Source organism: Pleurodeles waltl, chromosome 4_1 (genome assembly GCF_031143425.1).
Source record: "Pleurodeles waltl isolate 20211129_DDA chromosome 4_1, aPleWal1.hap1.20221129, whole genome shotgun sequence".
Lineage (NCBI taxonomy): Eukaryota > Metazoa > Chordata > Amphibia > Caudata > Salamandridae > Pleurodeles > Pleurodeles waltl.
In genome coordinates, this window is record NC_090442.1 from 902,204,243 (window position 1) to 902,276,331 (window position 72,089).

A 72,089-nucleotide genomic window follows, 5' to 3' on the forward strand; every position below is an offset into this window, starting at 1 on the left:
TGCATCTGCGATGCCAGTCCCTGGATAGCATTTACGATGGTTGACTGTCCCACGGAAGGAGACCTCAGAAGGTCAATAGCCTCCTCACTGAGGGCAGCAGGGCTGACTAGAGTGGGGGCAGAGGTGCCTGTGGTGAAAGAGATGTCCACCCTCCTGGGTGAGTGTGCACGGACAACTGGATGGGGAGCTACAGGGAGGGCGGAGCTAGAAAGGGGGTATCGGATTAGGATGTCACTGGAGTGTTCCCAGATGGGTCCGCAACTGCCAGGGAGCTGACATCAAAGGAGGAATCTGAAGATGGTATGCTTGATCCTGTCTCCCACGTGGCACTCCCCTACCCTCCGTCCCACTGGTCCCCTCGGCTCCACTGGAATCAGCCTCCTGGGTCCCGTGGGCTGCAGCTTCCCCACTCACCGGTACCCCTTCTCCTGCACCAGATGATGCTGATGCACACAAAGACAGAGGAAGAGATGAAGGGAGGGTGGGAGAGAAAGACAGGGTGCAATGGGTCAGTGCAAGCACAACAGTCAAACAGAGTGACAAGATCATTATCTGCTGCCATGCCATGACACGCCATGCCCTCACCTTTATATGCTACAACAGTGGACACCATGGGGGAAACTACAGCTATACTGATGTGAACTGCTGATGGTAGTACAATTGTACCCATGTACTTGATGTGAGTCACATTAGTTAAAATTGCCCAGTACTTGGCAACTCCCCATGGCCATTTAGGGAAACAATTCCTGTACTCCTGTATCAACTGAATCCTGCATGGGTAGATTGCATGTCTACTATGCCATTGACAATTAGCACAGTGACATCTTGCCCCATTGTGCCTCACTGCACATACAGTACATGGCAGCAGATTGAGGACTCACTTATCTCTTCTGACACAGTGGTAGGCAAATTCAGATGACAATGCCCTGATACCTCAAGTGTACAGATGACATTGGGAGGAGCTGGGTTCCAAAACTTGGTTGAGGATGACCACACAAATTACACATTGGAAGTAATTGCCCTCATAAGTCACTGTCTGCATGGTATGGGCACACATCTGTGATACCAATCCTGCCAGGGTGACTCATACCCATAGTGGACAGGCATCTACCTAGTACCTTCGCTACTTGCTTTCCACTAGTAGTCAACCCAAATCCACCTAAGCAACACATTAACGAGGTGAGAGAGTGTGTACTTACCCCCTTGCGGCTGCTGTGCTGCCCTCAGCGCCCATCTACCTCAGGGTAGGCCTCTGCCAAAATGCAGGTCATTAGGGGGTCAGGTTCCGACGGGCACCCCTCCCTCATAGGAAGGACACCCCCAGCTGGGCCTCCATGGTCTTCCGGGCACAGGATCTCAGGTCCTCCCACCTCTTTCTGCAATGTGTGCTCCAACTGGCCGAGGTTCCGCACTTGCTTGTCGATGGCCCCCCACATCCCCTTCTTCTGATGGGTGCTGACCTCCATAGGTTGCACAGACAGAAGGACAAAGTCATGTAGAGTGGCATCACAGGGACAGCGGTGGATAGCACACATCTCATGCCCATACTCACATGTCTTCACATCACTAACGCTCAGACTCCTCACCAATCTCCATGCATCCACTCTATCTGTCTCTATGTGCCTCGTCCCAAAGCCTTTCATCCACATACATATTACTATCAGACAGGACCGTGACATTAGACTCACCTGCTGCTCTGATGTCCCATACAACTGTCCATACAGGGGTAGGACCTCATCCACAAGATTCTCAAGTTCTTCCTAAAAGACGACTAGGACCCTATCACCTGCAGGACGTGGCATTTTGGCTACCAGAGTCAGAACACAGCAGCAGACGCAGTGGAGCTTATTTGCGCAGAAGTGTCAGGCGTCAAGTGAGTATTGCCACATGAAATGGTGGCCACGTCCGCCGAGGACATCACCACCACCACTGACGCGATCACCATTGGCTCCAGTTTCTCATAGACAACCATGTTATCCAATGAGGCGTTGCATTGCGGTTGCGACCGCCTATCACCATGATGGCTAACTCTGGCAGTATTAGGTCACTTTCATTTGTCCTTTGCATGCAGGACAGGCGGCTGCCATTTTACGCGTATTTAGTGAATAGTGGCTGAATGTTAGGTGCGTCATGGGTAACATTTTGTGACTATTGCACAAATTTAGTGTGTCCAAACAGTCAATGCAGTTTATTCTGACTTCTCTCTCTCCTATTCCTAGATACAGTGTAATGTTGAGGATGAGGTATGCTCCTGTGTACTGGCCCCTATACAACTTTGCCCACCTTGGAAGAGTGACACATCATTCAGCTGTATCATCTGAACCATCAGACCATCATGGAGCTGGTGACCCAGTTGGACCCTGATCTGTCGCCTGCCATCCATCATCCAATGCCATCCCTTCCACAGTACAGGTGTTGTCAGTCTTACACTTTCTTGCCACAGGGTCGTTCCAGATGACAGTGGGCTTGCCAGCAGGGATGTCAAAGCCGATGTTCAGTAATGTTTTGAGGGATGTACTGAGTGCCCTGCTAAGACATCTGTCCTGCAAAATCAGGTTCCCCCAATGTGCTGATTTAGCCACTGTTAAAGCTGCCGTCTATGATTTGGCACATGTCCCTCATGTAATAGGGGCCGTAGATGGCACACACATTGCCTTGGAGAAACCAAGGAGAAATTAACAAGTGTTCAGGAACCGAAAAAACATCTATTCTATCAATGTGCAGGTGGTGTGTCTCGCTGACCAAAGTATCTCCCAAGTAATGGCCAAGTTCCCTGGTTCTGTGCATGACTCCTTCATTCTGCGGAACAGCAACGTTCCACATATGATGGCACCACTACAGAGGTCCCTGGCCTGGCTCATCAGTATGTAGTCATTCATCTGTGTGCCCCTGTATACTCAACTCTCTTTACACCCTGCCCTATTTCCCTCCCGGTCTTGGCATGGTTATGCCCTCTGTGCACACAGGTGACTCTGGCCATCTTAACCTTACCTGGCTCCTGACACCTGCAAGACATCTGACTACACATGATGAAAATTATTTCAATGAGGCCCACTGTAGGACAAGGTGTGTGATCGAGAGAACTTTTGGGCTACTGAAGGCCAGATTCCGGTGTGTACACATCTCCGGAGGGGTCCTACTCTGCGAACCACTGAAAGTGTGCCAGATCTTTGTTGCCTGCTGCATGCTACACAATCTGGCCCTGCTATGTCACACCATTCCCGGATGCAGAAGAGGTGGCAGTTGGACCAGTGGCTGATGAAGTGGACATGGGGAGTGATGAGGAGGACGATGATGAGGATGCAGCTGATTCCAGAGCAGAGTTGATGCAACAATACTTCCACTGAGCTACATGTATGTGTCAGATATATGTTATGTGACCTGTGCTCCTGGCTGCCTTGTGGCACAGATCCTCCTGGTGTCTATTAGCACTGGTGGTATTGGGTGCAGCTCTGCCTCTAGATGCGTTTGGGAGGGTCATATTTCCACATCAGTGGAGTTGTTACTGTGCACATTTCAGAGCAATTATCACTCTGCTGTTGTGTTGCTTTACATGTGACATGTTTGTGCTTTTCCATTGTTCCCCGTACTGCCACATCAACTGCAATAATATGCATTGTGTTGTCAACAGTATTGCTACCTATCCTAAGAGTCCACAGTGGGAGGCAGTGCAACATTACCCTTTCTGACTGTGGAACATGCCTTAGGTTTTGCTTTGTCAGCTGTGATAGAAGGAATACTGGGGATGGCTGTCTTGGGAAAGTGGGTCTGACATGGGCATCTGGTTAGAGCTAATACTTGCCATTTCACCCTTTGGACTTTGTAATTGTACTGCATGTGTTTTGTATAGGCATATTTGACTTCTAGGATGTTTGTTGTCCCTGTCTTTTTCTACTTGCAGGGAATTTGTGTGGTGCACTCTGGTTCCTGCATCACATGTTGCCTTCCTTGACACACGTCTCCAGCCTCTGCCTGCTCCACTATCATCTATGCTGCATATTTCTCCCCCTTCTGTCACTCTCACAACCTTTGGCAGGGAAATGGTTTCACAGTTAAACATGTTATGCCACAGTAAATGGTACTTCTTACAATAAAGTATTGTATTCAATAGTGGTTATTTGTGACTGAGTCATGCAAGGGGTGATGGGTAGGGTCATGGTGTGTGAACTTCTCAGTGTGGTTAGCCCAGCTGTGTGTACTCGGGGTCCAGTATAGAGGGCCAGGGGAGAACGGAGAGATGACAGTGTACAGTCAACAGGGTATCTTTGTGGCACACAAGGGAGAATGTTCAGGAGAGGGTCACTTCCAGGCGGTTTTGTTGGTCTTGGCATCAGTTCCTGCAGGATGTCTGGATGGATGTACTCGCTCGCATGAGGGTCCCTCAGCTAAAGGGGAGGGGTGCTGGTGTCTGTGGGTCCCCAGGCAGGGCTTCCATTCCACTAGCTGCCACTATAGTGGCTCTGATGGGATGTGGCTAGTGGAAGGGGTTTGCTGGTTGGTGGAGGTCACACGCAGGATGCTGGTCAGTTCCTTCAGCACCCCTGCAATGGTGGCCACGGTGACATTGAGGGCCTGCCACTGTTGCTCGGCCTCCTGATGGTATTGTCTCTGCAGTCTCTGGTTCTCCTGCACGGTTGTGAGGATGTGACTCATTGTGTCCTGGGTTTGGTGGTATGCACCCAGGACTTGGGAGAGAGTCACCTGGGCAGTATGTTTTTGTGACTGCCCCATCCCTTGGACCCCAGGTCCCCTCCCACTGCCCTTGCCCCCGGTGCCTGTGCCCCTGGCACAGTGTGTCCTCTCCCAGGTGCAACAGAACCTTCACTGTCTTGGGCGTGTGCCCTTGACTCTGCCCTCCGTACTGTGGGGCACACTTCTGACTGACCCGTCCCTGGGGCACTGGTTTGGGGACAAAAGGCTGGCTGTGGTGTAGTTGCCACATGAGAGGGGGAGTCCGGAGTGTCCAAGGTGGGGCTGCTGGGTATGGACTGACCAGTCGTCCCTGATGGGCCAGGCAAGCTGTCACTGCCCAAACATCCACTGTGGCCTTCATTCTGGGCAGGGCTGTCTGATCCTGGCCCTGTGGATAGAAAGGGAGTGAGTTTATTTTTGGAGATGTACTTGGCCACATCGTCTGATGCATGGTGTAGCCTGACTGTATCACTGAGGCTCTGCTAACCAGAACCTCAGTGTTTATGCTCTCTCTGCTTTTAAAGCACTGGAACACCCTTATAATTCCCTAGTATATGGTACCTAGGTACCCAGGGTTTTGGGGTTCCAGGAGATCCCTATGGGATGCAGCATTTCTTTTGCCACCCATAGGGAGCTCTGACAATTCTTACACAGGACTGCCACTGCAGCCAGAGTGAAATAACGTCCACGTTATTTCACAGCCATTTTACACTGCACTTCAGTAACTTATAAGTCACCGATATGTCTAACCCTCACTTAGTGAAGGTTAGGTGCAAAGTTACTTAGTTTGAGGGCACCCTGGCACTAGCACTAGCCAAGGTGCCCCCACATTGTTCAGGGCAAATTCCCCGAACTTTGTGAGTGTGGGAACACGATTACATGTGTGAACTACATATAGATCAATACCTATGTGTAGCTTCACAATGGTAACTCCGAACATGGCCATGTAACATGTCTAGGATCATGGAATTGTCACCCCAATATCATTCTGGTATTGGGGTGACAATTCCATGCATCCCCGGGGCTCCAGCATAGACCCCGGGTACTGCCAAACTAGCTCTCTGGGGTTTTCTCTGCAGCTACCACTGCTGTCAACCCCGAGACAGGTTTCTGCCCCCCTGGGGCCTAGGCAGCCCAGTCCCAGGAAGGCAGAACAAAGGATTTCCTCTGAGAGAGGGTGTTACACCCTCTCCCTTTGGAAATAGGTGTTAAGGGCCTGAGAGAAGTAGCCTCTCCTGACCTCTGGAAATGCTTTGAAGGGCAGAGATGGTGCCCTCCTTGCATAAACCAGTCTACACCGGTTCAGGGATCCCCCAACCCCTGCTCTGGCACGAAACTGGACAAAGGAAAGGGGAGTGACCACTCCCCTGTCCATCACCACCCCAGGGGTGGTGCCCAGAGCTCCTCCAGTGTGTCCCAGACCTCTGCCATCTTGCAGAGGTGAGAGGGCACAATGGAGACATCTGAGTGGCCAGTGCCAGCAGGTGACGCCAGAGACCCCTCCTGATAGGCTCTTACCTGGTTAGGTAGGCAATCCTCCGCTGAGGGCTATTTAGGGTCTCTCCTGTGGGTTTCTCACCAGATAACGAATGCAAGAGCTCACCAGAGTTCCTCTTCATCTCCCTCTTTGACTTCTGCCAAGAATCGACCGCTGACTGCTCCAGGACGCCTGCAAAACCGCAACAAAGTAGCAAGAACACTACCAGCAATATTGTAGTGCCTCATCCTGCCGGCTTTCTCGACTGTTTCCTGGTGGTGCACGCTCTGAGGGCTGCCTGCCTTCACCCTGCACTGGAAGCCAAGAAAAAATCTCCTGTGGTTCGACGGAATCTTCCCCCTGCCGAAGGAGGCATCAAACTTCTGCATCACCGGTCTGCTGGGTCCCCTCTCATCTCGACGAGCGTGGTCCCTGGAACACAGGAGCTGGGTCCAAGTGTCCCCACAGTCCAGTGGCCCTTTTGTCCAAATTTGGTGGAGGTAAGTCCTTGCCTCCCCACGCCAGACAAAAATCCTGTGTACTGCGTGAACTGCAGCTGCTAAGGCTTCTGTGCACTTTTGCAAGACTTCCTTCATGCACAGCACAACGCAGGTCCCCAGCACTCTGTACTGCATTGCCCAACTCGCTGACTTGGACTCTGACTTTGTGGGACCCCCTTTTGTTATGCTGAGACGACTGCTGTGCTCAGATCTTCTGAATGCCAGTTCAGGTGCTTCTGCGGGTGCTGTCTGCTTCTGCATGGGCTCTTTGTGTTGCTGAGCGCCCCCACTGTCTCCTCCTTCAAGGGGCGACCTCCTGGTCCTTCCTGGGCCCTGGCAGTACCCAAAATCCTTAACCGCGACTCTTGCAGCTAGCAAGGCTTGTTTGCAGTCTTTCTGTGTGGAAAGAACTTTGCGTCCTCCAGCACGCCGTGGGATATCTTCTGACCAAAGGAGAAGTTCCTGGCACCTTCCTTTGTTGCAGAATCTTTGGCTTCTTCCACCCAGAGGCAGCCCTTTTGCACCTTCATCCGGGGTTTAGTGGGCTCCTGCCCCCCCCCGGACACTTGCATGACTCTTGGACTTGGTCCCCTTCCTTTGCAGGTCCTCAGGTCCAGGAATCTGTCTTCAGTGCTTTGCAGTCAGTTGTTGTCTTTGCAGAATGCCCTGTCTCGACTTTACTGTCTTTCTGGGGTAGTAGGGTAAATTTACTCCTACTTTTCAGGGTCTTGGGGTGGGGTATCTTGGACACCCTTAGTGTTTTCAGACACTCCCAGCGACCCTCTACACACTACACTAGGCCTGGGGTCCATTCGTGGTTCGCATTCCACTTTTGGAGTCTATGGTTTGTGTTGCCCCTAGGCCTATTTTCTCCTATTGCATACTATTGTGTCCTACAGTGTTTGCACTACTTTTCTAACTGTTTACTTACCTGATTTTGGTTTGTGTGTATATTTTGTGTATATTAGTTACCTCATCGGGGAGTATACCCTCTGAGATACTTTTAGCATTTTGTCACTAAAATAAAATACCTTTATTTTTAGTAACTCTGAGTATTGTGTTTCTTATGATTTAGTTCTATATGATATAAGTGGTATTGTAGGAGCTTTGCATGTCTCCTAGTTCAGCCTAGGCTGCTCTGCTATAGCTACCCTATCAGCCTAAGCTGTTAGAACACTTCTAATCTACTAATAAGGGATAACTGGACCTGGCACAAGGTGTAAGTACCACAAGGTACCCACTATAAGCCAGGCCAGCCTCCTACAGCGGTGATAACTCCCATAGACAGCTATTGCACCACACCAACGCCAGGGCAGTAAAACCATGCATGACAGTTGTAGCCATCAACAGTCAAGTGGAAGACAAGGTGCTGCCCACCTTATCATGACACAGCAAACTGCCACGATTTCCTGGGCGGTACCACCGCCATCAAAAGCCTGGCAGAAACAAAACACAGAAGGCCAAAGACTCACCAACAGAGACACACAAAAGATTAACCCCACCATGGAACCCGGAACTTCAAGTCCTCCTGTTGCTCTTCTAAGCCGTGCTCCACCTGGAACACCAACACTGACAAAGACGACGAAGGTGAGTTCAGCCACCTAGCACACAAGGGATGAAGGGAGGAAAAGGAGAGTGACACATACACACACATGGCACACACCATTCACACACACACCATACAAACAACCAGCTGCAGGCGTAAACCAGTGGCAAAGGACACATGGCATAATAATACAAGGACTACAGATCGACAGTACTAAGATTGCAATAGCATGGCAACAGCCACCATATGAACCAATTGGAGAACAAGGATATATGAACAGTTTTCCAGAAAGGGCCAATGCCCAGTCCAAAGGGCCAATGCCCAGTCCAAAGTACAAAATGCCCACATGGCCACAGGACAAAGTCCAAGCACCAACATGACCCTGACTAACTCCGCACAATACTGTGCAAGGGCAACATCTCGGAAGTGGACAGGCACCTCATGAGGAAGGGAGGTGGGGGGCACCGCAGCTGAAGTCGGGAACTTGCCCACTGGTTCTGGAGGGGGCTCCATGCCCATTTCCATTTGCAGGGGAGTGCAAGGCCACAGTCTCTGAAGTGGAGAACTTGCCAACTGGTTCTGGAGGGGGCTCCATGCCCATTTCCCTTTGCTGGGGAGTACAAGGTCATAGTCTTTGAGGTGGGGATCATGCCCACTGGTTCTGGAGAGGGCTCATGCCCATTTCCCTTTGTTGGGAAGTGCAAGGTCACAGTCTCTGAGGTGGGGAACATGCCTACTGGTTCTGGAGGGGGATCCATGCCAATTTCCCTTTGTGGGGAGTGCAAGGTCACAGTCTCTGAGGTGGGGAACTTGCCCACTGGTTCTAGAGGGGGCTCCTTCTATATTGGTTACTGGAGGGTGGCCTATATGCCCTCTGCTGGAGGTGAGGGCTGCTGTGTCTCAGCTGCAGAAGGTGCTTCCTGGGCAGCCTCTGCAGGAGGTGAGGGCTGCTGTGTCTCAGCTGGGGAAGGTGCCGCCTGGGCAGCCGCAGCTGGAGGCGAGGGCTGTAATGTCTCAGTAGGGGATGAGGGCCCAGGCCCACTGGTGGTGTTGGTACCCTGCCAGCTTCTGTTAAAGGTGAGGGCTGCTCTGTCTCAGCAGTGGATGTGGGACCATGCCCACTGGTGGTGGTGGTGTTGGTACCCTGCCAGCCTCTGCAGGAGGTAAGGGCTTCTTCCCTTTCCTAATTGGTAGAGTGGGATGCCTCCCTGGCTGGTGGAGCGGAATCCTTCCCTTTCCTGGCTGGTGGAGTGGGATCCCTCACTGTCTTGCCTCCATGACTAGGAGCTGCCTCCACTGTCCTCGTGGAATGATTGGCTGAGGTGCTGGGCTGGGTCATTGGGACCCTGCTCTTACAGGCAGGACGGGGAGGAGGAGGAAGGAAGAGTCAAGTTGGGCAAGGAAACGCTTCTTAGGGACAGTGGGACAGAATGGGGAGGAGGGATGGGAGTGGAGTTTGAAGGGGTGGTTGTTGGAGGAGTATGTCTACTGGTCTTGAGTGCAGGTGCATGGGCAGTGTGCTGATGTGAGGTGGATAGGTGTTGGGTTTCCGAGTGCCTCTGCTTTTGTCCTTTCTGGGGGGACAGACAGGGTGGGAGAGGACACAAGGGTTGTGTGGATGGATGTTGTGGAGGTGTCTGCTAGTGAGGTGTGTGTGCTGCTTGGTATGGTGATGCTCGTGGTAGCTGTTGAAACAGTGCATGCAGGTGTGAGTGTGGAAGTGACTGTGAGGGAGATGGAGGAGGAAGAGGGGAAGACAGTGCAGGCAGTGGATGTTGATGTGTGTGCAACTGTCTGTTGTTAGTGTGACTGCCTGTGGACTGAAGTGTGGTGCCTGTGTTTGACTCTTTTGTGATGTCTTGTGTGCATACTCGTCTGTATGTGTGCATGGAATAGGTTGGGGTTGAGGAGACTGGGACTGGGAAGAGGTAGTTGGTGGGAGGATGGTAGGAACAGGGACAATGGCTGTCATCAGAGAGGAGTCCAGAGCCCGAATCGATCTTTGTTGGACCGCCAATCCATCGTGGATGCCCTCCAGGAATGCATTGCATTGCTGCATCTGGGTTGCCAGCCCCTTGATGCATTCACAATGGTTGACTGCCCTACAAAGATGGTTCTCAGTAGTTCAATAGCCTCCTCACTCAGGGCAGCAGGACTCACTGGGGAAGGGCCTGTGGTGCCTGGGTCGAAGGAGATGCCGACCCTCCCGGGTGAGCAGGCCCGGTCAACTTACTGAGGGGCTACTTGGAGGGAGGTGCTGGTACAGGGGGTAGTGGCTGTACCTACAGCTGGGGTGGTCACAGAGGTGCCCACCACCACCAGGGAGCTTCCATCGGAGAAGGAATCAGAGTCTGTGTTGTCACCTCCTGTCTTCGCTGTGGTGCTGCCCTCGCCCTCTGTCCCACTGGTTCCCTCAGTGTCGGTGGACTCTGCCTCCTGGGTCCTATGGGATGCAGCTCCCTCTGTCACCGGTGCACCTGCTCCGCCAGATGATGCTAATGCACACATGAACAGGATGACAGAAGGAGAAAGGGGGAGGGAGAGAAAGGGAGCACTGTGTCAAATACAGCACCAAGACCATAGTTGGCACACAGTACTGTCACACACAGGGATCAGGATTGAGCACTATGCATTGCACTGACATTCAATTGCCTACATGCCACAGCAAGATGAGGGCCAGACACCACCAACTGCACCTCTCCTGGGACCCACAAAGCCCTGACTGACATGGAATGCAACCGAGCTAGGTTACCTGCATTTGCTATGCACCCTTTACCCTTGAGCTGCAATGTCTGTCCTGGCATTAATGGGCACCCACTAACTCACACCCACCATCCGGATCCCATGCCACCTTCTAATTATTGTAGTAATGCCCACTGTACTCACCCCCTTGTAGCTGCTGTGATGCCTTCAAGCGCCCATCCAGCTCTGGGTAGCCCACCGGCAGTATGCGGGCCATCAGAGGGGTCAGGTTCCGACGGGCACCCCTTCCTCATTGGGAGGCCACCCCAGCTGGGCCTCTACGATATTCCGTGCCCAGCGTATCAGGTCCTCCTACTGTTCCTTACAGTGGGTGCTCTGTCTGCTGTAGACCCCCAGGGTACGCACATCCTTGGCAACAGCACGCCACAGTCCCTTCTTTTGATGGGCCCTGACCTGCAGAGGTAATACAGAAAGGAGGACAGTATTACACATACAATCCAGCCTGTCATAAATATGGCCCACAAATCCCGTTTCCACCTCCATTGGCACACACATCGTCCGGCGCCCACCATGTACACTACCACCAGACATCCCCCCTAAATGAAATGATGCCTGCACACATCTACATGCAACCTTCCCCATGTATCGTGCCCAAGGTGTACTCACCTGTTGGTCTGGAGGCCCATGGAGGTGTCCATGCTGGGGTAGGACCCCATCCACCAAGCGCTCCATCTCCAGCGAAGTGAAGGCAGGGGCCTTTTGCCTGGTCACACGGGCCGTGGTAGGTTCCAGACACAGGTCACAGAAACACATGCAGTGTAGGTGTTGTCCTGTGGAGAGTCAGGAATCAAGTGAGGATTCAGATGGAAAATGGCGGTCACGTCCCCAGCGGTGTACACCGTCACCGCCGCCGCTGATCCCCATTGGCCATTGTACTCCATAGAGCCCCATATTAGCTAATGAGGGATTGCATGGCGGTGCAAGACCACCTTACGCCACGATGCCCGTCTGCAGAGTTATCTCACTTCCACCTGTCTCAAGATACAGGACAGGCGGTTGCCATTTCATGGAGGTGGACAACATTCAGATCTTCCATAACTGCATCATTGCTGAAAATTGCACACACATTGCCATTTCCTTGTCCCATCACATTAATGCTGTATGCTCACTGAGGTGGTGGTTCCATTGCTCAAATTGCGACAGCCTACTCACTCTTGTGTCCCTTAGATACCTAACTCTGCAGATGAATAGGAGGAGGAGACAAACCTGCATGTACAGACCCCTTGTAGACTTGGCTACACTGGAGGGCAGGCACATAATGTTCACCTATAGACTGGACAGGGTCACAATCTCAGAGCTGTGTGCCAATTGGAGCCTGACCTGATGTCAGCTATGCGTCATCCCACTGGGATCCCCCCTCTTGTGCAGGTTCTATCAGTGCTCTATTTCCAGCCAGGACAGGGGCTGAGAGCTGTTATAATGATGTACATGGGCAAACCAGGAGAATAATCGAAAGGACCTTCGGCCTCCTAAAGACTGGGTTTAGAAGCCTGCATCTGATAGATGGATCCTTGTGCTACTCACCAGAAAAGGTCTGCCAGATAGTAGTGGCATGCTGCATGTTGCACAACCTGTCCCTCAGACGACATGTTCCTTTACTGCAGGAGGAGGAGACTGGAGATGACCCTGTGGCAGCAGTGGACCCTGAGGACAGTGAGGATGAGGAGGCAGAGGATGAGGATGTGGACAACAGAACATCAGTTATACGTCAATACTTCCAATGACTCACGGGTGAGACAGTGGAACTGACCATTACTCTTACTATTGATTTTATCTGTGTGGCTGTGGCATGAAGGCATTCACTTCCTTTGCATCTCAACTTACTGTCACCTATGGCTTGTTATTTTACAGATGTTGGTGATAGGACAACAGTGTCCTGATGTGATTACTAAAGACAGCAACAGGTCATTATTTGTATGCTATCACAGTGTTCAGATCATTTGCACTAGATGTGACTGCTCCCATAAATGTTCAACACATAAAACAGTGTCACTAAAGTTGTGTTCAAGGGTGTTTATTGTAGTGCAAATAATTGAGGGAAAGGTGCAATGGAATGGGGTGATGGTAGATGAAAATCCAGGGTATTGTTACAGTCTGTTTTTAGCATAGGTCCAGTATCCAAGAGGCCATTGGAAGGGAAGCAAAGGTAGTTCAAAGTGGACAAGGTGACAGGGTGGGACACAACGGGGACAATCAGGAGAGTCTCATTTACTGCGGTGGTCTTTGTCTTCTGTCTGGATCGCAGGGAACATTTGGAGCATGGTTCACCTTCTGCAGGGGGAGCGGTGCCAGTGGCCTGTTGGTCCTGTGGTGGGCCTCCTGCCCACTAGCTGCAGCAGAAGTGGAGGGCTGGTCAATAAACTGGCTAGAGGGAGGGGCCCGCTGGTGTGCTGTTGATTCCCTCATGATGTTGGCCATGTCTGCCAGCACCCCTGCTATGGAGATCATAGTGGTGTTGAGGGCATGCAAGTCCTCCCTGATCTCCTGATGGTATTCCTCCTGCAGCCGCTTGTTCTCCTGCATGTTGGTAAGAATCTGGCCCATTATGTCCTGGGATTGTCGGTAGGCCCCCAGGATCTTGGTGAGTGCCTCCTGGAGAGTCGTTTCCCTGGGCCTGACCTCCCCCTGGCACACAGAGATCCTCCCAGTGTCCCTGTTGCCCTGTGCCCATGCCCCCTGAGCGGTGTGCCCACTGCTACTGACCCCAGGTCCCTGATTGTCTTGGGGGTGAGATGTGGACTGGGGTCCCTGTACAGGGCGGCACACTGCTGATTGACATGTCCTGGGGCCAGAGGTGTGTGGATGCTGGGTAGGTGCTGTTGTGTTGGATACTGATTGGGGAGGCTCTGTGGTTGACTGAGAGTCGGCTGGGGTGACCGACTGACCAGTGGTCCCTGATGAGACAGGTAGTTCATACAGATTCAGAAGTCCAGAGTTACTGTCATCACCGGGGGCATCTTCTGTTGGGGGACTGGTTTGTCATGGCACTTCCTCTCTGCTGACATTGGCTGAGGCACCGGTGGGAATATAAGTGATATATTATGCTTCATGCCACCTTTGTACGTGTATGGTGATGTATTGTGCGATTGTTAGTTCCCCTATGCTGTGCATGCTTTTGTGATGGGGGTCCATGCAGGGCTGGGAGGGCTGTCCATGCATCAGTATAGCATAAAGGGCTTGGCAATGGGGTTAGTCAGATGTGTAGTTACAGTGTGTGGGATGGAGTGGAGTGATTGGTGAGGGGGTGAGATTGCATTCAGGTATGGGGGGTGACAAGTAGTAAATCTTGACTCACCAATGTCCAGTCCTCCAGCTACTCCAGTGAGTCCCTCAGGATGCAGAATTGCCAACACTTTCTCCTCCAGGCTGTGAGCTTTGGGGTAGAGGTGGGGGTTGACAGCCAGTCCTCTGTATGGTGAGCTGGTGCCTTGCTGCTACGGATCGTATCTTCCCCTGTAGGTCGTTCCACCTCTTCTTGATGTCATCCCTTGTTCTTAGATGCTGTCCCATGGCGTTTACCCTGTCCACGATTCTTTACCATAGTTCCATCTATTTGCTGTACCTGTGCTCCAAACAGCTGTGGTTTTCTGTTCTATTTCCTCCACCTTGACCCGCAACTTCTCATCAGCGAAATGGGGTGCCTTTGTGGGAACATGGGTGTTGTGTGGTGTGTGTAGGTGTGTGGATGTTGGTAATGTGGTTGGGAGAGTGAAGTGGGGTGCGTGAGGGATGTATGGGTGTATGTGGTGTGTGTGTTTAGTTGTCGCAGTGGTCTTGGTGTCAGTCTTGTGGCAATAATTTGTATTTGTATATTTGTAAAGGGCTGTGTGTTTTATAGTGTTATGGGTGGGTGTGTGTGATGTGTGTATAAGTGTCAGGTCTGTGTTTTTGGTATTGGCCAATATTGTGTAGTTTAGTGTTTGGGTGTCCATTCTGAGTGCGCTGGTGTGCACTGCCAATGGTTCACCGCCATTGAATGTCTGCCGTGGTGATTCGCGGGTCATGATGTGGTGGGCCCTTGTTTTGTTGGCGTAACGGTATGGGTGTTGGTACCAACATTTTACCACTGACCTTTGGGCTGGCGGATTTGTGTATGTGGCAGTATTCTGTCAGATTGGTGTGTGTGTGTCATAATTTCGAGAACAGATGTTCGCCTCCGTGGCACGAGGTAAGTAATACACAAGATATATACACTAGTTACCAGAAATAGGCATAAGAATATTTAGAAAACAGTGCAAACAGTGTAAAACACAATTGAGAATAGTGGCCCGGGGGGGGAACAAACCATATACAAAAAAAATGGAATGCACGAGTGTCACCCCCACCCAGGTAATTGGAGTGTGTAGAGGATCCCCGGGGGTTACCAGGAAAGCACAAAGGTACCACAACACCCCCCAGCAACCAGGAAAGCAGGAGTAAATTATTAGAATTTCCCCAGAACACCCACTTAGAAGAAAATAAGATAATTGCAAAACCCAGAGATGACTGCAGAAACCAACGGTGGATTCCTGACGAGCAAGACCTGTGGAAAGAGGGCAGAAGACACAGCAGGAGTTGGAGTCAAGTTCCTGGAGGATGCAGGTGATGTCCTACGATGGAAGGAAGATTGCAGTTGAGTTTGCATGCCCGGATTCCATCAACAATCCTTGGCACAGACAAAAATTGCAGTTGGTGGAAAGTGGTGCTGCCGTGGACCAGCAAGGCCCAGGAGGACTCAACCCATGAGGGGGAGCCAGGGGAGGGCCCACAGCGTTGCAGAGAGCCCACAGGATCACAGGTAGCATGCACAGGAGTGCAACAGGATGGGGGCACAGAAGGTGCAAATGAAGCCTATGCAGCACTACAACAAGGAGTCCCACGCTGCAGGAGAGTCACTCAGAGAGCTGTGCAGCGCAGGAAGGAATGCTGGGGCTGGACCTACACAAAGACTGAAGACCCCTTGGAAGAAATGCCAACAAGACTTGGCAGCCAAAAAAGACGCAGTGCACAGTGGTACTGTTCTGCGTGAGAAGGAAAGGGCTTACTGCCACCCAAGTTTAACAGCTGGTAGAGAGGACCATCTGGACCACTTCTGAATACCAGCTGTGATGCAGGATCCATGCAGTTCAGCAGGAGAGGGGATCCATGCAGCCAGTCGTCATTGCTGTTCGTACCTGCAGATGCAGGGTACTAACTCCTTCATTTCAAGGATGATTAAATCTTCTTTCCTGTGCAGACTGAAGACAGGCTGGCCTCAGAAGATGAACAACCAGGGAAATGTTGCAGAAGCTGGATGAAGTCATGGAAACAATGTTGCAGGTGAAGTCTTTGTTGCAGACTGCTGGGTTCTGGAGAGGCCAGATGCAGTTTCTTTGGTCAGAAGTTGAAGTAAGGGATGCAGAGGAATCCTACTGGAATCTTGCAAGCCGAATCTGAGGAACCACCCAAAAGAGAGACCCTAAATAGCCCTGAAAGGGGGATTCGTCCTCTAGCTGGGTGCCCACCTATCAGGAGGGGGCTCTGACATCACCTGCCTGACCTGGCAACTCAGATGCTCCCAGAGTTCCCTGCCAACCTTGGATTCAAGATGGCAGATCCCAGGGACCTACGGAGGAACTCTGGGCAACACCCCTGGGGTGGTGATGGACATGCAAGTGGTCACTCCTCTTGACCATTGTCCAGTTCCATGCCAGGGCAGGGACTGGAGGTCCCTGAACCAGTGTAGACTTTTTTATGCACAGAGGGCACCAAATGTGCCCTTCAAAGCATACCAGTGGCTTAAGGAGGCTAGCCCCCAAGCTCTGTAACACCTATTTCCAAAGAGAGAGAGAGTGTAACACCCCTCTTCCAAAGGAAATCCTTGGTGTGCCATCATGGGCTTGAGCTGCTCAAGCAACAAGAGAGCAGAAACCTGTCTGTGAGGTGGCAGCAGCTGGGGCTGACTGGAAAACCTCAGAAGGCTGTGGAAGCAATGCTGAGGGTCCTCTAAGGAGCCCCCAGAGTGCATGGAATCATACAACCAATACTTGATTCCAAACATGCCTAGGTTCGGATTTACCATTATGTAGCTGGATCTAGGTAGTGACCTATGTCCAGCACACACATAAAATGGTGTCCCCACACTCACAAGGTCCAGTAAAGTGTGTCTGGAGTTTGTAGGGACATTTCTGCTAGTGCAGGTCTGCCCTCACACATGGGTACCTGCACCCTGCCCTCTGGGCTGAGAGGACCTACCATGGTGAAAATGGGTGCATGCACCCGGTTTACGCAGGCTGCAATGGCAGGCCTGCAGGACCCTTTGCATGGGTTCCCTATGGGTGGCAGAATAACTGTTGCAGCCCGTAGGGATCCCCTGGAATCCCAATGTCCTGGGTATCTGGGTACCATATACTAGGGGCTTACATGGGGGCACCAGTATGCTAATTGTGGGATGAATGCAGAGTTTTTAGAGACAGAGCATAATCACTGGGGTCCTGGTTAGCAGGATTTCAGTGAAAAAGTCAAACACACTGAATCTGGCAGAAAAAAGGGGGGGTAACCATGCCAAGGGAGAGGGTACTTTCCTACACGCCAGCACTGACGGTATGGTAGCTGTCTTCTGCATGGCTGTCTTGCCCGGAAACTGCCAAAGTCGTAATGAGGGCCTAAGTCTCAAAGTGTCCAGCGTTAACAATGAACTACAAACGTTTAGAGGCACTTTAAACTGATAAAGCATGAAGGGCCTAATTTACAGAGGTAAACATATTCTTTTGTGTAAGTTTACAATTGTTTCATATTCACAAAGGGGTTTATGAGTAGTATCTTTACAAGTGCAGAGCCTCCATACATAAAAAAGATAGGTCATTTTATGTGCAGAAACTCCTCACTTGTAAAGATACTACTCGTAACTCTCTTTATGAATAGCAAACAATTGTAAAATTTCACAAAAGTGTAAGTTTACCTTTGTTGATCAGGCCTGAGGTATTAATGGTGTTAAATTTTCAGTCTTTTCAAGTTAGTAGGCAGTCAACATGTTTTGAAGCTAAATGCTGCTTCTGCAGGGTAATATGATTATAGCAAACTATTCACTGTAGTAGGATCACAGTCAAGTACATGATTCTACAAATGTGTGTCAAATTTCCTTCATGACTGCCTGTTTAAAGAGCGACTCTCCCCAAGAGCCACAGTGCCCTCTTCACTTGATACCATGTGACTCGTGTTAAGAGAGTCCTTTAGAGGGTGGCAGTTAGGAGGAAAGGTCACAGTGACAAACGCAATCTTGTAACTCTTAATTAAAGATGAAAACTAAAATGGAAGTAGCCAAGCTAGGCACCAAACTCCCCCCAATGTGAAGGCAAAAGAAAGAGCCAATAAATGGCATCCAATACAAGATTCAAATGGAAATGTACTTGGAGGGATCAATAATTAGGGACAAAATGGTAGCAAATGTACAAGACGAAAAATTAAAGGACACGTGTTGTGACACATTCATCAATCTGACATCAAAGGAAAAGACTCAGCTTCATCTTTGATTGGGAAGCTCATAGAGTAATCACTATATAGACCACCATCTTGAAAAACGGCATTTCATAAGGTAAGGATTAGTCACCTCACTTTCTTCCACATATGGCATCAGAGAGGCACACAAAGTAAACCAAGTTCGAAATCATCTGATCGGAGCCCAACTCCGTAATCATGCCACTGCTCTTTCCACCTGAAGCTTCTCCCAAGTGGCAGAGCACCCCTCTGGAGATCACTATAATTCTAATGCTGGTGTGCTGCAAGCCACAAGAATGTATAGCCAAACACTGAGCACAGAGTCTTGCAACGTATTGTATGTTTGCTTTATAAATGCACAATTTTCACCTGCATGCTTGCCCATATGTACCAAAATGAAACACTTCTCCAGTGAGTCTCCTATTGTATATAAAATTATATCTGGAATTTATCTTGGTATTCTTCCTGGCTATTAAAAAACTGACAGCGAGGATAGCTTTTGCTTGTAAGAGTGTCCACAATGAAAAAAGAGCTCAAGGTTTATGGTTCACATGGGGATACTTTATAGCAAAATAAATGGATCTGATTTTTCGGGCTCTTCAGCAACAAATGTGATCAAGTAGACAATCACATGTTGTTCCTGCAGGTTGAACAAACAGGTAACAAATTTAAAGTTATTAGGCCTATTCAGAAAGGAATATGAATGAGCAGAATTCTCTGCACATTGAGATTTCTGACTAAGTTTAAATAGAAACCGCTTCACAGGTGTTATTTATACATTCGGGGTGGGAATCGCTAACTATCAATAGTGTTATAAGTCTGCTTTACACGAGGGGGTGGAGCTTCCTACAGCTGAATTTACAACATTATAGTTACTAGTAATACCTTTAAGGCTAGATTTCGACATTGCAACGCTCTGGGAATTTCTATGCAATAGTGGCCTAGATATCAAGTAATAGGAATATGGACATATCATACTCCTGAACACACAAATACAACACTACCTAGGCTCTACCCTTTTCCTTTGGGCAGTCTTACTAACAGGATGAAAATCTCCAGGTCCAAATTCGGAGATATAACCAACCTCACTCACGAGGAACAGGAACTTCTTTTAGGAGGAGACAGCCCTTGGAGTTACATTTGTATTTGTTAGAGCCTGATAAAATTCAACAGCCTGCTTATATGTGATTTGTGCAACCAAATATCTCTCTTTTTAATTGTCTGGATATGTAATCTAATATGACTAATGCCTTATTTGGACAACATGTTCTTGATTTCCCATTAGTTCAGCAGCTGGTCTAATGGTTGAACTCATAAGACGGATGTCAGTGTTACCAAATTAATCCAAACATTGTGATACTTTATTTTCAATAATATGAATGTCTCCTCTCATGCACTGTATCCACTCATATTACCATTGCAGTCAAATATTGAGTGATATTTCATTTGATTCTGTACATAATGCTCTCTCACAGGTTAATGCATTATCAGCCCAATAATGGCACTTTATTCCAGTTGATGCAACCAAGGAGAGACACTTGTGCTGGTTATGTACTGTGTAAAAACACATTATTCTATATCTTTATGCCATTTGTGTTTTGGTGTCAATACCCTGTATATGGCTCTCTTGTTAGCTTCTGTCATGCAACAGCCTCTGGTGTTTCCAACTCAGATGACATTAGGGGAAATCTTTGAAGAATAACGTCTGTGCAAGGGGATATACATGACATACGGGCACCCCTCTTTTATAATGAAGCAAACCAAGCAGGATTCCTTAGCTGATTGACTGACAAACCTGTATCATGAAAAACAGTGAAGAGTGCCTCTAAGACATGGCAAAGTTACAATGCGGGCTTGTTCATTTGTCAAGAGAGCAGAACACAAGACAACATTCTTTGGTCACACAGTTGAGAAAGACCACATCACAAAAGTGTCACTGTTAATATGTAGGGCCTAGGCATATCTAGGAGTAAACTGAGGCTCAGCACAAATCTCTAAGGCCCGCCCCTCCCCCAAAGCTACCACCTTTCACTTCACAACCACAACTTCGAACTCCGCTAGGCCCAGAATTGTATAGCAGAGACCTGGACAATGTCCTCTGGGTAAGGACATCATCCCACAATTCTCTAAACATATCACAAACACTTCACTGATTGATATCACCAAGATTCACAAAATTTCTATCAAGCATTCAAAAAATCTATGATGTGAAAAACTTTGTTAACCTTTGTAAAAAAACAATTTCACCTACCATCCACCAGTGTATATTTCCATGTGTGCCTAGCCATGTAAATTGACTCTATTAGCTAAATATAAACAATGCACTGTGCTACAGACTCATAGGCTGACAATTCTGAGTAAATACACTTGCATAATTAACATGCATAGCATGCATAATTAGTAAAGTGCATCAACAAATAGGACAATCATTTGAAATAGAGAAAAACAACAGTGCCTCAGTCCAGGGAGTAAAAGTATACTTGGAAGTCGATAAATGAAAGAAACATGTTGGAAACACTAGGGGACTAATCTGTTTACACAGGAAAATAGGGTGTATACAAAAACCATTAAGGTCTTTATTACAAGTTTGGGTATTTTACGCAGAGTGATACTTCCTATTGAAATTTCACAACTCGGAATTGTGTATGCAAACTTTGGACCTGATAATTATGGACCTGCACACACTGGACCTGACTTTAGTGCAAATGGGGCTACAGGCAACCAAAATGCCTGACGCCTGCTGCAGCACAGAGGGAGTAGACATTTCTACCCCCGGGCAAAGAGAAGTCAGCCGAGCCCCCCTGCCCCATATAATGTCTCTGCCGTACGTTGTTCCTCCAGTGGCAATTTCTGCCCCAGAATCTGGAAATGATTTTAGGAATATCTCTATATGAAAGCTGAAATGGTGAGTGTTTGATCCGTCATCCCAAACCAAAATGACGTTCACATAGTAAGAGTCACATTCCAAATAAGAACAAATAAGAAAATGTGAACTACGTGTCAGCCATCTTTGAACTTTAGAATGTCACTTTTTTTACACTCCAGAAACGTGCTCATCAATGGCCTTTTTTGCTTCTTGCTCAATTTTAAGAGTGAATTGCTCAATGATCATCTACATAATATCCTCTTCATGGTATTAACTGAATTTCTTCAGTGAAAATGCTGCCACCTGTATCTGTGAAGACAGGGACATTTTCTTTAAAGGGGGTTTTGAATAGTGACTGATTCTTTTGCTAAGGTTTTATCTGCAGATTGATAATCTCCCTTATCTTCTAAAGACTTTGAATCACATAATTTATTAGGATTTCTGAATGTATTATAAACTTTATTCAATATTATTCAGGATAAGTAAGGGATCGAGTTCTGCATGCATTTGCCATCACAGAGCAGATGAGTGAGACTTTAGACTAACATTTCATATTATATGTTGCAAGTTAACCAATTAAATTTGCATGTACACATAGTTGCAGTGTTACCCAACTCTAAAGGCTTATCATGCACAGTACTGTAGAATGTATCAGAGTGAAAGCTATGTAGTAAATATTGTTTGTTTATTCTCTTTAGGACTCAAATACATGAGACAAATTCATACCAAGTCTGAGAGAATGTAATTCACAGTCACATGAGTCTATTCCAATTCTCACTTTTCACCTATGTGCTCAGGAGGGAAAGATGCGAATTGGAAAAGGCCTCCACAAAATACATGGTGGGTGAGACAGAGCAGCAATGAAGTCCAGACATCCTTGTAGTGGAATCATGAGTGTGAAAAAAATGCCTGGTAATGTACCTTGGGGTCCCAGAACTTTTTTCAAATTCTTGGGAAGAAACTCAGAATGGCACAAAATCGGTGCTAGATGCTAGTCAGAATCAGAGGTTTTGCACCCAGTAAACCTACACCAAATTCTGGGCAACTCCTAATGAGGGCATAAATGTATAAGTCTAACAGTTCAGAAAAACACAAAAGTCCTAAAAAAGTTAATGTTAGAATCTTGAGTTCATTGTCTAATTTTAATTTAAGGTACACCCCTCCACCCAGATGGTGTGTCTGACAAAATGCTCTCGGTTGGGGGAAAATATTATTGTCCATCCCCCAGCGCAGACTTGATATCCACAACCAACACTTCCTCAGACATAGATACTATCTCAATTAATGTGAGACATTGGGGTGGGTTGGGAAACAGCTGGGGCATACATGTAGGTCGACAAAACAACAATAAATAGTGCTGGGAGACACAACGATAGTAGGTGGGAAAGGGTAGGTCACCAGACAAGATGATATCTCTGCAGCCCAGGAGGTCAGGGTACTACAACGTTTCTGTTCTGGTCAGCTTGACCCTCTTAGGTTTCCCTGAACTCCTTCAAATCTTAAGAGAGTGCCTGCTTCCCTGAAATCAGCTGAATCACTGTATTCTGGAAAGCAATAATGGTATCAAACTCCTGGGCTCTGAGACTGCACTAGGGAACTCAGGGTTAACTGATGCAATTGTCACTCTTAGCCATGCATTTTTAATGGCATGAACTTGTAGGAGCAGGAGGAATAGCATGTGTGAAGTTGGAGGCCAAGTTGTTGTAAGGGCCTCTGAATGAATGAGGAGGTAGCATTTTGGGATACGACTAATGTTAGGTCTTCTGGGATAGGAAAATCATTGTGTTCCAATTCTCTTCTAGGCAAGTAGTTGTGTCCAGCTGTACCCTTCCCTCTGTGGTTCCAACTGCTACCAGTGACAGTCTTTACATCTGACAATGAGTTACTTTCTGAACAGGTGCATCTCCCTGTTGCTGGAAGGCTCCTTCTCATCAGTATTGGTGAAGGTGTCATCCATTGTTCTGCTATTAGCAGAGGTCCTTTTGGCTTCACCCTGGATCCTGCTTCTCTCTCATTTCACCTCAACTAAATACTAAAAAGGAATGATATCAAAAGAAAAAAATATGGATTTGTATGTCCACTGCTTCAAATACATTGACAACCTATGAAAAAGAATATCAACAGTAAATGTGACAAAGGATGACACCCTCAAGCAATTTACTCTCCTTTGCAACACAATGTTATTTCCACATTCTTCTTTGATAGTAATTGACCATGTTAAAACAATATGCATGTGTAGCACATGGCTCTATACAAACAAACATTATTATTTGTTTACATTCATAATAGCAAAATATTGGCTTGACACATGGGATACCTAAATAACTTGAGCAATGTCACATCATTTGGCAAATAGAAACAAAGATATGTGTCAAAGATCAATCACTGATGAATGATAGGTGGGACAAGGATAGGTACTTTCTGGACATGTAATGATGGATACTTAAATGTGTAGGAAAGTGCACTTTTTTATAGCCAACTGCACACTTTTTTCTCCAACACTGATGGTGGTGACTCAGAAAGTAAACTGGATCCTGCTTACCAGTCCACAGTGCCAGTACTCTCTCCCTAAATATGATGTTTGTGAATTGGTACCCCAAATTGGCCAGGACTTTAACCCCCTTATATGTCCTTGGGTAAGTGGTACCAGTAGTACTCAAGGTGTGGGAGGTAAAGGGGTCACGAGGGCCTTAAGCATTGATTGTGGCACCCTGATTTACTCAAGCAAACAGATGGCAGTAGTCCTGCCATTGCAGACTGCAGGAACAGGACAACCTGCCCAAACTCAACTTTACCCTCACCATGTGTGGCAAGGTCAAATAATTACTTTTAATATATGACAGTCACTGAATTACTTTGAATATATGTCAGTCACTCCTAAGGTAGGCCTCCTGAGCCCAAAAGGCACACTGCATTATTTTAAAGGTGTGGACATATAAGTGTGAGCTTATATGTCTCTATAGTAGCCTCTTTCAATTAAGGACTACTATAAATGGTAAGGGGGGCATAGTCTAACATGGTCTGGCACCTGGGCACCCAGAGTTCACCAGCTCCATTATGGTTCCACTAAATGTGTCATGTTTGGTATCAAACAACTTGTCTCATTAAAACCAACTTTTTCTCAAAATCAGAACTAATGTGGCAAACATCCAGGTGGGTACCTTAGAGGTTGCCCACCTGGTTGTCCTAGCCTCTCTTGTGCCCTGGCTGGCAGCCTGAAGCTCCTGCCACCGAGACAGGAATCTGACCCCCTGCCAGGAGGTGTGCACACTCCCAGCAGTCAGAAACAAAGGACTGCCTGTCCAGGACGTGTCACCTCCCTCCCTAACAGAATGGCTAGGAAAGTGGCACATCAAGGCAGTGAGCTTCAAAGCCCACATCACCTCTGATGTGCATGCAGGCTACCTCCAAGAGGAGGACAAAGCGATCCCTCTGCACCCAGGCAAATTTGCACCTACACAGGCAGGAAAATTAGGGAGTCAGGAGGAGTACACCCCCAAAAGGCTTGCCACACCCCTAGAGTGTGCTACCTGGTCTGTACACCCGAGGATGGTTTCTGTAATTTTAGAAGTGGCAGAATAGAGGGCTCCAGTTAGAAAAGGAGGTACCTCAGCAACAGATTAGCCGCTTGCGCTAGTAGCCCATTGGATACTTGTATCCCCACCCCTAACGCCTTATAATCTAGGATTTAAGGGTGACACCTAGAACCATAACATCTGATCTGCCAATTTGTAACAAAGGACAAAGAGGAAACCCATAGCTGCAACTTCAGGACCCGTAAAAAGCAAAGGCGCAATAACCTACACCTGTGGCAACCGTCCTGTAAACGCACAACCACTACTCAACCTGGACCAGAGACCGGCTCCAAAGGAAAGAGGAACCCCTCTGCAATCTAAAGGCAGCTGCAGAACTCCCTTGGGCTAGAGGTAATTGTACCCTGCAATCTGCAGGCAAATCAAACTCCTAGAACACAATGATCACTGGCCATCAGGCACGCTGTGGGAGCGCCCAAATGTAAATGGGCGCTCCCAATCTAGTGGATTGTGAGAAATGTAGTCCTGACCTCCAGCAAATTTCATGGAGCTACTGATTTTCCCCTGACTCCAAGAGGTCAAAGTAATGAAAGGCTGTGTTTTCTACTAACAAGGCTTGTTCATCACCAGTTAGGCAACTACTACCTTTGCTCAATGCTGTGCCTCAAGCTAACACCACAGCATCTTCCACCAGCCATCTCAGTGGCCCTGTTGTTGAGTTTTTCCATCCCTTTCTTCACAAGCACCCTCCAAGCAGCAAAACCAGCACCTGCCGCTCCTGTATTCAGCACCAGAGACAACCAGGACAACTCCGCAACCGGGCCCTATGAGCCTGTAGCAGGGCGTACACCGCCGCCACAGCTCGACATGACGCATCGGAGCAGGCCGATGCGTCATGTCCGCGTCTCCCCGTTGTCGGGGCAACGCGCTCCGACCGAGGCAGGGGGCAGGCCGTTGCCCGGGAAACCGGATGGATTTCCCGGCGCGGCGAATTTAAAAGGGAGGACGGCACCGACAGAGGGGGAGAGAGGAGGAGAGCGGAGACGAAGGAGTACAACGCCGAGGAGGAGAGGCAGGAGGAGGACGTGGAGAACAGGAGCCCTGAGGAGACCCAGGAGGAGCAGGAGAGGAGAGACCAGGAGGAGCAGGAGCAGGAGAGGAGAGACCAGGAGGAGCAGGAGCAGGAGAGGAGAGCCCAGGAGAAGGAGAGGAGAGCCCAGGAGAAGGAGAGGAGAGACCAGGAGGAGCAGGAGCAGGAGAGGAGAGCCCAGGAGAAGGAGAGGAGAGCCCAGGAGAAGGAGAGGAGAGCCCAGGAGAAGGAGAGGAGAGACCAGGAGAAGGAGACCCCGCAAGAGACGGAAGGAGAAGAGACCCCATCAGAGGAACGCTACAACGCCAGCCACGACCCAGGAGGGACGTGGCTTACCAAGGTACGGTCCTTGTGGACCAAAACCAAGTCCACTGTAGACTAAGGGAGGGAATATCACAACGTAAAGGGAAGGGATAAGAGGGCACGGTAACAAGCACATTCGGGCACACCACAAAATCTATCATAAGAAGAGTGAGAGCACCTATAACCCTTAGTTTTCTTCCTCACAGACACCCTCCTTACCGTTCCTACCCACACCCAGACAGGAATACAGAGAACGTATGAAATAATCCGTTTGGTAAAACCCCCTTATTTACCCGGGTGTTGTGTCCTTTTCTTTTCTTATGTTTTCCGGTACTGAGATTCCACCTGAGGGAACCGCCAGACGTCTCCCAGGAAAAGAACCATTGCAACTATATCAACTAGATCGACACTACAGGAACTGTACCGCAACCCCTAAAGAAAACCCGGACACTTGATTACTTAGCTTTAGTATTTTCTTTATTCCACCTTAACCTTAGAATAAACTTCAACGCAAACTAAAACGCATATCTCGTCATCATTGGTATAGTGTTCGATCTGTCACAGTGGTGTCAGAAGTGGGATCAAACTCTGGATCCTCCTCGACAATCGAACGGTATACACAATGAGTGACAACCCCACGCTGGAAGACATGATAAAACAGTTGGCCGAAGGCCAACGCCACCTACAGTTGGTGTGGGAGGCCCACCAGAGGGAGGCTAAGGAGGACCGTGAGGCCTTACAGTCGGCTTTGAAAAGTCAGGCAACCATACTGGCCAATAATCAACTAGTCCATGAGACGGCCATGAAAAAGCTAACCGAGACAATCGCTACCACTAAGGTACATCCTAATGTCCCAAGCTCCGTCCTACAAAAATATCAAGAAGGGGATGATCCCGATTCCTTTTTCACTAATTTTGAAAGGGTGGCCTCAACCGCACAATGGCCAGAAGATAGATGGGGCCAGTATATCGCCCCATTACTTACAGGAATCCTACAAGCCGCCTACCAAGCTGCGAATCCCGGGGGAACAACCCCATATTCCGAAATAAAAACTAGTATATTAGAGCGGGTGGGACATGACACGGAATATTATAGGATCAAATTCAGGAAAATCAAGTGGGGACCGAATGAGGATCCCCGAACCTTTTACTATCGGGTAAACGATTTAGCTTTAAAATGGTTGGGTCTGTCAGGGAATAGCCGGGAAGAAGTAATCCAAACCATTGTTCTCGAACAATATTTAGATGCCTTGCCTACGGCCACAAAACACTGGATCCGTCAACATCCCAAAGTGAATACGGAGACAGCCATTGACTTAGCCTGTGCATACCACCGTTCGGCGGATGTACGAAATATGCCCACCCGCCCCATCATAAAGTCAGGCCTCCTCAACCCCAAAAGCACTCCCAGAGTCCTTCCCGAAGAAACTGTCCCTCGCAGAACCTACGAGCATCCACCAGTACCGGGTCCCCAGTGTTATAACTGTGGAGAATGGGGACACATTGCCCGTATGTGTCCCCGGAAACAAGACACTAGTGAACCCATGGAGATTGGAGTTACCCGACGACGGGTGCTGTGTACAGGTCAGGGCAACCCCAAGTTTAAACATTCCTTAAATGTCAATGGTCGTATGGTTTACGCCCTTATAGATTCCGGATGCAGTCAATCCGTGATAAGGAGGGATTTCCTAGCCCTAGCAGACCAAGAAGTCGAACGTTGGGTAACTATTTGCTGCATCCATGGGGATAAGGAGAGATACCCCTTACAGGCCCTGACCGTAGAGTGGAGGAACTACAGGGATAGCCTTCCGATGGGTATAATCTCCGACCTGATAGAGGAATGTATTATTGGGACAGATTATGAACATTTTCAGGAGATCCTGGATCACGTTCGACAACCAATCCTGACCCAGGATTGGTGGAAGGGTGCCCCCTTTTCGGACAGCGACATAGAGCCCCCCCCTAACCGAAGGAAACTATCACGTAGAGAGAAACGTGTTGGAAAAGCAACCCACCGAGAGAACGAGGCACATAGCACCCCCTCAGGTCTGATTGCCGAGACACATGAAGTACCTGTCGGGTTTCCCCAAAGACAAAGAGAAGATCCTTCTCTCGCTCAAGCTTGGAAGTCAGCCAAAGCAGAAGAAACCGAAGAGGTGGGTCCCTACTTCTTAATTAAAAAGAACCTCTTATACCGCATAACCACTACTCGCTCCGGGGACCGTAAGCAACAGTTGTTAGTCCCCGAGCACTATAGAGAACATGTTTTAACCCTAGCCCACTGTCAACCCGGAGGAGGTCATTTCGGGAGGGAAAAAACAGAAGAGTATCTCCTCCGGCGGTTCTATTGGCCGGGGGTTTTTGCCCACATCCGAAAATTTTGCTCTCAATGTTCCAGGTGCCAACTTACCGAACCCGGTAGACCTAGAAAAGCACCTCTTATACCATTACCCATAATAGACGTTCCATTTAGTAGAATGGGGATGGACTTGATAGGTCCCATAGTACCTTCCACGAAAGGACACACCTATATCCTAGTCATGGTGGATTATGCCACCCGATATCCAGAGGCCATTCCCTTGAAAAGTATGACAACCAAAACAGTAGCCCAAGCAATGATTAATGTATTTTCTCGAGTAGGATTTCCTCATGAAATACTCACTGATCAGGGAACCCCTTTCATGTCTACCCTCATGAAACAAGTGTGCAAAACGTTAGGCATTTCCCAAATTCGCACCTCAGTGTACCATCCACAGACCGATGGCCTGGTAGAACGGTACAACCGTACCATAAAGACCCTGCTGAGAAAAGTAGTAGAGGAGTCAGGAAGAAACTGGGATCAAAAATTGCCCTTGGTATTGTATGCCATACGTTCCCATGAACAGGCGTCTACTGGACACAGTCCTTTCGAACTCGTGTTCGGGAGACAGCCCCGTTCCCTACTAGACATGGCTATAGAAACTTGGGAAGAAGAGGCAGAAGAAGGGGGGAAACCCTTGTTAGAATATGCCCACGACTTACGATCTCAGTTACAAGGGTTATGGGATACAGTTCGAGTAAATATGGAACAGGCCCAACAGAACCAAAAACAATATTACGATCGAGGGAGTAAATTAAGAGTTCTACTGCCAGGGGACCAGGTACTTATAATGCGCCCCACGTCTGAACGCAAATTGGTGGCAAAATGGCAGGGTCCACATAAAGTATTACGAGCCGTTACCCCAGTCACTTACCTAATTGAAATCTCGACCACTCCACAGAAAACCCAGATTTATCACATAAATCTATTAAAAAAATGGGAAAAACCCGAGGGCCCTAACTCGACCGTAGCCGTGGGCCGGTTCCTATGTCCCAATGGGAGGGTTCAAATTGAATTTTGCCCGACCGAGGCCACTATTGGGGAGAATCTACCCACAGTGAACTCCTCATTAACAAAATTAGAGAGGGAACAGGTATTCAGCCTACTAGAACACTTCAGATCATTTTTCTCCATAGTGCCAGGCAAAACCTCATTGATCACCCATGAAATACGGACTGCCCCAGGTACAATTGTCCGGTTACGACCATACCGTATACCAGAGGCCAGGAAACAGATTATGGAGGATGAGGTCCAAAAGATGCTAGAGTTAGGAGTAATAGAGCCTTCTACTAGTCCCTGGTGCTCCCCAGTTGTCCTGGTACCAAAACCTGATGGTACTATCAGGTTCTGCATCGATTTCAGGAAACTCAACGAACATTCCATGTTCGATACTTATCCGATTCCCAGGGTGGATGATGTATTAGAAAAACTAGGAAAAGCAAAATTCATGTCCACCCTAGATTTAACTAAAGGATATTGGCAGATTCCACTAGCCCCAGAAGATAAAGAGAAAACAGCCTTTGCCACGCAGTCAGGCTTGTATCATTTCACAGTGTTGCCATTCGGACTACATGGAGCCCCGGCCACATTTCAACGGCTAATGGATAGCCTCCTAAAACCCTTTCGACACTTTTCGGCTGCTTATTTAGATGACGTAGTTATTTTCAGTGAAACATGGAATGATCATCTACTACATTTGCAACAGATATTCCACACTCTGAGACAGGCAGGGTTAACTGCCAATCCAAAAAAATGTGTTATCGGCCAGCCTGACATATTGTACTTAGGATACAAAATCGGTCAAGGGAACCTCCAGCCACAATCTAAAAAGGTAGAGGCTATTCTTAATGCACCTAACCCTGCAACAAAGAAAGATTTGCGTTCCTTCCTAGGATTGGTCGGCTACTATCGAAGATTCATTCCCAATTATTCCACCCTAGCCGCCCCCCTTACAGATCTTCTGGCTAAATCTCGTCCTAATCAATTAGCCCCTTTCTCGGTTCAACAGGAGACTAGTTTCGAACAGTTAAAAATCTTTCTGACTAGAGAGCCCATCCTACGATGTCCCGATTTCTCGATGCCATTCCATCTCTATACAGACGCCTCTGATGTCGGACTAGGAGGGGTACTAACCCAGCCCGATGGGGAGGGGAGGGATCATCCGATAGTATACATTAGTAGGAAACTGTTTCCTCGGGAACGCCATTACCCCACGATTGAAAAAGAATGCTTGGCCATAAAATGGGCGGTAGACACCTTACAGTATTACCTGTTGGGTCGCCCTTTTATCCTCTATACGGATCATGCTCCCCTCACTTGGCTGTCGGCTCATAAAGATACGAATTCACGGATCTTGAGGTGGTTCCTTGAACTCCAACCCTTTTCATTTCAGGTCCGTCACATCCCTGGTCCCCAACAGATCCCGGCTGATTACCTCTCCAGGTACCCGAACTCTACCTCGGTCCTCGATCAGGACCGTTCTTGGGAAGGGGTGTGTAGCAGGGCGTACACCGCCGCCACAGCTCGACATGACGCATCGGAGCAGGCCGATGCGTCATGTCCGCGTCTCCCCGTTGTCGGGGCAACGCGCTCCGACCGAGGCAGGGGGCAGGCCGTTGCCCGGGAAACCGGATGGATTTCCCGGCGCGGCGAATTTAAAAGGGAGGACGGCACCGACAGAGGGGGAGAGAGGAGGAGAGCGGAGACGAAGGAGTACAACGCCGAGGAGGAGAGGCAGGAGGAGGACGTGGAGAACAGGAGCCCTGAGGAGACCCAGGAGGAGCAGGAGAGGAGAGACCAGGAGGAGCAGGAGCAGGAGAGGAGAGACCAGGAGGAGCAGGAGCAGGAGAGGAGAGCCCAGGAGAAGGAGAGGAGAGCCCAGGAGAAGGAGAGGAGAGACCAGGAGGAGCAGGAGCAGGAGAGGAGAGCCCAGGAGAAGGAGAGGAGAGCCCAGGAGAAGGAGAGGAGAGCCCAGGAGAAGGAGAGGAGAGCCCAGGAGAAGGAGAGGAGAGACCAGGAGAAGGAGACCCCGCAAGAGACGGAAGGAGAAGAGACCCCATCAGAGGAACGCTACAACGCCAGCCACGACCCAGGAGGGACGTGGCTTACCAAGGTACGGTCCTTGTGGACCAAAACCAAGTCCACTGTAGACTAAGGGAGGGAATATCACAACGTAAAGGGAAGGGATAAGAGGGCACGGTAACAAGCACATTCGGGCACACCACAAAATCTATCATAAGAAGAGTGAGAGCACCTATAACCCTTAGTTTTCTTCCTCACAGACACCCTCCTTACCGTTCCTACCCACACCCAGACAGGAATACAGAGAACGTATGAAATAATCCGTTTGGTAAAACCCCCTTATTTACCCGGGTGTTGTGTCCTTTTCTTTTCTTATGTTTTCCGGTACTGAGATTCCACCTGAGGGAACCGCCAGACGTCTCCCAGGAAAAGAACCATTGCAACTATATCAACTAGATCGACACTACAGGAACTGTACCGCAACCCCTAAAGAAAACCCGGACACTTGATTACTTAGCTTTAGTATTTTCTTTATTCCACCTTAACCTTAGAATAAACTTCAACGCAAACTAAAACGCATATCTCGTCATCATTGGTATAGTGTTCGATCTGTCACAGAGCCAAATAAAACTGAACTGATTCTCTAAGCCTGGTTTTGGGACCCACATTACCTTACCCCCAGTGTTTTCCAGGACTGGACCTGTAAGTGAATGAGTGTCACTAGTGTATTTTCCCATTGACCGCAGCATTATCATTTTGAAGACGTTAAATGCACTGGTTTATTTTTTCTTTAAGAATACATAATTCCAGCTATCCTTCTCTGGTTGTCTTCATTTTGGTGTCTAAAGTTATAATAATATCTGCTCTTTTTATTTATTGGTGTCGTACATCTTTTGAGTCATGTCAATTACTTATCATCTAGTTTGGTGCTCTGAAATGCTTAACACATGTTCCTCTAATTAAACCTGACTGCTCTGTCCCACTTTACCTGGACTGAGCTAGAGATTTATCAGTATAAATCCTAAGGACCTATTTGCAGTAATGTGAAGTTATTACATAGCGAAGTCTAACCAGCCTTACTGCATAATACCACACTTTCCTACATGTTCACTGAATAGCCTTGTTGTCTGTAATTATGACCATATGTCTGTGATGTTAGAAACTGTCTCAAATGTGATTTGTTTGTCACATGATGTAAAAGTAATATGTCACAAGGGTTATATACATTACTGTTAGTCCTGGCATCCTTGGTGTGATTCTTACTAATGTTTTGCCTTCAACCCTCTTGTTTTGCTGACCTTCTTTTACTGGCTTTAGTTCTCTACACACTTTAGCACTGCTAACTATTGCTAAAGTGCCTGTACTGTCTCTCTAAAACATGATAGAATTAGCTTACACCCAACTGGCCTGCTTAATTTACTTGTAGGTCCCTCATAAAGTGGTCCTATATATGGCTATGGGCTGTAAATTAAAGGTTACAAGTGGGCCTGCAGCACTGATTGTGCCATCCACTTAACTAACTCTTTAAACATGTCTGTGGCCTGTAATTGCAGCCTGTGTGTGCAGTTTTTGTACTATAATTTTCACCTGGCAAAATAAACCTTTTGCCATGCCCAAACCTTTCTTTTTAATACATATGAGTCACCCATAGATAGGACCTGCACAGGCCAGTGTCAGGAATCGACAAGGAGCCTCATGTGTTATCTGTCAGCATCCCCAGGGATTAGGGTTAACTCATATCTCTGTTCTTGGTTAAACCTTCATTTTTCTAAGTAAACATAATGCTGTTTTACACAATTGGTTTTATCAATGCTTGTTTTACCAATGCTTGTTTGCTAATGTGAGCAGATGTAGATATATGCTTCTAATTGGGTGTGGTGACGTTATTTTCATCCACATGTGGAAACTCAACTGTTTTCCTGATTGGATATAAATAGCGGAGTGAAGCGTGCTTCCCTACTTGGCTTTGTTTTGCTTCCTGATCTCAGCATCTGACCTGTCATCCTCCTATTCAGGACTTTTGAGGCAATTCTTTTCTTCATTCCTGTACCAGCTGGCACCAGGCATTCCTCCAGCACACCAGAAAAGACTGCAGCTAAATGACTAGTATTCTCCAGGGAGTTTGTTCTTTGAGCGCTGCGCTTTCCTAGAAAAGCTGGTGTATTTCAGACCTTGTATTTTGGCAGGGTGCTTATTTTGAAGAGACAAATGCATTTCTGAACATTCTACATTATTATTGTAGTTATTTGCCTAAATGTGCTTCAGGAAATCTGCTTGAGCTCAAGTACTACAAAAAGTGACAGTGCAATTTTTAAAAAGCATTTACAGGACTTTTCTTTCTCTAATAGCATAGCTCTTGGATTTAAATTGTGTCATTCATGCCTGTGTTTCAGGGTTTGGGGAATTTGTTTTTTGAAAGGTTTTTCACACACACAGTGAAACCAAACCAAACCAAACTGTTCCCCCTTAACTGTTTGAATCCAGAGTGGACATTTGTATTTCTTGGATTGTTTTTGTTCCTTTTAGTTTAACCCTATGCATGCAGGAAAGTTATCTGTGATATAATTAATGCCCTTGAGTGTCTTTTTTTTGCATGATAAGTGCAACCACAGTTCTAATTGTAGTGTGCAACAGTGAATCTCTGTGAAGCCAGCCCTAGTGTTGCAGTATTTATTGTCATGGTACTCAGTTTGGGTTCTTGGTAATGCAGCGTCAGTAGTTGTGTCAACAGTTATTATTATCCAAGAAAAGTGCTGGAGCATCTCGGTGTTCTTCTACCGCTCCCATGCCCATATCAGAAAGAGAGATTTAGTTTCAAGGAAGTTGAGTGCACTAACTCTACTATCACTCTGTCAACAACGACCTGCCCCCGAAAGATACAGAGTGCCTGGCTGGACCAGCAAGACATGGCAGTCTCTTTCTCTTCTACTCCCCTTTTCCTTTTGGGACACCTGCCGGGGCTTCTGTGTCCACCAGGAAGTGCTGAAAGGTGTTCCAGGAGGTCGGGGCATACCATCGCCCCTGCAGACATCCTGCTTTTCTGGTGAGTGGCCCGTCTCAACAGCCAGAGGGCAGGGTGCAGTATATTTAAAATGTAGAATGTGTACTTTTAAGTTTTACATTTTCTGGGGGTGAAAAAGTTCTCAATTTGCCTTTCACTACTGCAAGGCCTACCTCTCCATCAGCGTAACATTGGAGTTGCCTTATTGAATTTAATAAGCTGTAATTTCTAATTGGGAACATGTAGGCAGCTCAAGTTTGGTGTCTAAAGAATAGTAACTAAAAGCCCACTTTAATGGTTAAGTCAGATTTTTTGTCACAGTTTTGAAAATGCCACTTTTAGAAAGATGACATTTTCTTGTCCAAACCATTTGGTGCCTGTTGCCTATTCCTGGGTCACATGACTGGGTGTAACTGGCAGTTGGTCCTTGTATAATGCTCCCAGACAGTGAGACAAAGGGAAGGTAGGTATTGGCAGGATGGGTCACTCTGAGTTAACGAGGGGTGTGGAGCTATCATCAACCATACATGGACATCACAAAGGCTTTATCTGAGCATTCTCACAAAGGATTTGTCACTAGTTTTTAGTGACCCTAGACAAGCTGGGGCCAGGACAAGGAAGAAGGGAAGGCCTGACAACTCAGGGGAGGAGAGTAAAACATCTAGAAGCTTCCTTTACTTCAAAGTGGGCACTAGGTATAAATATTAGACCCTTAGACCTAGCATTGTTTCTGGCAGGCTGGTCATTGATTTTCACCACACAAAGAGTTGCCTTGAAGACAGGAAGTCCTTTTGGCCCTGAGACTTCAGGAACAGGATGCAAGTTCAATCTAAGCCCTTGGAGAGCACGTCTCAGCAAAGTCAGAGGCTAGCAAGGCAGCAGGGCAACAGCAAGGCAGCAGTCCTTCACAGCAAAGCAGTCCAGGTGAGTTCTTTGGGCAGCCAGGCATCTCTTCCTGACAGGTTGCAGGATCTGGTCCAGAAGTGTCTGATTTCGTGGGGCCAGGGACCCAGGTTATATACCTAAAAATACCTTTGAAATGGGGGAAACTTCAAAGAGTGGTTTTGAAGTGCACAAGGTCCCCTTTCAGTACAGGTCTGTCTGCCAGGGTCAGCCCAGGAAGACCCTTTCAGTATGCAGATGAGTGAAGGTGTGATTGTGTACCTTGTGTTTGTGGTTGTCTGGGTGAAATGCACAAGGGAGCTGTCAACCAGCCCAACCCAGACGTGGATCGGAAACAGGATGTAAGACACAGATGGATTTTAAGTGCAGAGAAATGCTGACTTTCTAAAAGTGGCATTTCTAAAATAGTAATATAAAATCCAACCTCACCAATAAGCAGGATTTTCTATTACCATTCTTGCCCTACTGAACATGACCTGTTTACCCCTTTCTGATCAGAATCTACCACTCAAACATATTATGAGGGTAGCCCTAATGTTAGCCTATGAAAGGAGCAGGCGTCACAGTAGTGGAAAAGGAATTTAGGAGTTTTTCACTACCAGGACATATAAAACACACAGGTATTTGTCATGCCTTTTACCTACATGGCACCCTGCCCTATGGGTTACCTAGGGCCTACCTTAGGGGTGACTTATATGTAGAAAATGGGGGTTTAAGGCTTGGCAAGTACTTTTAAATGCCATGTCGAAGTGGCAGTGAAACTGCAGACACAGGCCTTGCAATGGCAGGCCTGATACATTGTTAAGGGGCTACTTACGTGGGTGGCACAATCAGTGCTGCAGGCCCACTAGTAGCTTTTGATGTACAGGCCCTGGGCACAGGTAGTGCACTTTACTAGAGACTTAAAAGTAAATCAAGTATGCCAATTGGGAATGAACCAATGTTACCATGTTTAAGGGAGAGAGCATATGCACTTCAGCACTGATTAGCAGTGGTAAAGTGCACAGGGTCCTAAAACCAGCAAAAACACTCAGAAAAGTGGAGGGAGGCAGACAAAAAGTTGGGGAGTGACCACCCTAAGGCTGTCAGGTCCAACATCGACCAACTATAAACCCAATTTCAAACAGTAGGTTTGTGTGTGGTATTAGCTATGGATGAGTGTATGCATTTAAAAATTAGTTGATAGATGAATGAAGGATGCACACGTGCAGGGAAATTTAAGTAAATGGCTTCAAACATCAATAGGGAGTGATTGAGAGGATGGATGGAATCAAGCATGGTACTGCCCATTCTTTTATTTGTGCAACCCCTCCTTCCATTCCCAATATCCTACACACACACACACACACAGGAACCCCCCCCCCACACACACACACACCATTCAATGAAGAGGAAGCATCCTCAGTTATAAGCGTGACCTTATGGCTTTTCCAATGCTTGCTTTTAATGTCAAGCCATCTTGCTTGCATCATATCCAGGTGCACAGGTGTTCCATTAATAAAAAAAAAAACCTTAGAACTGGTTAATGATCCACCTTAAGTGCAATACTTTCTTTTCAGCATGTGTGATTGTTATTTAAAATTGTAAAAACAATAACATATAAAAAATATATCAACTTCGCAAACATAAACATAAACAATTAAAATGGCTGTATCGTTTCATTGTTCAATGATCACTCCTCACTTTCTTTACAGCATGCAGCAGAGGAATGTAGTGAATGCATAGTTAATTTATGTAAAAGCCGAACAGCTTACTGTCATTGGCTCTCAATCAAGGTAGGATGTGTTCAGGAAGTAGCAAACATTAAACGCATTCCATCACAAAGATACAATTTTCATTAAAGCACACCAGCGATGTTGTTAAGAAAATATTATGTATAAAAAATAACACACTGCGGGTAAACATTTAAAATAAGTCAAGTTCTGGTGTCGTACTGACAGCACAAACAGGTAGCTTGGTCAGTAAGATCGGGGGGGGTGAGCTTCGGATTTTTCAACAACCACGCTGGCATATGATGTTAAAATACATTATGCAAACAAGCAGGGTGTATGAGCGGGGCCTAAGTAGCAGTGGGAAGGGTGCGGACTCTGTATTGGTGAGAGTACTAATGGGCATATTTATAATGCCCCAGCACCACATTTCGCCATACTATCGTCATTCTTTTTTACAAGTCTGAATTCTCCACGCCGTATTTACAGAGAGGCGCAATGCATGCATTGCCCCACTCTGTAACCCTTTGCTCTACATTGTGCCTGCCCAGGCATTATTTATGCAAAGGGGGCGTTCCCCTGTTAGGGGAGCTGAAAAACTGGTATAAGGAAATCCATGAGATTTCCTTGTGCCATTTTTTATGGCACTTTTAATGCCTGCTCAAGAGCAGGTGTTAAAAGAGGGCTTCCATTCTTTAGAATGGAGCCCTATGTGCAGGAGTAGCACTAATATTTTTATGCTAATCCTGCAGAGTACATCAATAGCGTCACAATAAATTACACTATTGCCCCCTACCCTGTGCCATGGTGTGCCATATTTTAAATATGGCGCACACATGGTGGTGGTAGGGGGGTGCTAAGGCGCACAGGGAAATTGGCGCTGCACTTGGTGCAGTGCCACTTTCCATAAATCTTCCCCTAAGTGGGAGAAAAACTTAGGGGCAGAGTTATGAAAAGTGGTGCAGCATTTGGTGGAGCACTACTTTTCTTGCATGCCTTAGCACCCCCTTAATGCCACCATGCGTGCCCCGTATTTAAAGTACGGCACACCATGGTGGTAGTTAGGGGCACTAGCAACATACGTTTTTGTACTATTCCGGTGCTTTGCAGGATTAGCATAAAAATGTTTTGACGCTAGTCCTGCAAAGCACCCAGAGGCCCATTGAACCCAATGGAAGCCACCTTATAATGCCTGGTCAGAGCAGGTGTTAAAAGTGTCGAAAACAATGGCAGAAGGAAATCTCTTATATTTCCTTGTGCCATTATTTTGGCCCCCTAACAGGGCAACGCCCCTTTTCATACATTATGCCTGGCACTGGCATAATGTAGCGTAAAGGGTTACAAAGTGGCGCAATGCATGCATTGAGACACTTTGTAAATATAATGCAGCGTTTTTGGCCTTCTAATGCCACATTTGTGGCAAATAAATGATGCAAATGTGGTGTTAGAATGGCGCAAGGCCCTCTTAAATCTGGGCCTTAGTATTTTGTAAAATAACTAAGATTTTTCTGACTTTCAAAGCAGCGAGAGGGAGAGTATATAAAACTTCCTGGTGAAATCCGACAGACACCTCACCATATCTGACTATTTAGAGGGTAAAACATTTATTGGGGGTGTAACAACCTAAACACCCCCCCTGGAAGCTACGCCTCTGAGCACAAAGCAGAAATACTTGAAAAAAATACTAAACCCCAAATTCTAAGTATTGCGAACAGAGCTCAATTACAAAATTGAAGCCCTCAGTACGATTTTGGCGGTCTTTGGGCAAGACCACCATGGAAAATCCCACCACCATCTCGCCAGTGTTGGCCGTACAGTGTCCACCGTATTACGAGTCACAATCATCAAGCAGACGAAACACAGCCAGAAATCCAACACTGCCAGTGCCACTGACGGCGAAAGATCGACTGTCCGCTGGCCGGGCCCGCCACATCGACACCATTCCGACCGGCATATTATGAGTTACATTTCAGCACAGCAGGACATGCATGGCATGAAACCATTGGCGGTGCGCACCACGGGGGCTAGAAAATCACTTCCAATAGAAGGCAACACCAGATTGGACAGTTTGAATACCCAACACCTGAAACACATACACACACTACACACACCTGTTCACTGCACCATAATACACACCCCCTCACAGCCTCTCAAACCCTTGTGAATACTACCACGACCCGGAGACACACGACCCAGGAACCACTGCACATTGAGCATTGACTTCACATGGTGCACGAACCCCCACAACATGTTGCGCCACAAGCTCCCACCCTTCACCGACAATGATTTGGGGGTCATGGTGGACGAGATCATCAGAGTAGAGCCACAACTCATGGGAGCACAAGTCCAGCAAACATCTATGGTCAGGAAAACAGAGCTATGGCAGAAGATCTTTGACAGGGTGAATGCAGTCGGTAGCTTTCCACGCACAAGGGAGGACATCAGAAAGAGGTGGAGCGACCTCAGGGGGAATGTCCATTCCATGGCATCCAGGCAGAACATCTCCCTCAACAGGACTGGCAGTGGAGCCCCACCTCCTCCCCTTACTTGACATCCTAGGAGGAGAAGGACTTGGACATCATGCATCCTGAGCACCTGACTGGAATCATCAGAGGGATTGACTCTGGTAAGGAAGCAACACCCACGAGCACTAACCACTCCAGTCCTGCATGCCTCCCAAGCACCCACCACTCCCCATTCTACCACAAACCACAAGAATGCACCCCTCACTATCACCCCACCTTCCTACTCTGCATGCCACACCACCCCTCTCCCACCATCCACACACCCACCCAGCACAGTGCCTGCTAAACCTTCACTATCTCCTCAACTACCACTCCCACAATCCATCACTATGCATGCCGAATTCGAGTCACACTCACCCCACAATGGAGCACCTGCATGGACAATCATCCCACAGCCCACCCTGACTGTTAGCCAACACTGCCTCACTACCTACGGCAATTACAACAGTTACATAAAGCAAACCCTCAACTACATATGATATGACAAGCATGGCCCAAAGTCCTTTCACCATGCAGTGTCTACATTGCTGCAAATGTGTGCCCCCCAGTACAGGGGCCTGAGTCAAGGGCACCCCCGACAATGAAGGCCCTGGTGCTACTGGGAGTGAGCACACTGTGCCAGGGGCACAGGGAGCCAGGGCTAGTGGGAGGGTTATGTGGTCCAAGGGAGGGGGCAGAAACAAGATCAGAATGGCCAGGAGTCCCTCACCCAAGTTCTAATTGCATACCACCAAACCCAGGACACCATGGCCCAGATCCTCACTACCCTGCAGCAGACCCAGAGGCTTCAGAAGGAGAACCATCAGGAGGCCATGCAGCAATGGCAGACCCACAATGCCACCATGGCCTCCATAGCAGGGGTGCTGACGGAACTTACCACTATCCTGCATCAGTCCACCTCTCACTAGCAGGCCCCTACCATTAGCCAGATCACATTTGAGCCCTCCACGTGAGCCTCAGCCAGTGGAATGGAGGCCCTTCCACAGGACACACAGGACACTAGCACCCCTTCCCCTGTAGCTGAGGAGCCTCCACGCAAGGGAGGATGTCCAACCAGACATCCAGCCTCCACTGATGCCAAGACCAAGACCACCGCCAGGAAGAGAGCCACTTCTGGACAAACTCCCTTGTGTGTCACAGCAAAACCCTGTTGACAGTCCACTGTCAGAACTCCGTTTTCACATGGCCATCATACTGGACTTCGACTCCCGAAAGGTGGGCTAAGTACTCTGATGATTCCACTAGCCATGACCCCACTCATCAGCCCTTGTATAAACAAAATAAACACCTTTAAGCACAGATTCTGCCTCTGTCAATATCTACCATGAGTACAAAATATACAGCCAAGACATGTGTGATAGGCATACCATTGTCCTACCAAAGTATGTGATAGTGCCAGAAGGCGAAGCAATCATTTACAAGTTCTGTAATACAGATAACAGCACCACATCCAAAGTAATGGGTTTAACTAATACCCACATTGAACACACAACCCTGGTAGCAGCGGTGCAAATGGCAGACATGGCTACTGGTTACGTAGCATGGCTTTTACACATTCCTGTATGTCAGTGAAAGGATTGTTGTATCAGCTCTGCTCTGGAATCCGCTGCATCTTCATCATCCTCCTCCTCATCACTTCCCATGTCCCCTTCATCAGCCACTAGCACAGCTGCACCCCCCTCATCATCCAGTAATGTGATGTGACGCCTGAGAGCTAAATTATGTAACATGCAGCACACTTTCACTGGTCTGTACAGTAGGGCCCCTCCAGTAAGGTGCAGGCACCGGAATCTGGCTTTCAGCACTCCAAACGTGCGTTTGATGACCCTACCATGGGCCTCATTGAAATGATTTTCTGCTGCTGTAAACAGATGCCTGAGAGGTGTCAGTAGCCATGGCAGGTTGGGATAACCAGAGTCACCTCTGTACACAGAAGTAATAGGTATATTGAAAACTGTAGGTAAATCTGGAAGTTGGTGTGGAGTGTTCAGAATACAGAGGCAATCATATGACAGGTTACATGCCCATGAGCCAGGCACGATCCCTTTGCAGCAGTGCCATCAGGTGTGGGATGCTACTGTTCCCCAGAATGTAGACATCATGCACTGAACCTGGGAACCGGGCAGTCACTTGTGTGATGTAGAGGTCTGTGAGACATACCACCTGAAAATTGGTTGAGTAGAAGTTTTTACAGTTCCTAAACACCTGTTCACTCCTCCTGGGTGGCACCAGGGCAATGTGGCTCCCATCAGTAGCCCGATCACAAGTGGCGCATGTGCGACGGCGTAGAGGGCTGATTTCACAGTGGGCAGATCGTCACGTTGGGGAAACCTAATATAGCTGCGTATATGTTTGAGTAGGGCACATAGGACATGCTTCAAGACGTGGCTGAACATGGGCTGGGACATTCCGGCAGCCCAGCCCACTGTAATTTGGAAGGACCCCGAGGCAAGGAAGTGGAGGACTGCCAACACCTTTACTGTGGGTGTGATGGCACTGGGATGATGAATACCAGGCCGCAGATTCGACTCCAGCAGCCTCACAAGCTCCATGATGGTCTGATGGTTTAGCTGATAGCACTGGATGACGTGTGGCTCTTCAAGGGTGGCACCAGGGGCCTGTAGACAGGAGCATTCCTCAACATCATTCTTCCACTGAACCTGGGAATAGGAGGGATAGCAATCATTACCTGCATAAAGGACGCAGTGGAGATCTGCACAGGTCACTGTAAGACACACATGACACACCTCATAAACCCCCTCTATACACATTGTAGATGTAAAATGGCAGCCAGCAGTCCTGCATGCACAGGACAGATCGAAGTGAGCGAATCCTGCAAGTGTAAGATGTCATGGCGGTAGGCGGACACCTATGGGATACATGAGCCACTGCTGATAACCGCCGGTGGTGACGGTGATGTCCACGGAGGCAGTGACCCTCATTTTATGTGCTCATGTTCACTTGACTCCTGGCACTCGTGCTGAGAAGACCTCCACTGCGTGTGCTGCTGTGTTCTACCACTGGTAGCCAGGATGCCATGTGCTGCAGGGGATAGGGCTCCAGCCTTCTCCCCGGAAGAAATAGAGAAGCTTGTGGAGGGTGTCCGACCCCTGTATGCCCAGTTGTATGGGGCACCAGTGCAGCAGGTGAGTCCACTATGTTTGTACTGTCTGTGAGTGGTAAGGATGTGGATGGGGACCTCAGCATGAGGACGAGTGACTTGTGGAAGGACCTGTATGAGGTCTTTGAGGACAACTGGAATGTTAAAATGTGTGTATGTTCAGGACATGTGTTGTGTCCAATGCAGTCCCTAAGATGCCATGCTACTTGACTGTCTCCTTTTCTCCATGTCATCCATGCAGGTGAGCACCCATCAGAAGAAGGGGATTTAGCATGCCATCATCAAGCAAGTGCAGACCCTAGAGGTCCATGTATGGCAGAGCACCCACTACAGGAAGCGGTGGGATGACCTGAGATGCTGGCAGAGAAAGACCAGTGAGACCCAGCTGGGGACATCCTCCCAACGAGGGAGGGGTGCCATCGGACCTTGACCCCACTTATGCCCCCCATTTTGGTGGTGGCGTACCCTGAGGTGGATGGGTGCTTGAGGGCAGCACAGCAGCCCTAAGGGGAGAGTTTGCATTCATACTTAGGTTATGTGGTGAGTGATAGGTGCAGCCTGTGCAGTATGTGAAGGCTGTGGAATGTGTTCTAGGTAGCTACTTTCAGACTAGGCTTGGGACACATAAAGGCCGGCTGTGCTACATTCATTTGTTAAAATGCCATGCAGGATGTGAGTAGAGGTTAAGTTAACTGCTAAGTAGTATTGATGACATGGCAACAGTGTAGTAGTTGAGCAGGGTATTTGATGTGGACAGGGTTCCTGCTTCTGGAGTTCAATCCCAACTATCCAAACAGTGGTGCTGGGGCCATATCCCATATGCTGTCTGCTGGCACGTGGTTTATGTGTAGTCTGCGAAGTCTGAGGTTTCACATCACACAGCTATATGTGCATGGGTTATCTGGCTCTGCAAGTATGCCTCCAAACACCCGTAGAGTATTTAGTTTGGGTCTTGTGATCATCAAGAGCCATGACCCAATGGGCTTGTTCAGCCATGTCTTGAGGGTATGGCTTTCATCCTGTGCAGGATTAAATGTGTGTCAGCATGACTGAGGTGGCACGCATGGGCTGTTATTGGAGTGGCATGTATGAGTGAAGGCATGGCATGTAAGGACATGGCATTAGAGTATGTTGTAGTGACTTGTGTGTGGCTATTGCGCTGGCATTGACCAATTGCTCCCTGTCCCTCTTTCTCCCACCCTGTCTCTCACTGTACCACTCTCTGCCCCTGTCCTCCTCTGTCTTTGTGTGCATCAGCATCATCTGGCGAAGGAGAAGGGGCACCGGCATGTGGGGAAGCTGCAACCCACTGACCCAGGAGGATGATACCAGCAGAGCCAAGGGGACCAGTGGGACCTAAGTGAGTGGAGCACCACTGGGGAGACAGGAACTTCTACACCATCATCAGATTCTTCCTCCAATGGCAACTCCATGGTGGTGGCGGAACTTTCAGGCTCTATGTGTGCACCATCCTTGTCCGCCACCCCCCTTACCAGCACCGCCCTCCCTGTAGCTCCCCACCCAGTTGCCCATGCCCGCTCACGTAGGAGGGTGGCCATCTCCTTCACTGGAGGCATCTCTGCCACTGCCCCTGTTAGCCCTGCTGCCTTCAATGAGGAGGCTTTTGACCTTCTGAGGGCCATCTCCGTTGAGAAGACAACCATCACGAATGCCACCCAGGGATTGGCAACCCAGATGCAACTGTCCAATGCGTTCCTGGAAGGCATTCATGGTGCCCAGTCTGAACTTCAGAGATTGTTTCAGGCTCTGGCGTCCTCACTGACGACAGCCAGTGTACCTTCTTCTTCCTTCCCCCCTTCAACTACCTGTTCCTACTCCCACATCCCTCTCCCATTTCCCATCCAAAGCACACTTTCATTCCAGCATGCATCCCCTCCAACAGACCCAGAGTTCAAGGACAATCACATGCACCACAAATGCCACCACCGCCACGCACACACCCACCATTCAGATGCACACACAACAACATCCACTCCCTACACTGACTCCTTCCCCCTCACTGTCACATCACCATTCACACATGCAGAAACAACTTCATCAGCCCCAGGTCCATCCACGTGTGCCGTCATTGCCACTGTCACCACAACAGCAGACCCCCATACAAGCACCCTATACACCACATCCGCACGCACCACAACAGTCAACACAATCACATGTAGCACATCCACCCTACCTGCAACCACCACCCCAACATTCACACGCATCCCCCCGCCATCTGCCTGTGTTTCTTCCACTCCTCTCAGTACACCTATATGCCCACACTCATACACCCAATACACACCCAGCACAAACATATCATACACCGTCGCACCAGCACCCAAACAACATCCACGTACACACCTATCAACCATCCACTCTCCTTCTGCCCCTAAAAAAGATTCCTCAATGAGGTTTCCCTCTTCCTGTCCCCTGGTCCAGTCCCAGTTCTGCCCAAACGGCATGTGAGGAAATTCGATTTTTTATACGATCGTATCGACCCGCCATTTTGTGGCCCGCCGCCATTTTATGTTGCCTTCACTCAGGCAGCACAGCGAACGAAGTCCATTCTGCCTTTTCTGCTTATTCTGCAACATGGTGTTCAAAACAGTCTTCTGCCTCTATCTTTACAAGGCTGGTATTAAGGTCTGACCGAGTACACTAATCCCTGTCTGGTTTTCTAATCCTTGTTTCAACTATCTGTAGGCTCACACTATTCTCCGCCGATCTTATCTTATCGTCTGGCCTTCGCTGTCCTTTGCTAGTATTCTCTCATTTCACAACTGTCTTCCAAACGCACACAAACTTATCGCACCACATGCAACTTCGTTGTGGATCGGTTAATGAATTAGTTCAAGGGAGGGGTGACAAACACAGCTGGAGGGGAGGCAACCTTAAGTCACTTGATACTTTGTTCTGTCTTGTTTTCCGACATTTCTATTGGCTCTGTTCTATCTTTACATTATTCTTACTGGCTCCTTTCTATGTGTTCTGGGAGTGTATGTAGTTAATAAATGGTTTTTATACGGTATATAAGATTGTGCGCCACAAAGTAAAGTGGCAGTCTCCTGAGAACATACCTTGTGTACTTCTTGGACAACTGTACTAGCTGCAGCTAATAAAATCTGATCTTTTACGCCTGACAGAGTGTCCCGTGTCTCTGTTAGTTGAGGCAGGTGAATCCAAGGAGATTTCAGGCGTACCCTGCGCCGCCAGGCCCATAAGGTTCTGGTTCTTCAACTGGCGCCCAACGTGGGGCGGCTTCAGCGGTACCGGTTCTGCCTGAAGGTCGTGAGGAACCCCGCAAGAAAATTCTGGAGGAATCGCGAGCCACGTCAAGCGACCCCTGTATGTCGAAGTGGTCCGAAGGTCTTTTTCAGCGCGGTTACTCCTTCCTGACGGCTACTGACGACTGCTGCCCTGACTGCCGCCCTGCCTTGGCCCTTTCTTTGATGATGTATGGTAAAGCGAGACGATAGACGGGCCTCTGTTGGTGTAAGAAGACATCCTTAGTTAAGTATTTGGTGGGTCGCGCCCACAAATTTTGGTCTTTGTTTTGTCCTTAGGTCCTTAGATTTGGCCATTGCAGTGGCCAAAGCCGAGGGGTAAGTGCATTTGTGCTGTGTAAACTGAAAGTTTTACCCCCTTGATGTTTGTGAACAGCCAGTAAAAATCGCGAGATGTCTGGTCTGACTAAGTTTGGAAAACTTTGTTGCTTTGGTTGTAATAGGGACTCCCAGCTTGAGGACTCCTGTCCGATTCCTTCGGTTGGAACTCCCACATATGAGCTCTATTCTAAACATGGTGTTGGTCCTATTGCCTTTAATAAGACATGGACCCGATATACAAAGAAAGATGGTGTTTTAAAATGGCCAGAAAATGGTAGTTTCGAAACTGATGTGCTAGATAATTTAGAAGCAACGTTATTTAAAAGAAAAGCCCGGCCGGCAATGTTTGACTCTTTTCGCCTTTGGCGTAAGGAAGCCAAACAGAGAGAAATTAAACAAGCGAAACGAGATAGGAAAACACAGGGAATGACGATTATACAGGCTGCTCAGCAATTCAAAGATGATGAAATAGATAATGCAATGGAAATTTCAGACAGACAGCATCGAATGGCAATAGATAAGTGCTATCCGACGTTGCCTATCTCTTCCCTTGATAAAAGAAAAGATTTTGAGGAAGATTCCTTAATGTCCCACTTATTGAAATTGCCTCCGCCCTATGTACAAGGTGCTAATGCACCCCCGATGTTACAGCCTGTTCAGCCGCCAGTTGTGCTTCCGCCTGCTCCAGCTTTTCCACATTTGCCTCCTCAAGTATTGCCTATGCCAGCTTTGCCTTTAACTCCTTTGCCTTCTGCTCCTTTGGCAATTCCTAAAGCTCCTTTAGTTAATTCACCTAATACCTTGTCCCCTATCCTTATGTCAAATTCTCCATCTATGCGTAAGCGATTTGCAGATACTGTCTCTGGTCTCTTATCACCTTTCTTTTAAGCTTTAAACGTGTCTCCAGCTTTTTCTCGAAGACAGTCTCGTAGTCAATTCCCAGACTCCGAAGATAAAGCGAGAAAAATTGGACTCACTTGCTTGTAGATGGATCAAGAAGGGTCCCCAATATAGTACGTCTGATATTATGTCCACCTTTCTGCAATGGAATGCACCTACGCAGAGATATGTTTTTAAAGTTATGTGCGATACTCTCGCTAAAGAATGGGAGGATATGAATTTGGGTTCGGTCCCACAGGATCTGTTAGATGTTCAGGCTGACTTTGACAAAGGACTTATTGTGGGTCCTAAGGTTGAAAACGCTGTCAGAACACTTATTTCTTTCAGATCCCTATTGTTCTCACAGACTTTTCCTGATTCTGATCCTTCAGTTAGGACAGCACTGAAAAACTATCCCATGAGAGAGGTTTCTCCAATATGGAAGGAAGAAGTTGCAGCAGCAGGTGCTAATCCAGCTATTCCTGCGCATTTTCAGCGCATATGGATACATGTCCCCTGGAAAAGGTCTGAAGTTTTAGCACTTAAACAGTCACTACCAGATTCACGCAAAAATCCTGCTGGTTACTATAAAGAGTTGTCGCAAACAGTTGATGCATGTACTATGAATCTAGCAGATATTGACATGTTGATGGGAAATGTAGTTCCACAGACAATATGGGCTAAAATTCGTAGAGAGGATCACGCTCAAGAATTAGGCGGCGATTGGAACGCTATTATTGCCGCAGATAGAGGTCAAGTAGGTGGTGCAAAGCCCGACGCTTTGATCTCAGAACTCCCTGGTAGGATTATTACATTAATGAAAACAATGATGCCTGCTTTGAGAGTTAATTGGGATAAGCTAGCAGCATGTAAACAAAAGAAAGATGAAAGTGTTTCCGATTTCTTTACCCGATTCGAGGAGACATTCATTGATCACAGTGGTCAAGATATGGCTACAGAAGGGGGACAGCGATTATTTGTGGATAAGTTCGTATATAACTTGCTTCCTGAACTATCACACAAGCTAAAAGACTCCGAGAGTTCATGGGCAGTTTCTTCTTCCGCCCAGATATTGGCTACTGCACAATATTATGAAAATAGAGACAAAGAAGAAAGGGAAAAACAAGAGAAAAAGACGAAAGAATTAAAAACTAAAGTTCTCTTGCAACAGGCTTATCCTCCTCGTTATGTTCAGCCTCAGTTTCAACAGCCTCCGCAGTTTCAGAGGTTGTATCAAAAGCCTGAACCATTCATTCCAAGACCTTTGCTAGGTCCCAATCAATGTGCTTATTGTAGGGAGGAAGGTCATTTTAAGAACAGTTGTCCGGCATTGTTGCAACGTAATGGAGCAACATCTGCTTCACGAGGTCGTGGTGGTCTTCAGTCAGCAAATAGAGGTAGAGGTCGAGGTGTGTTAACCCAAGAGCAGCGTTCTTTTGTTCCTCCAAATTCCGGAAATTACTTTGACCAGCAAAATGTTAGGTCTACACAGTATTACAGTGAGGATCAGTATATTGAAGGAGGGAATGAAAGTCTTCATTTTGAATAGGACAGCCATGGACAAAGTAAGGGGGTTACGTCAATTCCAGTGGATCAGAATGGACCTTATGTTAATGTCACTACAATGGGTGTTTCAGAGCCATTTCTTTTAGATACTGGTGCCATGAGAAGCTCTATCATTCATTCTAAACTCCCTGGCGCACCTTTGTCTGGCTTAACGAATGTATCTGTAGGATTTTCTGGCGCCCCTGTTCGCAATCCAGTTTCTTGCCCTTTGCCTGTTTCAATAGGCCCTTATGATTTAGAAGCTTCGCTTCTTCTGACGAATGGTTGTGGTGAAAATCTGTTGGGTTTAGATCTATTAAAAAGAATGCATGCTACGATATATTGTTCACCTTCTGGTGTATACCTCACTCTAGGACAGAAAATGACTAGTCCAATGTACTTATCAAAAGATCAATTCCCACCTGAATTGCTTTCTCTTCCCGAAACGCTTTGGGCTACGGGTCCGAATGACGTTGGTTGTCTTGAGATCCCACCTTATGTTGTTACTCTTAAGCCCAATGCTGAAATGCCACGTATTCCGCAATACAGAATCTCTACTGAAGGTGAGAAAGCACTTCTGGAAATTGTCCATGATTTGATTCAGAAGGGTTTGGTGGAGGAAACGAGAGGAAATACATGTAACAGTCCTGTTCTTCCGGTTCTTAAACGCACTGATCCTTCTCAGCCTCCTGTTTATCGTTTTGTAATTGATCTTCGGGAGGTAAACAAGATTGTCGTACCGCAGTTTCCTGTAGTCCCAGATATCACTGCTCTGTTGACGATGATACCTTCTACAGCAACTTGGTTTTCAGTTGTTGATTTAAAGAATGCTTTCTTTAGTATTCCCATCGCTGAAGAGAGTAGAGATATTTTTAGTTTTTCCCTCGGAGGCCGAAGCTTCCGGTTTAAACGCGCACCTCAAGGTTATTGTGAAAGTCCCTCTGTTTACAGTCAAGCTCTAAAATGTCATCTTGATGCCTTTTCCTTACCGTCCGGTGCCGCTCTCATTCAGTACATGGATGACTTATTAGTTGCAGCTGATTCAGAGGAGATTTGCAAAAACGTGACCGTTGCACTGTTGCGTCATTTGTTTGATCTAAATCACAAGGTTTCTCCTTCTAAATTACAATATGTCTGTCGCGGGGTGACTTATTTGGGTCATCTCTTGTCAAAGGAGGGACGACGATTGACCCCCGAACGAATTCAGGCAATTGCACAAATGTCAGTGCCATCCACACAAAGAGAGGTACGTGCCTTTTTGGGCATTACTTCTTATTGTAGACAGTGGATTCCGAGTTTCTCTTTATTGGCTAAACCGCTGTTGGCGCTAACTTTAAAAGATACGCCTCAGCCTCTTCCGTGGACTGACGAATGTCAGAAGAGTTTTACTGATTTGCGTATTGCTTTGTGTTCTGCTCCTGTATTGGGTACTCCTGATTACAGTAAGCCCTTTACGCTCTATGTCCACGAAAGAGAGGGTTGTGCATTGTCAGTCTTAACGCAGCGTTTTGGAGATCAACAGCGACCATGCGCATATTTCTCAGCTACGTTAGATCCAGTAGCTAAAGCATTGCCTAGTTGTCTTAAGGCGACAGCGGCAGCAGCAATTTCTATTCGACAGTCTGCTGGAGTAGTACTAGATAATACTCTCATTGTTATGGTGCCACATGCAGTGGATATTTTACTAAATAGGACAAAAACGCAGCATCTTACGAGTGCTCGGTTGTCCGGATATGAGCTGACGCTTTTGGCTAGTCACATACACATCAAACGATGTAATACCCTGAATCCAGCTACTTTGTTGCCTCTTCCAGAAGAGAGAGATGTCTCTGAACAGCATGATTGTTTTCTCCGTACTGAAGAAGAGACTAAGGGTAGAATTGACCTAAAAGACACGCCATTAGTGAATCCAGATGGAACACTATGGGTAGATGGTTCTTGTTTCAAGCTCCCGAATGGAGATACAGTTTCAGCCTACGCTATTACTACTTTGCATACGATTGTGGAGACAGCACGCATTAGACATAATTCAGCTCAGGCAGCTGAATTGATAGCCTTAACTAGAGCGTGTGTGTTATCCGAAGGAAAAAGAGTAAACGTGTACACTGATAGCCAATACGCTTTTGGTGTAGCGTTTAACTTTGGGCGTTTATGGAAGGAAAGAGGATTCTTTACTTCCCATGGTACTAAGATACAACATGGTCAATTAGTGACTGAACTTCTTGAGTCACTTACAATGCCTACTCAGATAGCGATCGTGAAGTGTAGTGCACACAAAAAGATTGTGGACGATGTTGGTCGAGGAAATGCATTTGCAGATGAGGTAGCGAAAAAGACAGCCAGAGACAACACAAGTCGAATGTATGTTGCAAGTCCCGCAAACTGCGTAAGAGAAAAGGGAATGTGTGAAGATACAGTAGAGAGTGTGAAATCAATTCAAGGAGAGGCTACGGAGAATGAGTTGAGGAAGTGGAAGGAAAGTACAGGAATGTTAGATGAGATGGGATGTTGGGTTGAATTATCAGAACATCAACGTTGGCTGTTACCAGATGCTTATGTACTACCTGTAGTTACTATGGCACATGGTCCAGCTCACCTAAGTGCAAAAGGAATATGTAAACTTCTGGCTCCAGTGTGGCAAAATGAGGGGATCCCAAAGTGTGCAAATAATGTAGTAAAACATTGTATTGTTTGCTTGATGTACAATCCGGGAAAGGGAACCCCAACTCCAGCAGGTCATTTTGCTCCTCCAACATATCCATTTGAGGTGTTGCAGATCGATTATATTCACATGGAACGATGCAACAACCTCAAATATGTTCTGGTGGTAGTATGTGCTTTTTCTAGATGGGTAGAAGCCTACCCTCTGAAGGACAATACTGCTTTATCAACTGCCAAAATACTTTTGAAAGAATTCTTCCCTAGGTTTGGTTTGCCGCGCATTGTCTGGAGTGACAATGGGAGCGAATTTGTGGGTCAAGTCATGCAAAAAGTTTGTGCAGGCCTTGGCATAAAACAGAAGTTCCACGCGGCGAATCACCCACAGTCGGCTGGTTTAGTAGAATGCTACAATGGAACCTTGAAGCTTAAAATTGCTAAGGTGCAAGCTAGCACAGGACTTAATTGGCCTGATGCTTTACCATTGGCTCTTCTGTCCACCAGAACAGCAGTACACTCTCGTTTGGGGCTTAGCCCTTACGAAGTGATATTTGGTCGCCCAGCTAATGTATGGGGAGTTCCTCGCCCTAAGAAATACTCAGACTTGCCATACCCGATGTTGATTGACTACTTGCATGACCTTACAACTAAATTGCGTGTTCTTCATCAACAGGTTCAGAGTGCTCTACCAGAGGCTTCCACAGACCCAGGTCATTCCATCCGACCAGGTGACTGGGTCTGCACGAAAAATTTCCAACGACAGAGAAATTTGGAACCCAGATGGAGAGAGCCACGCCTGGTTCTTTTGACCACAAGAACAGCAGTTAAAGTCGAAGGGAAGAAAAACTGGGTGCATGCCGTGCACTGCAAGAAAGTGCCTTTGCCCTTGCCTTTCGATCAGTGGGTCCGTAGAGGCATCAGTGACTCTGAAAGTGAGAAAGTTCCGCAATTTGTACCATTCAGTGATGCGCGTCTAATTGGAACACTTTCTGAGAAAGAGGACGACGACATCCTTCAAGAAGCAATACCATCGCATCGTCGCTTGAACACGACAAATCCAGGAACATTGTTTCAAAACCAGACTGCCTCTGGACAGGAACGCTATAATTTGAGACCAAGACCAAAGAACTTGTAACTTTCTCTCCTATGTAGTACTCTATCCCGGTTGCAGGGTCACGGTAGGAGTCTTAGTTACGACCTGAGTAAGTGGCAATAGGCCTGCAGGACCTCACAGTGTCATAGGACGGTAGATAATCGTGACTACAGTGATTGAGGAAGATTGCCGTGAGCATCCACTTAGAAAGATGGAGGCTACATTAGATAAAAGAGAAAGTAAAAATGTAAAGAATAATTGTAAAGAAATATGTAGTCGTTGTAGTATTGCTCTATGCGTCATTATATTGTCGTGTATTCTTTTGGCATCTGTAAACTGGATCATTATTACTCTGCAGCAAAAAGTTGTCTCTTCTCCTACCTCTACATCTTCTTCTACTATCTCTCCGCACCTATTTCACACTCTTCCCCAGCATGAACTCATCAGAAGAACTGAATACTTTAACAATTCCTTCGTCCAGTTGTTACATCAACATCAGTTAGTGATCAATACAACTGATTGTTGGGTGTGTGGACTCATACCACATACGGTAGAAAAAGGAATGCCATATTTAGTTCTTCCATTCTCCTATGAAGGTTCCGCTTGGGCTTATTTTGTCATTTTCAATAATGCATATCAAAGTAAAATTAAACAACCTGTCAGTTCACATAGTGTTGGTTCAGATTTCAGTCATAGCTTATTGATAAAGGGAATGGTAGCTATGGCTAAAATCATGGAAAAAAGTGAAGCTTCCATAGATGAAAGAAAAGCATATACCAATTGGAACATAACTAATTACATTTCCAGCCTCAATGATAAGGTTGAGCAAGGAAAATCTCCTCCGATACGGGTCATACCCCAACAAGGAAATTTCTGTCTGCAAATAAATGGTAGAACTCCAAACACCGGACAAAGAGAAAGTTTATGTTCCCATACATATGTTTATTCAGCCCTGAATTCACCGCCGTTAGTACCATCTCAAGGTACATACTTCGTTTGCCACGATACGGCTTATACATGGTTGCCAGCTGATTTCTCTGGTACTTGTTATATAGCCTTTCTTCTTCCCCCTACATACACCGCTCCTGCGAACCATCATAAAAATAGATATGGCAGAGGGATTGTGGATTCGAAAGACACAGCAGGACAAGAGGGGGGAGATTTCCTCAAAGGATTTCTTCCCTTCTGGGGTCCAATGGCCAACAGCAGAAATATAAGGCAATTGGTTCGTGTCGTAGAAACCACCATAGACATCACTGTAGGAGCTTTAAGTAACATTACAGCTGAACTACAGGCTGATCGTCTTATGACCTTGCAGAACCGTGTTGCCTTAGACTTTGTTCTTGCGGACCGTGGTGGAGTATGCAAATTGATCGGATCAAGTTGCTGTATTTTCATACCTAATGATGCTCCGACAGTAAACCAAGCTATCTCTAAGTTACACATAATCTCCGAGTCGATTCATCAGGACGAAGGAGATTGGTCCTTTTCAGAGTGGTTTTGGGGATTACTGTCCAAATGGGGTTGGAAGGTATTGACATTCTTTGGAGTAATTTTAGCTTTTATATTCTCTTGTTGTCTTTGTATGCACTGCGGTCCTGCCGTCTGCAACCTATGTGCTACTGCATGTATTCCCAAACCCAAGTCACAAAGAGCAGAGAATATCAAAATGATGGTACAGCAACAGCTTGATGACCTCATGGCCATAGACATCGACTCAGACTAACATGAGTTTGTGTATCTTGCCTGAGTTCTGGCAAAAGGAGGGTCTGAGGAAATTCGATTTTTTATACGATCGTATCGACCCGCCATTTTGTGGCCCGCCGCCATTTTATGTTGCCTTCACTCAGGCAGCACAGAGAACGAAGTCCATTCTGCCTTTTCTGCTTATTCTGCAACATGGTGTTCAAAACAATCTTCTGCCTCTATCTTTACAAGGCTGGTATTAAGGTCTGACCGAGTACACTAATCCCTGTCTGGTTTTCTAATCCTTGTTTCAACTATCTGTAGGCTCACACTATTCTCCGCCGATCTTATCTTATCGTCTGGCCTTCGCTGTCCTTTGCTAGTATTCTCTCATTTCACAACTGTCTTCCAAACGCACACAAACTTATCGCACCACATGCAACTTCGTTGTGGATCGGTTAATGAATTAGTTCAAGGGAGGGGTGACAAACACAGCTGGAGGGGAGGCAACCTTAAGTCACTTGATACTTTGTTCTGTCTTGTTTTCCGACATTTCTATTGGCTCTGTTCTATCTTTACATTATTCTTACTGGCTCCTTTCTATGTGTTCTGGGAGTGTATGTAGTTAATAAATGGTTTTTATACGGTATATAAGATTGTGCGCCACAAAGTAAAGTGGCAGTCTCCTGAGAACATACCTTGTGTACTTCTTGGACAACTGTACTAGCTGCAGCTAATAAAATCTGATCTTTTACGCCTGACAGAGTGTCCCGTGTCTCTGTTAGTTGAGGCAGGTGAATCCAAGGAGATTTCAGGCGTACCCTGCGCCGCCAGGCCCATAAGGTTCTGGTTCTTCACATGCTACCCCTGCCTTCGACCTCCCTGTCCTCCTCTGCGCTGAGCCATGACAACACAGACAGCAGTCTGCAGTGCTGCCACAACAGACACACCTGCCCCTGACACTTCCAGCCCTGGTAGCACTCCATCTGGGTTCCCTGCTGTCATGGCCTCCATCGCTGTCCCAACAAAGAAGGCAGGAAAGAGGGGCAAGGCTAAGGTGTCCCCCAAAAGCAGGACAGTAAGGAGGGGAAGCCTAAAAAGAAGAGCAGGGACCCCCCCATACTAACCCTGATCACACACACAACACCCACCCTGAGGTGCCGGCATTCCCTATTGATGCCCCTGACCTGTGGAGGTCTGCACATTGCAGTCAGGAGTCAAGTTGGGCACTCCTCATATGCCCATTGTCCCCTGGACATTTGGACATTCATGCACTGGCCCTTGTGTTATTTTATAAATAGCTGTTTTATTTATGTATTTTATATTTCATATTATATTTATCTATAATGGCACCATTGGTGAAGATGCTACTTAGCTTGTGCTGGCTTTCCTCGCGCATGTATGTGTGGTGATTGCGTTTGTGCGTGTGTGTGTGTACTAATGTACTTCCCTCCAGTGTGTGCTAGGCTGGGGTACTTACGGCTGGTGTCTATGTCAACGTCGCTGGTCCTGGATGTCAATGGTCAGCAGGAGCGTTGGGAAGACTTGCAATTTGCGTGCCATGGCACCTACGGACGGGCCTGTGTGCTAGAAGGTGGGTGCTTCCATTTCTGTTGTTCGTTTCCACCATGGTTTTCGTGGTGTTTAGACCACCCCGGAAGTCCTGGCGGTGTGCAAGCTCGTAATACGGTGGGTGGAAACTGTCTGACAGCCGGTCTGAAGAGGCCTTCCTCTGGCTACAGCGGTCTGACCACAATAGCGGTCCGGACGGAAACTTGACTGTGTTCTGCAGGTGACTTTACAGTTCTTGTAATGTGGTGGTCTATACCGCCAGGCCTGCGGTGGTACGACCACCATCTCCACTGCAGCGGTCCACTGACTGCCAAACTTGTAATGAAGGCCTGAATGATGAAAAGACCAAAACAATAGAAAGTACATATTCATCTCAGATTGTACTCCATTTACAGTTTCATATTAAAGCCACAGTTGCATCTGGATTTAAAGGCTCAAACTAAGGGGCAGACTCACCATACCATAATACCTCTCATATCTTTAAAAGTCAAGATGTTTCTCTCATATGTCTGTTTCAGCATCTACAGCGTATCTCCAACTTGTGAAATGTATCTATTTTTCAGAACACGTTCACCCTACAAACATTGATGTGGGGTGATATTCTGGAGTTGCCATAATTACATGGATTCCACCTCTGTTATCAGTCGAAAAATTGCAGGGACCATTAGCAATATAAGTTCGCAAACCTTGATTTACCTGTATTACAAATTAATTAGCCATCATCCAAGAGTCACCGAACAGAAACCAGCCTAGAGCTGTCACACTACACACATCCTCTGTACTGCCACTCAGCCTTCATGCCCCCCACCCCATGCAAGGTAGACTCCATCGCCAAACGTATCTAAATCATGGTCACTCCCATATTAGGACATCATCCGACCGAAAGATATCTCAACCCCCACTAACCTATAGGCTCAGGTTTACATTTTTCTTAATGTATTTATATATATATATATATATATATTTTCATATATATATATCTTTTTTTTTTATCAAGCCAACTTTTCCAATAGAAACATAGCTCCACAGTAATGTTGCGCTCTTTCAGTTTGGTATGCCCTCCTACTGCAAATATTTTCAGTTTGGTATGCCCTCCTACTGCAAATATTTTTTTCTCTTTCAATTGATTTTTTTTTTTTTTTTTAAGAGTACAAAAGTACAGAAAACTCCGTAAAAAAGAGACAGAAAAAGCACGTAGAAAAAACATAGTTAAAAGGAACATTTTCTGAATTCTAGTGCATACACAATGTAATTGAAATTTTCCTTTCTGATGCAAAAGTAATCTCTAATAGATTGATGGTTTCGTGACGACAAACACGAACAAGCGAGAATGTATGCTTTTCTGCTACTCCATCTCAATCATGCCTTAATTCTTTCGAAAACACATGACTGAGTCAGACTGAAAAGTAATTAAAACTCAGACAATGCAGATATTATACTTTTGAAGCTTGCATTTTAGTTTTCTTTTCCATTTTATTGAATTCATATTCCCTGCCTTTGGATGTTTGACCTCACTGACTGAGTTTAACTATTTCAGAAACTTCAGTCTAAGCAATCATAAGTAGTGTAATGGCCAGAAACAAACATCTAACTGCCTAAAGTGGAACACAATATTGAAAGTAAGAATATCGTTTTTCGGTATTATTGTTTTTAAGACCATCGTATTTAATATTGTTTACCTTAATATGGTTGTGATACCAACCAATCGCACCTATGTCTAGTAACATAGCACCCCATCGGAGGCAACTTTGTGAGTAATTGTACTTAACAATGTACTCTCGTCACAGAAACAAAATTGGCTGGAGCTGAAGAATAAAGTAATCCGTTAGAAGACCAAATACAAGAGAGGGGGCCAAATATTATTTTAGTAGATAACCATGTTTAGGAGAAGGGGCCCGGGGAGGTAATACTCGAAAGTCTCGTATGGGGGACGTGGTGTTGAACTCCAGAAATCGATTGATGGCACAATTTGTATTATATCGGATCAAGTTCTCTGACACTAGTGACAGTAATATTAAAGCCTAACCTCTTGGATATTTTTTTGGCGGGATGGCTGTTATCAAGGTAGGCAAGCAATATGGAACAAAAGCATGTATGGCAGTGGCATAACGAAACTCGAGGGCCCCTCTCTGCAGAGTAAATGGAGGCCACCGCCTACCACATTTGCTGACGGGGCCCCTTGGAGCTCAGGTCCCCCCAGACCCCTGTGGTGAGGGGGGCCCTGAGCTTCAGGGGGACTTATGTTATGCCACTGATATATGAGGGTTTGCTACCAGTCTTCAATGTAGCTACCTAAACCTCATTTGAATTGTTAGCTCCCTAAAGCAGTGGGCTAACAAAGGCCCCAGCAGCTCCCACGGTGCGGGGGACCCCTTCAAAACAGTACACTGGGCACATGTATCAGGCTCTTGACTGGCTCCAGAGGGGAGTGGTGCCCTCTCTGGGGACTTTGCAGGGGGCCCCTTCAATTTTCGTTACACCACTGCCCTAAAGAGAACAATTGACTTTTCTGAGATAAAGCGCTAGTTGAAGACTGTATAAACTTTGACTCTTCCACACAATTATTACCAGAACCAATATTACAAACCACATACTTAATGACTCTGAGAATAAACCAAGAAGTGATACCCAAATAGTATCTTGAAATACAGCAGAGTAGGTGCTAAACTGAATAATCAGGACTTGGGGACATTATTAGAGAGCTATGATGTGAGTAGTAGGAGGGGATACCTTTCCTAATCAAACTTTTGACAGGTACCACGTCCTGTAGTGATGTCGGCATTGACATAGGAAGTGACGTGCGTGCCCCCGCCCTGTGCTGACATAGGTGTAGGTCTGTCACGTGGCTTGTGACCTCATGGTGTCACATGTTGGCCATGTGCCTGGGTCCTAGCCCCTTGTGTATTAGTCTATGGGCTGTGTGAAATGAAGGCCTTGGTGTTGTGCAACCAGTTTCCAATCCTAAGAGGACAGGTCTGGACATGTCAGGCATTCAGGACCAAGTAACTGCTTAGGGTCCCCCTCACAGGACAGAGAAATGGGTGTGCAGGCCAAACCTCCTCACTGATGCCTAATCCAATAAGAGGGGTGGACAAATATTGATTGTGTTAGAGCCAGCCTATCAATTTAGAAAGGCAAGTCTAAAACAGATGTAGCCCTAAGTGTTCCCAGGCCACGGTTCAAAGGTTCTGAGCACATGGCATAGTCTCCAATGTCCAGGCAACTAAAGTTTTTAAATAAACAGGAGACAGACACTGCAAGTCTAAAAAAGATGTGGCCCTAAGTGTTCCCAGGCCAAGGTTCAAAGGTGCCCAGCATATGTCATAGTCTTTACTGGTCAGGCCATTAAAAAGGTTTTGAAATAAACAGGAGACAAACACTGTAAGTCTAAAACAAATGTGACCGTAAGTGTTCCCAAGCCATGGTTCAAAGGTGCTTAGCATATGTCATAGTCTTCACTGACCAGGCCATTAAAAAGGTTTTGAAATAGACCAAAGACAGGCACTGTCCCCTCCTAAAAGAGATGTCTATTTCTAAGCCCAAAACTCACAACAAAAACCTATGCATAATCAACACAGTGTTTGCCATATAAAAACACCCCCACATTCACAGGGCTCTTTTTTCTGAACTGCATACTGGCCGTACACAGAGAGCTTGGGCTTCCAGAGCACCTCAAGGAGATAAATATGAAGGACACTGCACAGAATGGTGATGCTAAACCTCTTCTATTTAAGGTCTGTAACAATGTGATGCTTGTATATGTTCTATTGTAGTTTAACATTGACATTAGCCCCAACCTTTTTAACTATACATAGCAGGGTAAAATTGACATGTTTTTGTACAGGTTATTTTGAGAAATACATTATTACAGTGTTGAAAACAGTTGTTTAATATGTAGAGGTGTACAGCATGTTTAAAGGTATAAAAATATTGGTTGTAAAAATAAAAGTGTCTAAATTTATAGAACAATATACATGATGATTAAAATGTTTTGAATTTTGTAATACTTAGCTATGTAGTTGAGGCCAACACAATTTTATTACTCAGTTGTTTGTTTTTATAAAAAAGGTTAATCAAACAATGTTTGTTTTAAAAAGGTTCTTAGGAATGTCGAGATTAGGGTTGGTGGTGCTTTGGACAGGGTGGCGCAGGTCTCAGGGATCGCTGTGTTTAGCAACAACTTCTGAAGCTAACAATTTAAAATCATATGCTATAAACTGTCTTTGGAATGTATTTATAATGATAAGATACAAGTCTTGTTTAGAGGGTGTGTTGAGGATTTGTAAAGTAGCGCTGGTGGTTAAGATGCAGACTACAAAGAACAGAACACTTTTTAAAATGACATTAATGTATGTTGGAGGAGGCCTATGGCTTGATGTGGGGGGGTACAATGTTTAATTTGCGCTTGTCGGTTCAATTGCTTAGCATTTTCACCTATTCCTTGAGGGTCTGCACTTATTTTGGGGGCTGGAGGCATGGCTTAAGTTGTACTTGTTGGCTCTAGTGCTGAGCATCTGCACTTATTTTGGAGGGTGTTGGCCTGGCTTAATTTGTACTTGCTGGTTCTGGTGGTGAGCACTTGCATGTATTTTGGGTGATCTACACTTATTTTGGAGGTGTGGAGGCCATGCTTAATTTGTACTTGCTGGATCTGGTGCTGAGCATTCACATGTATTTTGCGGGTCTGCTCTTATTTTGGAGGGGTGGAGGCCATGCTTAATTTGTACTTGCTGGTTCTGGTGCTGTGCATTTGCATGTATTTTGGGGGTCTGCACTTATTTTGGAGGGGTGGAGGCTATGCTTGATTTGTACTGCTGGTTCTGGTGCTGTGAATTTGCATGTATTTTGGGTGTCTGCATTTATTTTGGAGGGGTGGAGGCCATGCTTAATTTGTACTTGCTGGTTCAGGTGCTGAGCATTTGCACCTATTTTTTTCTTTATTTGTTTTATTTATTCCAATGCCTTAAACAAGTACTGCTAGCAAAAGACATATATAGGAAAGACCGTGGAAGAGAAAAACGAAAATGCATTACAGTTGTAGAAAGCAGAAAGCTGCATGAGTGAGCTGTAGGGGCTGGGAGCGGCTTTAAGGGTGCTGAAGAGGTCCGAAATAGCGTTAGGCTTACTCGGCCTCAGTATTCAGGATTGTGCCTTTAAAATGTCCAAAGCAGGTTGTTTAAGAGACCTGCTTCAGGCATTGGACCGTTCCTGTTATTTAACCGAGGTCCCGAGCTGCTTAACGCACAGGGACCCCAGTCATTAATTTAACATCACTGCTCTCAGAGATCGCGTGGTCTCTGAAGCAAAGATGTTAAATTAATAACGGGGGCCTCTGAGCGCGGTGCGGCTCGTAGACCCCAGTTATCAGTTTAACAGCAGCGGAGCTATTAAGTTAGTAACAAGGGTCTCCGAGTGCTGTGCGGCTCAGGGACCTTCGTTACTAGCAGATCCGATCTGCTCTCAGAGGCCACGCTGCCTCTGAGAGCCGACCATTTCTATTATTAGCGGGAGGCTCCCAGAGCCACTCTATGCTCCGGGGCCTCGCTCTAATAATAGAAAGGGTCTGCTCTTAGAGGCAGCACTCCCTCCGAGAACAGGCCGTTTCTATTATTAACTAGAGTTGTCTGAGCACGTTGCTGCTCGGAGACCTCTAGTTAATAATCGAAGCGGGTCTGTTCTCGGAGGCCTCGTTAATGGCAGGAGGCCTCCGAGAACCATGTGTTTCATTGGGGAAACCGCAGATGGCACGAGGACCTGGCCTGAGGGCCCGAGCCTCGCGCACTTAGAACTCCAAGCTCCATTATTATCAATAAGATTGGGACCTTTGGGGCCCGAGCACAATGCTCATGGCCCTCAGGGGCCAAACAGGCCGCATTTAGAAAAACTATTTGTATAAACAGAAAAAAAAATAATACGTTAATTAATAAAAAAAATAATAATAATAAAAACAAAAAACTAAACTAGCAATTACTGGGTGCTACAGGGCACAGGGCACACCCATGTGTGTGTGTGTGTTTCCACATGTGTCTTGTGGCCTCTGCCCTGTAAGCCCCAACCCTACCACTTATCAGTGGTGGGGGCATTGAGCAGTAGGCTCAGGCCCCCCAAACCTCCAGCCACTCACCTTAGGTCAGGGGCCTAGTGTCCTAGGTTGGTGCAGAGAAAGACACAGGTCCCTCCACAGACATGCTGCTTCCACAGACTGCCATTAAAAAAAAAAAAGACTGTGTCTGGCGTGTTGGAGCTGGCTCAGCCTGTCTGCTCTACCCTCGAGGCTGGAGTTTAGATTGCGCACCGCCCCCACACATGGTTCAGAGCCTTGGTGAGCTGAGACAAAAACATGGCATGGATCCTAAGATCCGGCTTCCAGTCTATTGTACATGTATAAATTCTAGGAACTGTAATGTTTTTAAATTGTGTTGTGTTACATATTTTTATAATTAGTGTACTTATCTGACGTTATAAAGACCTTAGGGCGCATTGTAATATGAGTAAAATAAGGTTGTGGAGCCCTTCGAATTATATATATAATGCTTTAAAGAGAGAATCCTACAGCTTATGTTGTGCAAGAGCACCGCTCTGTGGACTTTGTTCATTAAACAGTGTATAGTTTTTGAGAAAAGGTGTGCAAGTGGCTCTGTGTATTATACCTTCATAACATAGGGGCTTAACAAATGGCATCCCAAGAGACTTTTTTTAATTTTAATTTTTTTATTTTTTCAACATTCTGCATGGTTTTATGACAGGATTATGCATATAACATTAACTGAGTTGTGCTTAAAGTCAACTCTGTCTCTTTTGTACGTAGGACCTCAAAGAGCCTGCGTTGTCCCCAAAGGAAATGGAGGCAAGGCAACAAGGTGAGTTACGGATCATCGGGCGTTCTAAACAAAGCTGTCGTGATTGTTATTTTTTATTTTCCCATTAATGGTTTCCTATGTGCTTGTGTGCTTGTACAGGTTATGATGTAGCTTGCGTTGGTGCTCTGCCACAAATCCTCCATGCTCAAGATGGTCCAAGCACCATTTCTCAGGATGTAGCTTTTGCAGGTAAATAAAAGGAGTCCTTGTGTAAACGCTGTGAAAACTTTAAAAAAAAACATAAACACGGCATCGAAGGAACCCTAAGAGAACTTGTATAGTTGGTGTATTATATTGTAAATGTAAAATTTTTATCTTTTTGTTTTCTCCAGGCCCCCCTGCGGGGAAAGCAACTCCAGGGGTAATGGCCCAGAATGTGGTTGGGAACGTTAAAAAGACGGTCAGCAAAAGGAAGTCCCAAGCGTCTAAGGACGGCCCCCCCTTATTAAGAAAGGTCCCTCACACCGGAAAACCTCAGGTGAGTTATTAGAGCCGTGGTATTGCGGCTATAACAATACCTTATATGTATTTTGTTATCTTCACATCCTAAAGTCATCACAAAAGAGCTCTGGAGGAGTTGCCCCTCAGATTAAGCGGTCAACGCCATCTTTAAAGGTCAACAATGGGACCCTTCAAAACCCCATGGTGCCAGCCGCATTCGTGAACAGCGCAAGACCCCAGGACTGACCATGCATTGGCTCCACAGACAGCAGTCATGGCCCAGGTACAGCTCTTAACAACACTGCATCGTCAGTCATAAAGGGTATGCCCAGTACAGCAAACACTTCTAAAACAACTACCTACGTGCAGGGGCTTGGGCGCTTATAACCTCAGACACACAGCAGCTTGTACCATGTAAAACCTTTGGAGGGGACCCCAAGCAGTGCAGCAATCCTTATATAAATCAATTGTCCTTAAAGAATCATAAGAAGAAGTTGCAGACCCCTGAGCTACAAGCCTTGCCTTTAGACCTGTCTTTTAAAAAAGTTGTTAAGGCTCAGACTGCTCCACCCAGCCCCCAACGTTCTAAATGTTCAACGCATGTGGAGTCTAATATTGGAGGGAGCATCAGCGATCTACCAACAACAACCAGTGTAACTATCCATCATAGTCCTTGGGACACAGACTTGGAAAATGATCACCATATAGAGGGTCCTTATTCCCCTTGTATAGGACTTCTCAAGGCGCTATCGGGTATGGTAGAGAGTTCTGAAGCCACAGCTACGCCCTGTGACACTTCTAATGCATCCCCCTCAGGGTTGCAATCAACAGGGCCACAATCACCATCACCCATCCACAGCACTTCCTATGCATCCGAGGCCTTGAGTTATTCCGACCAACATTTCTGATGTCACCAGTTACACCACCGGGAGCGTACGACCCCACCAGCCCTACATCAAGTGCCTGCGTGCAGTGGTCTTACCCATCCTCCTCAATATACCCTGCCAGCAGTATAGGATGTAGCGGATCACAAAATCAGAGTTTTGGAACACCATCTAGCGATGATCAGGCACCCCAACCCCAGGGTGTTCACATTGGAACCTTGTTTTTCTTTACCCGCTCCAGTCCATCCACTCAGAAAGGGGCTAATAATGTTAACCGGAGTCCTGTAGCAGGGGTAGCTCAGGGAGATGTCAATCATCTATCTAATGTCTCAAGTAATGACCCAGAACCCGGCCCTTTGGACCGTACTAGAGTCCAGGACACATATATAAAAGAAATACACCAATCTGTTAGACAGCTAAAATTCAGACTCTGTCGAAAGACTTTAAAACTGGGTAAGAATGGCTGCAATACTGCATCCTCCAGAGTTACCATGAGGGCTTTAATACAGCGGTTGGCCCAGTGTAGAAATGAGGTGGTCCAATTTTGGGATTCAGCAGTTGCAGACATAAGTAAGGTATAGTCGTACTGTAGATAGGTTTAATGCTACAGAGCACTATGAAGAGTTTAAGTTCGTTAAACTAGACAGTCTAAACCCCTCTGATCATGGTGTTATAGCTATACACCAGGTGTGCAAAACGCTCATAGAACGATTGTTTACACAATGTGGGGGCCTAACGTTTTCTTTCAGATGCGTTTTCAGGGGCAGGGTCTAAATAGTCCTCTGTTCACGTGATGGTCATCTCGAGATGTGTTTGACGCTGTGACGTTTCTTGAAAACCTGTCTAAGCTTTAACACAGCCGTTATAATCATCGCCCTCGTTATTAGGGGTCGTGAGGGTGGTGCATCCAGAACCGTAAAGAGCGTCATGTAGAGTAAAATTATCGGCAAAAAATGTTGATGGTTGCTCGACTTTAACAGTGGAGCTACCAATATGTGTCTGGCGGCAAGCATCACTGGATTGTTGGTGGACCGAGCCAACCCAGACAACGTCATTATGTCTTTGGTGGCTGCAGCCCATGAGGCGCTTCAACTACCACCCGACAGAGTGGTTGGTTTTGGGGACCTGGGCCTTTTTTAAAACCATTTTGCTGTTACTGTAAAAGTTCCGTACCACAGCAGTTATTGGAAGTACTTAACAACAAATGAACGTGTCAAAAACAAGACGTTTATGTGCTACATCATGAAAAACATTTTTACGGTATCTTGAACCTGAAGGGTTTTCTAGGAGCAAAGTACGTGTGCGAGCACTGCGACCACATATACAACAACCGGACCAGACACCATTGTGAAATGCACTGTAAAATGTGTCAGCGGGACGGCTGTGTCACCCATGATGCTCAGAAGGTGAACTGCTCAACGTGTAAGATGTTTTGTCTGACGCAAGCCTGCTTGAATGTACACATAAGCCTCACACAGTGCGTCCGTAAATCAGACTGTGGGGCTTGCGGGCATTACAAGGCATAGGACCACGATTGTAAAGGTATAGCTGGGATAGCACACGAGTGTTACATGCTTGAAGGATTCCCCTAGGAAAAAACAGAAGACTATATCGTATACGATATAGAGTATGCGCAGGAGATGGGTGTGCACCAGCCTAGCTACATTTTCGCCCATCATCTAACAGCCGATGAAAACTGGGAGTTTAAATGCCGGTCGTGCGTGAACAATTTCCTCAACACGTTCATGCAGCCACAATACTACGAGTATACAATGCTAGCTCACAACTCGAAAGCGTACGACTCATTCTTTATTCTCTGGGATCTGATTTGTGAAAAGTTGGCTGTGGAGCTCATCACCCAGGGTTCCAAACTGATGCTGTTAAAGGTTGTGCCTTTTTAAATTAGGTTAATAGACACCTTGTATTTCTTTTGCCCATGAAGTTGAGAAAGTTGCCAAAAACCTTTGGTTTTGAAGGCTGCTAAGGTTATTTCCCTCACTTTCTTAACGCATGGGCTAATCAAAATTACAACAGTCCTATGTCTCTGCCCGACAGTTACGGTGTTGAGTACATGATGCCATCTAAAAAAGAGAGTTTTCTACAGTGGTACGATGAAAACTGTGAAAATTTGCTTCATTTTCAGAGTTGAAAGCTTACTGTAAGGCAGATGTCATGATCTTGAGAAAAGCATGCAACTTTTTCAGAGATGTTGTGGTGGAGATGACAAAATGGGTCAGGATTATTAAAAACAAATCCCACAAGAGAAAAAAAAATCACAAAATACCTAGGCCCATTTAGGAACATTAATCTGGCTCCAATGTGCATATCTATTTATCAGCATATGTTTTTAAAACCCGAAACCATAGCTCTAGTAGCATCAGACAGCAAACAGAAACATTACTCCACCCCGTCTATTCAGTGGCTCATGTCTGTCTCGGAGAAAGAGAATATCTTCATTCAACACGCTTTGCAGGGAGGCGAATACCGCCTGGGCTGTTACTACCTAGACGGGTATGCGTTAATTAACAGGGTGCCAAACGCCTTTGAGTTCAACAGCTGTTTTTACCATGGTTGTCCACGTTGTTACAAACCCCATGAGTTTAATTGACTGCAGGGCACAACATTTGAACATCTGTATCATTGCACTCTGGCAAAGGCACAGTATATTGAAAGCAACTGCTTTGCTTTGAGAACCCTCTGGGAGCACGAGTGGTTAGACGAGCTAACAAAAGATGATGAACTGGGAACTTTTATTAAGAGTCAACAGTTACCAGCACCTCTGGAACCCGGTGATGCCTTATTAGGCAGTTGTACAAATGCCATACAACTGTACCGGGTTGCTGATGAGGGTGAGAAAATACACTACTACGACATCACCAGTATGTATCCATTTGTGAACAAAGTAAAGTTGTACCCAAGGGGGCATCCTAGGATCATACATAGGAACTTTAAGCCCCTCAACGAGTACTTTGGGCTCGTTAAGTGTCAAATTCACCCTCCACTGAAGCTTTTCTTCCCAGTACTTCTGTAAAGAGTCGACTGCAAGCTAATGTTCCCCCTATGTCGAACATGCACTGAAAGTAAACAGACTAACATGTGTAGACATAGTGATGAGCAAAGGCTGCTGGAGGGGACCTGGTGTACCAACGAGGTACAAACAGCCCTCGAGAAAGGGTACCACCTCGGTAAAATACTGGAGATTTGGCACTTTCCACACACCACAACCCAACTCTTTTCTAAGTATATCAACTTGTTTCTCAGAGACAAGCAGGAGCCATCGGGGTATCCCAACTGGTGCTTCGATGAACCCTCAAAGCAAAAGTATATAGCTGATTACCATGCTCACGAGGGTATTACGTTGAGACTTGAGATCATTAAGGTTAACCCTGCCAGACGTCAGTTAGCCAAGCTCTGTCTTAATTCCTTGTGGGGAAAATTCACACAGCGTACCAGTTTGTCAAACACATCCATTGTCACAGATCCAGACAAGCTTTTTAAGTATCTATTTGCCCCGTCTTACGATGTGTCCAGTTGTGAATTTATAGACAATGAGACGGCCGTTCTATGCTGGAAATCCACCAAAGAGTACCCCACAATGCGTAACAATATAAATAACTTCATAGTGTGCATCACAACTGCTCAAGACCGCCTAGAGCTTTACAGGCTGTTGGATAAGCTTCAGGATCATTGTTTGTACCATGACACCGACTCCGTTATTTTTGTTAGTAAAGAGGGTGATGAAGATCCGCCGCTGGGTGATTACCTAGGGGATCTGACCAGCAAACTCGAAAAGGATGAGTATACACTCTAATACACTTCCTCAGGACCCAAGACCAACAGTTACAAAACCTCTAACAACAGGGTTTGCCTATAAGTCAAAAGTATCACTTTAAACATTACCAATACGGTTAAAGTACATTTTGACAGTCTGAAGGGTCTGGTGCATGAATACTACGCATCGAACGATCACAAAAATAGCAAAGCAATAGTCGTAAACCACCCTAGCATAGTCAGGTCCAAAAAGAGGTGGGAAATTACAACACACCCGCTGTATAAAACACTGCGCGTAGTGTTTGATAAACGGGTCCTCACCAAGGACTACAAAACAATATTTTATTTATTAAAGGACTTTAGAGTGGCAACACCCATTCTCCTGCGTTTTATCCAGCCCCTCAAATAGCGGTAAAAGTTATTTTATAAAGAAACTGTTAGAAAATGCTCCCCGTGTTTTATCTCAGACCTCTAACAACATTGTATGGCTTTATTCTTGTTGGCAATATCTTTACATTGAACTCTCCCTAAATTTCCCACACATCAGATTTATAGAAGGCATCCCCCATAATCTCAACAACGACGACTTGTTACCTAAACACCTTGTAAACATGGTCGTTGTGGACGATCTCATGTGTGAAGATGGGGACAACCCCGAGTTTGAGAGAGCTTTTACTCAATATTCACATCATCGCAATCTTAGCATATGCTACATCGTGCAGAACTTGTTTTACAAGGGTAAAAGCAGTCGTTCTATGTTGGAAAATGGGTTATTGGTAGGGCAGGTAGGTACCTACACCTAGCAACAAGCCACAAACCTCCACGTAAGTACAGTTAGGTCTCAATAAATTAATCCCAGCTCTACCCTTGGTAGCTTGGCATCGAGCGTCAAGGCTTAACTTAGGAGACAAAGTGTAAAGCATTCAAATATCACAAAACAGTAATTAAATAAAACACAGGAAACAGTTTAAAAATCCAAAACCAATTTATAAAAATAGCTTATATTTTTATCTTTAAAATGACACAAAAAAGATTAAAATCGGTTCAGGGGAACCGGAGATATGAATTTTTAAAGTATTATTATTTTCTAGCGCTTAGAAACAAAAAGCGCCAATCGGGTCATCTGGTTGCACCAGGACCGGGGCAAAGTCAAACTTTCAGGCCGACCGCGATGGAGCCCTGCTCGGCTACAAGTCGCGGGAGGCCTCGGTTAAAAAGTTACCTTCTGACTTAGTCTCTTTTTTGATGTTTTTCTTCCCCGGGACGAACCTGCCAGTTGGATCCGACCTCCTGGAGCCCTTGTCCGGATACGTGAAGTCGGTTTCCTCGGTGGTGATTTTTACCTTCGGACTTAGTCGTTTTTTCGAGATGAAAATCCTTCGACCGGGGTAAACCTGGATCTTGATCCGACCTCCGTGGAGCCCTTCTCGGATACGATGGCTGGAAGGTCCCGGACAACTTTTTACGTTCGGACTTAGTCTCTTTTTTGGATGTTTTTCTTTACCGGGACGAACCACGAAGTCAGGCCGGGTCGCGGTTGAGGCAAGCCGGCTAGAATTTCCGCGTCGGGTCGGTCACTTTATGGAGTTTTTTTTCAAAAATTCTCCAATCTTTTCCAAACTTCTGGGGCTTCACCCAGATGTTCTTTTAAGGTTCTTTTGGGGTCCACAGCTCACCCCAAGGGTCCAGAAGTTCTGTGATGGTCCTTGGGAAGTGCGGACTTCAACTCCCAGAATGCACCTGGCGCAAACTCCTTTTTGGCCACTGGACAGTGGTCAGCTGGTCACTTTTTCAGGAGTTGGTGCAGGGGACTCTGGTTAGCAATTTTTCACCTGTAGCAAACAGGGAGTCCCTCCTTGAACCAGTGGAAGCCAGGCAAAGTCCTTCTTGTGGTGAAGCCCAAGTGTGCAGCTGGTGCAGTCTTTCTGAGTGCAGGGTCCAGGTGCAGGCCAGGGGTCCAGCAGGGCAGTCCTTCTTCTCCTTGTAGTTCTTTCTTCTTGAAATTTGGTGGGGATCTCAGGCGTGGGTGCAGGTCTGCCAGTTTTATCCTTGCTCCTGGGTGAAAAGCAGGGGGGCCCTGGTTCTCCATTCAGGGACAGGGTCGTCCCCCTGTGATGACCACTTCCTGGGAAGTGTGGCAAAAATCCATCCCAGAAGGCAACAGTCTCTAAAAATCCAAAATGGATGAATCTGATTTTTGGAGGAGAGATCTGGCTGAGCCCACCCACTGGTGTGGCTAAAAATCATAAACACACCCCTCTCCTGCCCTCTCCTAATCTAATCAAGGGGGCACCTAGCTGTCTGGGGTTGCAGGATGTGGGGGTGTTGCTGGGTGCTCCAGATGTCCTTCTCTGCCTTTGAAGACCAGTTTGGCAGCCCTCCCCCTTCCTGCCTCACCATCTGCTGAGGGGAGATTCTCTCCCCCAAGCACATTCCTTTGTGTGAAGCCAGGCCACTTCACACCTCATTAAAGTGGCCTGGCAGAAGCTGCTGCAGGCTGGCCAATCAGAGCACAGCAGCAAAAACAATGCAGAGCTGAAATTGGCAACTTTTTAGGTAAAGTCTAAACTTTTTACCTGCACTAGTTATATTAAATCCAACAACTGGAAGTTGTGGGATTTATTATAACAATCAATTTGATACCAAATTCTTGGTATGTAACATTTAAGGAGACTTTAAAATTTAAAATAAAGTCTGCCCATTCTAGCCTATGAAGGCCATTTACTTCAATGAGGGAAAAACGAATTTGGCTGTTTTTACCTCACCAGGGCTTATAAATCTATTTTTATAAAGTCCCTGCTTATAGTTACATGGCACCCAGCCCTAGGGGCACATAGGGCACACCTTAGGGGTGACTTATATGTAAAAATAAGGTAGTTTAAAACTTTGGAAGTACCTTTAATTCCAAAGTCGAATTTGCATATAACTTTAATTTAAAAGCAGCCAGCAAGGCAGGCTTGCTTTTAAAATGACACTGGGCACCTCAGCAATGCACCTAGGTGTGCACCACCTATGCTGTGGTCCCTAAACCTACATGCCCTACCATATACTAGGGACTTATAGGTAGGTTAACTTAGCCAATTATAATTAGCCTAATTTGCATATCCATTTTACACAGAGCACTGGCCCTGGGACTGGTAAGCAGTACCCAGGGCACAGCCAAGAGTCAGTAACCACCAGTACCTATCCAGAAAGAGTGGGGGTGATCAGGCAAAAAAAAAGGACTTTCCTACACTGCCCCCCCCCAGATGAAAGGTGATGGGTACTAACCTACACCCTGGTAGTCCTCATCAGCTAAGTGGAAAAACCTGGAAAGGCCATCTGCATTGGCATGAGCAGTCCCAGGTCTGTGCTCCACTGTGAAGTCCATCCCCTGTAGGGAAATGGACCACCTTAACAGTTTTGGGTTCTCCCCCCTCATCTGCATCAACCATCTGAGAGGTCTGTGGTCAGTTTGTACACGGAAGTGAGTGCCAAACAAGTAAGGCCTCAACTTCTTCAGGGACCAAACCACAGCAAAGGCCTCCCTCTCAATGGCACTCAATTTTTTCTCTCTGGGGAGTAGTCGCCTGCTGATGAAGGCAACTGGGTGATCATGGCCCTCTTCATTAACTTGTGCTAACACTGCCCCAATCCCTTCCTCTGAAGCATCTGTTTGCACTACAAACTCCTTGCTATAGTCAGGGGCCAGTAACACTGGTGCTGAACACATAGCCTGTTTTAGGGTGTCAAAAGCTTTCTGACACTCTGGGGTCCAAATGACCTTCTTGGGTTGTTTCTTGGAGGTAAGCTCAGTCAGAGGGGCCACTATGGTCCCAAAATTCTGAACAAACCTCCTGTAATACCCAGTCAGGCCAAGAAAGGCCCTGACCTGAGTCTGGGTTTTTGGAGCCTCCCAATCCAGGATAGTCTGGATCTTGGGCTGGAGAGGTTGTACATGGCCTCCACCAACAAGGTGGCCCAGGTACACAACAGAACTTTGCCCTATCTGGCACTTGCTTGCCTTGATAGTCAGGCCTGCTTGAAGCAGGGCCTGAAGCACTTCCTTCAGGTGGACCAGGTGGTCCCTCCAGGTGGAACTAAATACAGCTATATCATCCAGATAAGCTGCACTAAAAGATTCCAACCCAGATAGGACTCTATTCACCAACCGTTGGAAGGTGGCAGGAGCATTTTTCATGCCAAAGGGCATCACCTTGAACTGAAAGTGGCCCTCTGGTGTGGAAAATGCT